This window comes from Cucumis melo, chromosome 8 (genome assembly GCF_025177605.1).
Source record: "Cucumis melo cultivar AY chromosome 8, USDA_Cmelo_AY_1.0, whole genome shotgun sequence".
Classification (NCBI taxonomy): domain Eukaryota; kingdom Viridiplantae; phylum Streptophyta; class Magnoliopsida; order Cucurbitales; family Cucurbitaceae; genus Cucumis; species Cucumis melo.
This window is the reverse complement of record NC_066864.1, coordinates 27,537,485-27,609,573: the sequence shown is the minus strand read 5'-3', so window position 1 is coordinate 27,609,573 and position 72,089 is coordinate 27,537,485. Positions and strand designations below refer to the sequence as shown.

General features: G+C 29.8%; 6 protein-coding genes and 1 non-coding gene across 13 annotated transcripts; 2 read left to right on the top strand and 5 right to left on the bottom strand.

Annotated features, from left to right (window-relative positions):
* The first annotated feature begins 14,644 nt into the window (after positions 1–14,644).
* Positions 14,645–14,756, top strand: MIR390D (microRNA MIR390d). The gene has a single exon (NR_120750.1). It is a non-coding gene; the product is annotated as a microRNA MIR390d (primary transcript).
* A 3,501-nt stretch (positions 14,757–18,257) lies between these two features.
* LOC103502163 (protein DETOXIFICATION 44, chloroplastic) lies at positions 18,258–23,516 on the top strand. Of its 4 annotated transcripts, none has more exons than XM_008466009.3 (13): positions 18,258–18,726; positions 18,848–18,972; positions 19,225–19,383; positions 19,478–19,620; positions 19,808–19,943; positions 20,128–20,224; positions 20,348–20,448; positions 20,924–21,087; positions 21,727–21,798; positions 21,936–22,052; positions 22,428–22,523; positions 22,631–22,752; positions 23,099–23,516. In XM_008466009.3, the coding sequence occupies exons 1-13, from the start codon at positions 18,458–18,460 to the stop codon at positions 23,160–23,162; spliced, it is 1,665 nt and encodes a 554-aa protein (XP_008464231.1). In that variant the 5' UTR covers positions 18,258–18,457; the 3' UTR covers positions 23,163–23,516. The 4 variants fall into 4 exon arrangements, 2 of the variants coding, with proteins under 2 accessions (XP_008464231.1, XP_008464232.1); XM_008466010.3 differs by having other exon boundaries at positions 22,624–22,752; XR_007822752.1 differs by lacking the exon at positions 23,099–23,516 and having other exon boundaries at positions 22,414–22,523; positions 22,624–22,752.
* Positions 23,477–28,703, bottom strand: LOC103502162 (ethylene-responsive transcription factor ERF036). Its single transcript, XM_008466008.3, has 2 exons — positions 24,867–28,703; positions 23,477–24,746 (listed from the first exon to the last, which is right to left on the bottom strand). Exons 1-2 carry the CDS (start codon positions 24,887–24,889, stop codon positions 23,648–23,650), a joined length of 1,122 nt encoding a protein of 373 aa, XP_008464230.1. The 5' UTR covers positions 24,890–28,703; the 3' UTR covers positions 23,477–23,647.
* Positions 28,704–35,257: 6,554 nt separating this feature from the next.
* LOC103502164 (uncharacterized) lies at positions 35,258–38,588 on the bottom strand. Of its 2 annotated transcripts, XR_540474.3 has the most exons (4): positions 37,649–38,581; positions 37,366–37,456; positions 35,736–36,141; positions 35,258–35,657 (listed from the first exon to the last, which is right to left on the bottom strand). XR_540474.3 is itself a non-coding variant. In XM_008466011.3 (3 exons), exons 1-2 carry the CDS (start codon positions 38,552–38,554, stop codon positions 37,400–37,402), a joined length of 963 nt encoding a protein of 320 aa, XP_008464233.2. In that variant the 5' UTR covers positions 38,555–38,588; the 3' UTR covers positions 35,586–36,141; positions 37,366–37,399. The 2 variants fall into 2 exon arrangements, 1 of the variants encoding a protein (XP_008464233.2); XM_008466011.3 differs by having other exon boundaries at positions 35,586–36,141; positions 37,649–38,588.
* Positions 38,589–39,323: 735 nt separating this feature from the next.
* Positions 39,324–40,669, bottom strand: LOC103502166 (PRA1 family protein B2). Its single transcript, XM_008466012.3, has one exon. It carries the CDS (start codon positions 40,315–40,317, stop codon positions 39,700–39,702), a length of 618 nt encoding a protein of 205 aa, XP_008464234.1. The 5' UTR covers positions 40,318–40,669; the 3' UTR covers positions 39,324–39,699.
* A 6,510-nt stretch (positions 40,670–47,179) lies between these two features.
* On the bottom strand, positions 47,180–49,909 carry LOC103502167 (uncharacterized). 3 transcript variants are annotated; one of them, XM_008466013.3, is made up of 4 exons: positions 49,669–49,855; positions 47,684–47,884; positions 47,545–47,605; positions 47,180–47,373 (listed from the first exon to the last, which is right to left on the bottom strand). In XM_008466013.3, the coding sequence occupies exons 1-3, from the start codon at positions 49,777–49,779 to the stop codon at positions 47,552–47,554; spliced, it is 366 nt and encodes a 121-aa protein (XP_008464235.1). In that variant the 5' UTR covers positions 49,780–49,855; the 3' UTR covers positions 47,180–47,373; positions 47,545–47,551. The 3 variants fall into 3 exon arrangements, with proteins under 3 accessions (XP_008464235.1, XP_008464236.1, XP_050944151.1); XM_008466014.3 differs by lacking the exon at positions 47,545–47,605 and having other exon boundaries at positions 49,669–49,909; XM_051088194.1 differs by lacking the exon at positions 47,545–47,605 and having other exon boundaries at positions 47,680–47,884; positions 49,669–49,897.
* Positions 49,910–63,832: 13,923 nt separating this feature from the next.
* Positions 63,833–65,379, bottom strand: LOC103502168 (uncharacterized). The gene is made up of 2 exons (XM_008466016.3): positions 65,194–65,379; positions 63,833–64,319 (listed from the first exon to the last, which is right to left on the bottom strand). Exons 1-2 carry the CDS (start codon positions 65,302–65,304, stop codon positions 64,092–64,094), a joined length of 339 nt encoding a protein of 112 aa, XP_008464238.1. The 5' UTR covers positions 65,305–65,379; the 3' UTR covers positions 63,833–64,091.
* Positions 65,380–72,089: the final 6,710 nt, after the last annotated feature.

The window sequence follows — 72,089 nt, the reverse complement described above, 5'->3', positions numbered from 1 at the left end:
AAATTTTTGAAATAATAACAAAGAAACAACACAAGGAGAAGAATAGAGAACAAAGAAAGTAGAAGAGACAATAAAACTCAATTATGGTGTGTATTACAAAAGCACCATATACCTCTTTTTTTATTATTTTCACAAATAATGTTTTTTTTTAAATAATGACAAAAATGGGGTAGTATCAAAAGAAATTTAAAAAAATTGGGTGTAACCCTAAACTATTGTCAAATATATGATAGTTTTGGTTTTAGGGAAGTTGTATACTCGTCACCCATATTTTGACCAGTTTGACACAAGTGTGTAGGTTTGGATTAAAGGAAGTCATGTACGTACACGACTTCCTAACATTTATTATTATTATTTAAAAAATGAAGGATAGATGCACTAATTTAATCATTATTAAAAAAAAGTCAAAACTTTGTTATTTGTTTTAAAAATGTATAACTTATTTCAAAAGTTACGATTTTAATCTTGAATTTTTATAAATAGTTTAAAATACATCCATCAAATAGTAAATTTATAATTTTTTTAAATGAAATTCAAGTTTTTGTGACCTAAACAATGCTAAATTTCTTTAAAATATATTGTCGCAAAAGAAAAAAAAATTAAGTTTATAAATTATAAATGAAATAAAAAATATTATAAGTTTGTAGCCATCCTTATCCTACAATTTAATTTGAAATTTAAAATTTAAATTAATTGAAAATATTTTCTTTTGAGAATGCAATTTTAAATTATCTAAGTGTATATTTAAAAATATATAAAAATAAATTAAAAAAATATTAAAATAATTGATCTTGCTTCTTCCTTGGCATGGTTAGTACCCAAAATTTAAGTTTGTCAAAAGAAAAAGTTACCAAAAATAATTTGTTACAAGTAAATTAGGAAAAACCCACATTTTACATTATTATTTGAGGCTTTTAAAAAATAGAACAAAATGCGAAAATATTTCCACTGTATAGAATAATTTTGAAAAAGAAAAAAACCCACAAGCCCACAAGCTCACAACGTGAAATAACAAAAATATCTCATGATTAATCGATCACACTCACGTAAAAAAATAATTTTGTACCAAGTCTAAACGATTCTATATTCTATTACCTAATCTAAACGATCTTGTAGTCTAAACAATCTATTAGTGATAGTGGTATATTTTTTGTATATCTGGGATAAATAATTGATTCTTTAGAAATTGTTCCACAATTGTTTAGATTTTGATCTTATACCAATATCGTTAAGATCTTGTACTAAGAAAAGACAAAGAAGACGAGAGATGAAGAAGAATGAAGGAATCCAAGAAGAAGAAATGAAGAAATTGCAAACAAGAAGTGGAAATATGAAAAAGAAGAGAATAATATGAAGAAGAGAATAATAAATTGCAAAGAAGAATAAAAAAAAACTAAAAAATCGTCCCCCAATAATCAAAATCCAATCAGGGGAAATATGAAATTTATGAAAAAGTAATTGGCTTCATGGATTTTTCTTAAATTTTTATACGAATCGTAAATATTTAGCACTTTTATTATATTTACGTAAATTTACCTTATTATTTATGGAACAAATATAATTATATATGGTAAATTATTTTAGGTAATGAGAAAGTAAATAAGATAATTATATATATAATTACCCAAAATTTAAGTTAGACAAAATAAAAAGTTACCAAAAATAATTTGTAACGAGTAAATTAGGAAAAATCCACATTTTACAATATTATTCATGGAACAAATATAATTATTATGGTAAAAAGATACATGGTAGGGTTGAGTCATTGACCGAAGTCGTGAAGTGGGTCCACGACTTCACTACCCCATTTCATACAATAATTTTCCTCCTACCCTATTTTTGACATTATTTTTTTAAAAATAACATCATTTTAAAAAAATCCCTCTATTTATAAAACATATGATAATATACGTTACAATATAGATTCAATAGGTTGGATGTTACAACTTAGAATTGAATGGTAGTTATATAATAATTGGTAACCTATGTAGGTTATAAATATCTACATTTATAATATATAATTATATTTTATAATACTCCTCCTAAAATATCCATTTTATATAAAATAAATATCTCATTAAAACTTTACTAGGAAAGAAACCGATGGAAAAAAATTCCTATTGAAGAAAAACGAGTACATTATTTTGTATAATTTAATAACTACCTCATTAGAAACATTTATAAGAAAACCCAATAGAAAAAAACAATAGGCAAGGAAAAAGAATGCAATATTTTTACTCCCCTTATGAATACATCACTTGAGTTTTCTAAGTCATCTAATTCCAATGTTGTGCTCCAGTTTTTCAAAGACAAACCACATGTTTCTCGATTATGATTAGTCATTGACCTCAACCATACACATTATATTCTCTACTAGCTTTGCAAGAATTTCTGCGTGATTCGATGAAGTGACCGTAATAGTTTGCTTTAAAGATTGCCAAGATATAGCAGTTCCTCTACATAAAAACAGATAACCTATTTGATATTTTGATTTGTGTGGGTCAGATAAATATCCAACATCTACATAATCAACTAGATCAAAATTTGATTTGTTTGAATAAAATAAACACATATCAATCGTCCCTCGAAGATAACGAAGGACCTGCTAACTCCATTCCAATCTTTTTTTGTTGGAGAAAAACTATATTTTGCTAATAAATTTACTGAAAATGTTATATCTGGTCTTGTGTTATTAATAAGATACATAAGTGCACCTATTGCACTAAGGTATGGTACTTCAAGACTAAGTAATTCTTCATTATCCTCTCGAGGTCAAAAGATATCCTTTTTCACATCTAGTGATCGAATCACCATTAGAATGTTCAATGGGTGTGCTTTGTCCACGTAGAGTCTTTTTAAAATCTTTTCTCTATATATGCTAATTGGTGAATAAAAATTTCATCGGTTAAATGCTCGATTTGCAAGCCAAGGCAAAATTTTATTTTGCCAAGATCTTTCATCTCAAATTCTTTTTTGAGATATTTTATTGCCTTTGAAAACTCTTTAGGAGTTCTAATTATATTTAAATCATCAACATATACAATTATAATAGCAAATCATGACAGTTATTTCTTAATAAAAACACATGGACAAATTTGATTGTTTTGATAACCTTCTTTCAATAAATATTCTCTTATGTAATTGTACCACATTCATTCTGATTGTTTCAATAGAGTTTGTTTCAATAATTTTTGGAATTTGATTGAATATAATTCTATAGAGTTTGAATTATGTGATTACTATATAGAATTATATGATTCAAGCTTCTTAAATCCTTCAGGGATAAATATAGATTTTATTTTCCAAATATCCATACAAGTATGCTGTAACTACATCCATAAGATGCATATCAAGCTTTTCACATACAATCTGACTAATTAAATATCTTAATGTAATAGCATCCACCATATGAGAATATGTTTCCTCATAATCAATGCTCGATCTTTGAGAAAATATAGTCCTTGTGCTACAATGTGTGCTTTATATCTAGTGACTTCATTATTTTCATTTCTTTTACGTACAAATACCCACTAAATGTATGAAATATAGGTCTAAAAACTTCACGTTTCGAAAGTTAGTTCAATTTTGCTTGAATGGTTTCTTTCCACTTGGACCAATTCTTTCTATTACGACATTCGTCAACAGATTTAGGTTTAGAATCCTCATTTTCATGAATGATATTATGTGCAACATTATACGAAAAAATGTTGTCCACAACTACATCAATTCTATTCCATCTTTTTATTGTCATTGTATAATTTATCGAGATCTCATTGTTATCTTTATATACTCTAGTCTTTTCAACATCTTTACCATTAGTCGTGTACAGGACTTCTTCTTGAATATTCCTATTGTCAATTAAGTTATTTTGACTATTGATCACTTTTCTTTTTCGAAGATTTTTATCCTTTGAACCTATTGGTCAATCACGCTTTTGGCGCAACACTGATTCATTAGTTGTAGCAACTTGCTGAGTTGGGATTTCAATTCTAAATGAAGCATTTGTAGTTGTAATATACGACTTGGTCACTTTCTTAGTATTTGTAAATCATCTGGTATTTGGTTTGCTACACTTTGTAAATGAATTATCTTTTGAACTTCTAGTTCACATTTATTTGTACGTGGATCTAAATGAGACAATAACGATACATTATATTCTAGGAAATTGTGTGTGTAGTTGCACTATCTGTCAAACATAAGTCTTCATTATTCATCTTTAAGTCAGCCAAAATATGAGAAATGTTCATAACTCTTCATTTACAAAAAACTATTAAAATAAGTCTCGGGTATAAAAAAACTAAACATTGAAATATAAATAATTTAAATAAACTTGTAAATACTGAATAGAGAAAAAAAGTAAAACATGATGCAAATATTAGTTTTTGACATTATCATAATGAAAGTATTTGCTACTTCTTCATAAACATCAGTTCTCTCTTCAAGAGAATCAAAGAAGTTAGCAACATCCAAATATGTCATGTCGGAAGGGTCAAATACATCATCTTGATAAGTAAAATTTACTTCACATTCTTCTCTTTTTCCTTCAATGAGACTTCATAGAGATCGACTATGTGCTTGGAGGTATGACAAGTATGAGTCAAATGGTCATTCATACCACAACGAAAACATTGATCTTCACCACTTTTGTGGAGTCTTCCCTCTATGATCATCATTTGTGATTTTCTTGAAATCTAAATGATTATTACTATCGAAAGCATAATTACTTCTTCCACTACCATGGTTACAACCTCGGCCACCACCATGATCTCGACCTTGACCATAATTGTTTGAAAATACAACATTTGTTTCAGGGAATAGTGTTGCTCCAGTAGGTCGAGATTTATGATTTTTCATTAATAACTCATTATTTTGTTCACCCACAAGACGACATGATATAAGTTCAGAATAATTTTTGAAACCTCTTGATATTGTTGTTGCTCGAGCATAGGAGCATATTTGAGACATGAAATGTGGAAAATATTTTTTCTAACATATCTTCATCAATAATTTTTTTCTCCACATAACAATAATTTTGAACAAGTCTTAAATGATACGTTATTATAATCACTTACTAATTTAAAATTTTGCAAACCTTGAGTGCATCCAATCATATCGAGTTTTAGGAAGAATCACATTTTTTTTATGATCATACCTTTCTTTTAAACTTTTTCATAGTTTATAGATATCTTTTATCGTAAGATATTCAATCTTTAGTTCCTCATGAAGATGATGTCAGAGGAAAATTATGACTTTTGTCTTTTCTTGACTTGAAGTCGTGTTTTCTTATCTAATCATTCTCCAAGATTCATAACATCCAAATGAACTTCTCAGCATCAAGCACCCATGATAAATAATTATCACAATTGATATCAAGTGCTAAAAATTATAATTTGGTAAGACTTGTCATGACAAAACTTTTGAAAATGATCAAATTGTAGAGAATCGTGCTGATAACATGAAATTATAACAAAAAAAACCAACACAAAGAGAATAATAGAGAGAAGAGAGGAAGTAAAGAAAACAATTGATCTCTATTGTGGTATTGTGGTGTGCGTATTATAAAGATACCATACACCTCTATTTATAGGACATGTGATAGTATATGTTACAATATAAGATTCAATATGTTGGATGTTACAACTTAGAATTGGATGATAGTTATATAACAATCGGTAACCTAGGTAGATTATGGATATACATTCATAATATATAATTATATTTTATAATAAATACATACGAATTGATCTATTAAACTAGGACTAACAAATCAACTTTAGCTTATATAATAAAAGATTTCTTTGCAATATGCTAATTAAAATGTTATTTTTAAAAGTTGTCGGAGAATAAACTATCTAAAACAACAATAAAATTTAATAATACAAAAAGAAATTAATATATGTATAGAATTGTATTATAAATAAAGAAATTATACATTTTAAAATTAATAATAAGTTAGGGTTATTTTATTTGGACCAATGAACCAATCAAATTTGTAAACTTTTAATTTATTTGAACCAAACACAACTCAAACTACACGGATTAGGATTAGGTTAAGTTGATTGAATTTTTCAAATCATGGAAGTTTATTTTTTGACACAACTATGAAACACAAATTATATCATTGAAATTACAAGTTCAATAACTACCTTTAGGTTTGTAGAACTAAAACAAAATGGTGTTGTTTTTCTCAAAAGAAATGGAATCTACTATTTTGAGTAGGGTTATAATGGGAAATACACTCTAACCCTATTATGAAATATTAGATCTATATTGGAGTTTAATTATTTGGTAAAATGAGACTATTTAATTAGAGAATAGAAGTAATAAATAAATGTAAGTTTTGAGCTTGTGTGAAAATAAATGCACACCTATCTTTTATTGGAAAAATCTTAAATATTTGGGCAGACCCATCTGCAGTGGAAGAACATCTAATGCAAATTACTTCAATGGCCTTTTTTATTAATTCAAAGCACTCACTCCATGGTACATTGTTCCCTTCTACACACTTAAATATATGGTTGGACCATACTAGCCAGTAAGTGTCATCCATTTATATATGTGCATCATCTTCAATTACGAACAAAAAAAAAAAAAAAAAAAGTGATTTGTAATTAAGCTCTTGAATCAACTTTCTTGTAAAATGTGTTACGGAGATTTTTTTTGTTCTAAAAATACCTCTGTTTTTTATGAGTTAATATTATTATTTGACCTCTTATGAACACTATCCTCAAAGTAGATTTTTACGATTCTTTTTATGAAAATTGAGATTTGAAATGATAGGACGATGAGATCTAAAAGAGAAATACGGACCACCACAATATTCTCAATTCTTGCCACATTGTTTTAATTTTTTTTATTTTTGTCCGAAATTTTAAATAATTTGATTTGTAGTTTTGAAACATCATTGACAATAATATTATTATTTATTTTAGAAAATAAGGATATATTTTTAAATCAAATAACAAAATCCTTGAATATTCGTTTATAATAAAAATTCGTCACACATATTCTTTAAGTTTTTCAAATGTATATCAATACCAATATCACAATAAATTTTTAAAATTTGAGCTTATAAAAATCATTTTATCTTTTAACTTTCTTATTCACTTTTTATCAATATTTTAAAATTTCAAGTCAAATTAAAAAATATATATATTAAAGATATGTAAAAATTTTAATTCTAAAAACTGAATGATTATGCATAAAAAAAAAAAAAGCTATGATTGTTATATAATTTTATTGTTGTTTGAGCTTAGTATCCCTTTTCTAATAGCTATTTTAAAATTTTGTTTATATATATATATATATATTCAATTAGTCAATGAATGACATCAAATTTAGGGTGAACATGAGATTTCATTCTGAAAACAATGTTTTGTGTTGAGCATTTAATCTACACCCCATTTAAGGAAGAATCATTAATTGTGAGCTTCAAGAAGCATAATTATTTCTGAGCATTTTCATAATTACTTTTAAATACAATGACAGCTTTTTAAACTCTTTTCGAATAGCCTAAAAAGTTATTAACATCATCCCTGGACTTATATGCTAAATTTATATTTACTATGATCTATTGCGGACATCTATTTTTTCATTACAAATAATGTTTTTATTCACTTTTTTGCTTCTAATACGTTAGATAAATATACATCCTATATTCTTGTTTCTTCTTTTCTATGTGGTTCGGGTTTTTTTTATTATTATTTTTCTGATTTTATTATTTAATTGTTTCATTCTTGTTCTTGTCCTGAAAAAAACAACAAAAGAAATGAATGGTATAAAATATGTGAAATATTGTTTGGAAAATTTGATGAAATTACAAGAATAACAAGAAGTTCATGAAACAATAATCGATTATAAGTTATGTAATTAGAGGGATGATATTGTGAGATTTAGATCAGTTTGTTTCTAAATTTATTGGATTTTGGAGAGATTAATATAGAGGTTTGTTTATTTTGTTCATAGAGATTCAAGGGATAGTTCAACTTCAGATACTAACTCACCCTAAACATTAGAGTTATTTATGGTATGTTTTAGTCATGTCACACGAGAGTTCAACAAGGAAAATGTAGCTCATGAAAATTTAAGTTGATTTATTGATTTGTATTGCTTTTACAGTCTCCGATGGATAATCTTGGATTGTGTTCTTTGAATATATAGACTTTGATATGAGAACTTGCAAGTTTGTTAATTCTTAAATTAAGGTAGATAGATCTAGTTTTTATGGATTCTCTAGCTTTTGGTTTTTGTAGTATCTAATGGTTATGGCTTCTATTCCTATGATTGAAATTAAAGGACACTGCTTCAATGGAAAGTTTAAATGTTTAATGCTTCAAATGAAAAGTGACCCCTTTATTTATAGAGTTTTGGGAGGTAATGCATGAGCCCTACCACCCTTGGTTGACTTTTAATTTGGATCCACTTTTGGACTTTGACTTAATTTAATCATTTTAAATAAGCTTTATCTAAATAATCCTATAATTTTTTTGTGAAATATCTTATATGACTATAAAGTTCAAACACCACGTGCATGATGAAAAGAATTTTATTTTTTAAAAGTTAAGTCATCACAATGAAGTACTTGTTAAATAGGTATCAACTACCATGCCAGTCAAAACAACTTAAAATAATGATTTAGCTTCCCTTTAAACTTGAAAACTCCCTCTTCTCATATTTGTTCCTTCTTATTCAAAACACACTTCAATATAAGTTAGTTTATGTTTCCACTAAAATCAAGAATCCATCTCAATATTAGAACTTAGATTCCTCTAAGTATAGCACTGAGATTAAAGGTTACTCTCTAAAAGAATGGAAATTTCTGTTAGTACTAAAGCAAGAATATCGCAACCACAAGCTTACAGTGAAAAACACATATACAAGTACCTCAACTTCAAAACCCATAGCTACAAAATATGTAGAACCCATATTCCTAAGACCAACACCACGAGATCAAGTAATCAACTAAAATATCATCTTAATAATTAAACACTACTATAAAGACAACGTATCATCCAGAGACTTAAACTAGCTAAAGGGTTTTTATTTTATTTTTGTTCCTTTAGGTTCAAATCTCGAAATTGGAATACTTCCTATTAATTACTTGCTAACCGTGTGCACTTCCACTAATTAAAGACTGTTTTTTTGTTCAACACAATGAACAGTTTTCCATCTTTCAATGCTTATTCTCGATCTCACATCATTGCTTTTTTAAGACAGAAAATAAAAATAAAAAAACCAACCAATATCACGAAATCTAAGGCTCTCACCTCATCAATACGAAAGAGAGGAAAGAATACTAACTCTCCATATCAAAATACACCCACGAGAGAGAACCCAAAAAAACCGTGGTCTGAATAAATAAAAATATGTAAATATCGATAATATATATATATATATAGAAAGAGAGAGAGAGAGATAGAATTTAATAGGATGGGTGATTAGTAAGTAAGAAAGCATATAATATAACAAAATTTGGATAGAAATAAAAAGAAAGAAAAAGGGTGGGACCCATGGAGTTGGCAGAAGGTAATTAAGCAAATAATGGGGGAGGTTGTGAGAGTGGGGTCCATAAGACAGAGTGGCAGTAGCTAGCTGCACCATAGTCGTACCCGCGCATAATCATTTCCCAGAATTAACACCCCCAAGGCCCAGGCCCATTACTCATATACCGACAAAACCCCTCCCCCTCCTGGGCCCCACTCCCATATAATCAATGGTCATGATTATACTCATACGCTTAACGTGATACGTACAAAAACCACCAGATCCTCATCCCCCCTCCCTTCCTCTAATTTGTTTGACCATTAAATAAAAAAAAACAAAACAAACAAGAAAAGTAAAGTCCACCCGGTTTGTCCGGTTCGATTTGGATGGAATATAAACCCTTTTTTGGGTAAATGCAGACCGGGTGCCCTTTTTATGGGAATTTCATATTTTTATTGCATTTTTTTGTGTAAAATTCAAAATAGATTTTGATTTTGTTTTTATTAAAAAAGATTTATATTTTTTCGTTAAAAAAAAAAAAAGGATATTGGATCGGGTACGGTTAATTCCAGGAGTACCTGTCCTGAGGTGGACCCCAATTCTGACATTGTCATCAATCCTACCCCACGGATTCTTTTTTTCTTTTCCTTTTTAATAAATATTTGTATACTGTTAGCTTAATCTTTTTTTCAAATATGATATTCCTTTTACATGTAACAATATTAATAACCATTTTTTTGGTTTTGACCTAATAATTTCAACCACTAAACATGAATTGTAAATCGATATTTATATTCTACCATATAAAATGAAAAATAACTCTTTTTATAGGAATTTAAAAATTAAAAAGCTTTGTGCTATATTTATATTTATAAATAGGTGGATAGTTTTTCTATAAATAAGAATAACTCTAAAAAAATCCATAACTCTTCGAACATTGTACCATTGGCGTGAATAAAATATAAATAATTAAAGTTTTAATTAGTTAAATAAGTACAAATATTTATTTATTAATTGAAATAATTTTTTTAGGTTTTCGTTACTTTTACCTATTGAAAGAGGCATATTTATCAAGAGACTAGATACATATATGAATTTATATATTAAATAATGTTTTATTTTAATTAAATTTGGATTCTAACGTAGTGGTCTGTGTAATTACCAAATTAAAAATTCAATTTTTACCTATTATAACTTTTTTTATTCCTAAATTTCAACGATTTTCCAAAGGGAAGATAATTTTAAAAAATGAAAAAAAATATTTAACATAAAATCCTAACTTATTCCCTTATCCTCATTTGCTATTTAGAAAAAATACAACGAATTCGGTAATCCAAATTTCTACTCTTATTACTCTTATGCAATTTTTAAATTCACATGTTTACATTACTCTTATATATATATCTGTTTTATTTTATTTCAGAACTAAATGCTACAAGATAATTTTGCAACATTTCAATAATTTTATTTCTCCAAATACTTCAAATGTCAATTTTATTGAAAATTTTCGATAATGTCATAAAATTAAATTTTTAAAAAGAGGAACAAAACTTAAGTAAGATAAAACCCTAACTTATTTTCTAGCCGTCATTTGTTATCGAACAAATATTTAGAGAAAAATGCAACAAAGTCGGTGATGTAAATTTCCACTCCCACAATATTTTATAGAAAATGTATTATTATTTTTTTATCCAATTTTTAAATTCACATTTACATTACAAAAAATCACGTAGAAATTGCTAGTCTTTTCTTGATTGCTACAAATATAGTGAATGTTATTGGAGCACCAGCGAAACGTCGATATTTTTTTCAACATTTTTTAGTGTGTTTATTATATAGTGTCTGGTGTCATCCTATACAAAATTCTTGGATGTGCCACTATCTATGAACATTAAAGTTTTCTTGATATTTTTATCAAAGTTTTTGTAAAATTGAGACATCGATACTATTCTGTTGACATTAATATTTTAAACTTTAGTTTTAATTAAATTAACTAAAGCTGTGCATAGTAAGTTCATCAACTAAGTTTGGCAACATGTTAACAAAAAATACGAACATAACTTAATGATAATTGACATGTATTTCTTCGTTAAGATTGGAAGTTCAAACTTTTTTACTCAAATCTGATTTAATTTAAGAAAGGAAAGAAAGAAGGTTAATCAAAGTATATTTCGATTATGTATTGTCAACTTAGAAATCTGATTCGTGATAAGAAATGATAAAAGCGTCGAGTGAGAGAGAGAGAGAGAGAGAGAGAGAGAGAGAGAAAAGAATTGTTTTTAATTGATATATCGGAAAATCTTCTCAATAGCATAACGACTCTACCAATTATCATCTAAAAGATTTATAAAATCTTATTGCATGAAATAAGAACCTTACTATTGTAGGCTTTTAACTTAATTATGGCAATCGGTTGCTTTCATAATTTCTTAGAGAACTTTTGGTGAAAAGAGTGGATGTTGACTGACGCAATACTATATATTTAAAATTGGACGCATATTGTTAAAAAAAATCCAATTTAAATATATATTGGATTCATTTACTTCGTCTTTTTTTAACTTCGTTTTACTTCAAACTGCCATTACTCAACAATCTTTATAAGTTATAACCCAATAAATAAATATCTTAAACCACTAGTTCCTTTAAATACTTTTCTAAAAAATCTCAAAAAAGAAAAAATTCGAATCAAAATTCTTAGAGTTGGTATCTTTCTAATCGTCTAAAATAATTATGTAATCTTTAGAGTTGGTATCTTTCTAATCGTCTAAAATAATTATGTAATCTATATAGCTTATTTTAATGTTAGAAATATATTAACCAAATATTTATATCTACTTATATATTTTTAAATCAAAAAATTTCTTACCGTTTATTTAAAATGGTAATTAAGTTATTTTTATTTATTTTTAGATTTTGTTAGTATATATCTTCGTATCGAAACTTATACAAAACCTTATTGCTACTAGACCCTCAATTTATTAATTATTTAGCAAAGTATGTTTTAATAATTGATCCTAATGAGCATTGGTGAATAAAATATTCTTTTAGTATAATGACTGGGGATTAAGATTCAAGTCTCCCACTTTTAGAAGTGAAGATAATGTTAGTTGCTGGTGAGTTTAAATAAATGTATCCCATTGTTAGATTTATTTTTATCTCTTTAGGACACTCATCTTACAAACTATTTGAATATTTTTTTTAATTTTTTTCAAAACCTTTCAAAATAACACCTTCTAATCATCTAAAACCATTTTAATAATATTGAGTTTTATACTTAAAAACAAAATTTTAATAAAATCAAAATAATCTATTTGCTTCATTCACTAAGAAGTAAATCAAGTTCCACAAACCACACCATCTTGGAGAAATGGCAAAAAATGGTGTGTTAGAGTGAATCTCCGTAGTAATAATGACCTTTTCCTCCGTCTTTAGGTATCTAATTGTAATGATTTACCTGATTTCAATTCAAATATAATTTGTAACTTTGGATTTGAAAACATATTTTAAATGATTAATGTAAAAAGAATGACATTAGAAAAGAGACAAAAAAAAATATATATATATATAAAAAGAAAAAAAGGGAAAAAAAGAGTGATATCATTTAAAGAAATATTGAATGGTGGTGAGAGAAGGCGACGTTTCAAAAATTATTCTTGAGAAATTCTGAAGAGTGAATGGAATGAGCAGAGGAAATGAGAAATGCGCGTCCCAACCAGCCGTGCATGTACCTCATTCCTATTTTCTACCTTTTTTGTTTTTAATTTCATCATCATCATCATCATAATAATAATAATAATAATAATAATAATAATAATAAATTCAAATATATATATATTATATATCCTTATTTTTAATTATTAAATCTTGAAAAGACAATTTTACCCCTTGGGTTTGTTAGAAATTACGAAATGAGGGGTATTTTGGGAAACATGGGAAAGCGGGCCTTCGATCCTTCGTCTACGGCGAAGACCACTTTGAGAGTCGGGAAGACGAAAATGAAAGTCAGGAACTTTTGCAATTTCCAACGCCACCCCTCCGATTTCAGTGTAACCCTTGCTCCCTTTTTTCCATAATCTTCCAACTTAAATCAAATATCTTTACTCCCATTTAAATATTCATTCTTTCTATATATTTCTATTTCTTACCTTTTCCTTTTTTATATAACCAATTTCGTCATTTACTTTTAAATTACTCTACCTTTTCAAAACTATTAATATTATATTATCCCTTCCAACCATTCTTTTATTATACCAAATTTTCACTCCAAAAATTTACTGTTAGTTAGATTCAAAGATGACAACTAATGTTAATTACCTTGTTACTTAAATTAATACACTAATGTCAATTTAATATTATATTACTTTTAATCTTTAATTAATATTTTAACTAAAATAAAGTGACCCCTTCATATTTAGAATACAAATATAAATTGTCGTACTAGTACAAACAAGCTAAGTAATTTATGATAGACGGTAAACTTTAAAATATCTATTTTAATATTAAGAATATAGAGTTTTATTTGTTGTCATTTTTAACATGTATTTTAAAAGACTAAAATAAAAATTTTATAAGTGAAACAAAATCAAAATAAAATGATCTGATAAAAGAAAGTTGGTTCACTAAAATAAAATTTGTCCCATTTTTCTAATTATATATATTCGATATTCATAAATCGTAGTAGATTTAATATAGGTCTAGGGTTGATCTCTTAATTTTATACTCTTTATATTCTAGAAGTCAGTAATATAAGACCAACCTCATTAGAGTTACCCATTGAAGTTTTTATCTTTTTATCTTATGACCCCTGCGAGTTTAAGGTATACATAAGTCTGAGAGTTTTCGATATTTGGTCACATTTGTAATTGTGTTTGATATTAAAATATAACTAAAATGCAAAAGTATAAGAAAATATTCTTTATTTACATATATTATATTGAAAGAATAAATGAAAAAGAAAGAGGAGAAATAGAAATACAATGGCACGTTGAGGCTATAAATACGATGCCAATTAGCTACGTTCTTCCCCCACACATAGCATTTACTTTTGTTTGGTGGCCTTTCTTCCTACTACACCTTCAATTCTCTCCATATATCAAAACAAAATAAAAACCACACAAAAACCAATCCGAAAACCTCTATTTCTTCTATTCAAAGCACGGAAGAGTCCGTTAAGCTCAGGAGGGATAGCGCCGCGTCCTCCGTTCGAATCAGCTCCCCCGACATCATGATCTTATTATTTCTTGGCGCTATCCATCCTGAGTTTCCCGGCTTCTTCTTGCTCTCTTTTTTCAGTCATTACTGGCCATGGAGATGAAGAATGTACACATTTCCATAGATATAACGTCTCCACGATACCATATTTGCTCTCTCATATCTTTATTTCTTTTCTTATTCCTTTTTTTTTTTTTTTTAAGATTTTTGTGACTTGTTGTTTTGAATTCTTTCATTCATTTTTTAGCTCTCCGACTCTTTTAATTTGCGTTGTTTTCGAAGGTAAGGTTTTTCCATCTTTTCGTAATGTTTGGTTTTTGCAATGGGATGTCGCATAAAGCATTGGATTGAAATTTCTATCTATTCTTTTTTAGTATAATAGGGGGGAAGGATTCGAAAAAATTGATGGTAGATTATAATCTTGAGGCTTTTATGCCTTTTAAATGTGTAGTCTACTGTTTATGCTTTTATTTTCATTATTTCTATCAAATTTTTGGTGTTTAATTTGTTTCGTTACCTATCAATTTAAGCTTTTGAATAATTAATTTGATTAGGGCATATTGTAATATTTTAGCGTTGAAAATTCCATTTTACGTTTCCAATGATATGAACTTGAACTTGATTTAGACTTGAGTTTTTGTTGTTTTTTGTTTTCTAATAATTTGTTTTACCGCATAGATAAGGTTGGAGATTTGAATAACATTTACCCATTAAACTTTGTTTGTAATAGTTTTGATATACACTAATTTTTTATTTATTTATTTAAATAAATTAACAATAAAGGTTTGGAAACACCTATATATGCTTTTTTGGGTGAAAGTAGCAAAATATAGTATATCTAAAGTACTTTTGTAGGGCAAATAGTAGTAGAGAGTCAATTCTAAATATACTCTCATATATATATATATATATATATATATATAAACTTTTTGCCCTTTTTTATTTTATGGTTGTGAATATGTAGAAATTGTCAATCTTTTCCTACACCCTTTTTAATTGCAGTTGATTTTTATATCAAAATTGAACTAGCAGGGTAAAGATCACATGAGAGAGTAGAAATGCAACTTATGATATCATTGGGATGATAAATTTCATATTCAACTTTTTTGTTAGAGAACATGTACCCCCATATTCATTTTTGTTGTTAAAAGTGTCCTTTGTTGTTTTATTACAAAATAAAGTCTCAATAACTTTTTTCTTACCTTATCTTAGCAAATCGACAATGTATTTCTTTACATCAATGTGCCTGGTTTATTATTTGAAGGCAATATAGCTTTAAATGGAGAAGAAACACCAATTATCTTATCAAAAATTGAAGATTAATTAATATCTGATTATATTATATTTGTTGAATTAAAAAAAAAAAGTAAAAATATCTCATATAGTAAATTAAATTATATTTAAGGTTGACACTATTAGAACTTCGTTGTCTATGTTGTTTGGTTAAAGATATTTGTCTCATAATCAATTGAATTCTCCTAACATCTTAAGCTTAAGCTTCTAATATATGATCGCTTAGGATTTGACTTTTCACGCTAGACAAACCCTCACGTCCTAAATTTGAGCAATTAAAGAATTACTCAAGCCATTTTGCCAACAATTTTTAGTCTTTGTTTTTCCTTTGTTTCTTCATTTTTCAATTGTAATAAAAGGGAAAAATAATATATTATATTTAGTTAAAACTTTAACAATAGAAATCACTTTAAATCGTATTATTTTGCTGGAATCATCTATAGTTATAATGTTATACTGTAAAATAATGACAAAGATCATGATTGTAATTTGTCAACTTGAGTATATAGTTGAGCAATCAAGAAGAGACATGAGTATTTAGGTTTCATATATTTTTTGTTGAACTCTAAATAATAATAAGGATAATAAAAAGGGTAAAAATGTTTTGTTATTTAGTTATATATCTTGGTCCATTTTACATGCTATAAATAAATTAAAACGACAATGGGCTTCTTTATCAACAATTACAATGATTATTGACCTACTAGGTTAGTCCAGATTTATCTAATAGCATGTCATGCATGTTACTATTTTGTTGACAATGTTAATACTCAATAGCAGCATTGATATATAGGCATTTCCCCTAACATGAATAGTTCACGAGTTGGCTTTTTACGTACTAAAATCCTCATATATTTTAAATTTGGATACATTTATCATGGACAATATTAAGCGAAAAATATTTTAGTTATATCTCATTAAATTGTCTAATCATAACTTGTCATGTGACAGATTTTGCTTTTTCGTTTTTTTAGAATATTTCAATACTTTTTTACGTGGAAAGTAAAAATAGAGGTACCAAGATGTGTGATGTCTATGATACATCTAAATAATGCCCCACATTTAATACGAACATTTTCAAGTATTATATTTTGTAAAATACATTTGGAAGATTTTCATTTTAATTTCTCGCTGTAAATTATCCAACACATGTCAAAATATATTGATAATGTTATTTTGGAATGTGTGTATATATGGTGTCAATGTTTATATTGTAGTAGCTCAAGTTGACTAATATAATAATATAAAATTTATTTGTTAGGATACAAATCTCAACTGCATTTATACAAATCTCAACTGCAATTAAAGTAATTGTTTAAGGTCTAAGATTTGAAGAATTGTTAGTGTTTAGGTAGATTGATAACCTTGAGTTTTTTTTTTTATATTATTCAATGTGTCTTGAGTTTTGTTAATATGTTCTAATTTACATTATTGAAGAGAAATTGGATAATGATAAAAATTAAATAAAATTGAGACCACAAATAGAAAACTTTAAAAAAAATTAATCTTTAAACAATTAATTTTAAACCGTAAAGTTAGATAATAATATTAAATTTACTTTTCCTAATTAGTTTAAATTTTTGTATCAATTCGACGATATAATATGACATTAGTATAGTACAAGTGGTTCGAGAAATCTTGTGTCTCTTGATCTCTAATCAATATTGATGTACGGTGTATAAATTTGAGAGTTCAGATTTGTCATTATTATATAATTTAGAAGTCCCATTTAAATAATTGTATTGTAAATTGAAGATGTAATTGCAATTATCAGGTTATGTTTCATAAATATTTTTTCTATTACAATGTGCTTCACAATTTATGAACTTATGAGACAAATCAATATTTCTTATTTTTATAACATTTTCCATTTATCTTGAAGCCCAACCACTTATGAATATCACAATACTTGCATTTTCACTTATTTTGTTTGACATCTAATATCATATCGTCCACTTCAACATAAACCTTCACAATTTTAGTTTTGGTTCTTCATTTGAAAGAGATCATACAATTAGTGAAAGTTGTTCTTCCTTACATATTTATGATATCTTATTATCTAGTGAACGTGAAACTTTGATCGTATTTACGACACAACATAAATGGACGATCAACCCGTAATTGTTAAATTTTATTATTATTGTTTTTCTTTTGTAAGATACAATTAAAGCAGGAATGAGTGATTTGAAGCACGAATGTTAGGGCGTCGTCGGTTAGCTGGGCTCCTTTTAACAAAATTTTGAAACTTTGGGGAGATTTCATTTGTGCCCCCAAAATAGGCCATCTATGTGGAAATCCCGTTATTTTAGTCAAAAGAAAAGACCCACCAAGATATTTCTATGGCGAGCTGCAATTCTGTCCGTCGAAAGCTCGTCCTTACAAATTGCGACTAATATATATTGTTTCATCTTCCCCTTTCGCAACCTCCACTGCCCGCCCTTTCCACTGTTCCATTTCTCTGTGACCGGAGATGGCCACCGGTCTCTCTATCTATGCTCCATCCTTCAATACCCACACTAATTTATCATTCAAGTGCCAAATGCTGCGTAGAAACGCCAACTGCGGGCTCCTGTTTCCTTATCTTCCAAAACCTTCTTTCCACAAGAATCTTACTACTTCTTCCCTGAAGAGTCCGCTGGAAGAATCGAAGTCTACAGCCTCATCGGATCAGGTCCGTCGAAACAGACTCGACAAGAATTCGTCCAACTCCTTCCTGTCTGCGTCTGTAAATCGTTTTAGGTAAGTGATGGATAGAGCACCAGGCCGAAATTGGTTGAAGTTTGAATATAGCAACGGTCTTTATTAGTTAATATCTTCAATTCTAGAATCTGATTTTTTTTTGTTTTTTAAAATTTCCTAGAGATGCTGCTTTTAAGTTTGATGAACTTGCGCTGGACATATTGGCGATTGCATTGCCTGCTGCACTGGCTTTGGCTGCTGATCCAATTGCATCGCTGATTGACACAGCTTTTGTTGGTCATATAGGTATAATTTTGCTTCATGTTTTAAGTTACGGTAATCTTTATCTGAATTGTGCAAAAGAAACCATTTCTCATACTAGTTAATCATCTTGATTCTGGAGTATTGAATTGGAGGTTGAAGTTCGTAGTTGAACTTCAGATGAGTGTGGACTATGATGACAGGAAGAATTTGAAATTAATTTTAGAAGTTATGTTTCATCTTATTGGAGGTTATATTGATGACTGCAGCAGCATGTCATATACCTTCTCTTTGTAGGATCTACTGAATTGGCGGCGGTTGGGGTATCAGCTTCAGTATTCAATTTGGTGTCGAAGTTATTCAATGTTCCTTTACTCAATATCACTACTTCATTTGTTGCTGAAGAGCAGGCATTGATTAATACCGATGAGAAAAACATTGTTCAAACAGATATTGGTAATTACACTTTTGGATTCAGTGAATTTTTTAAAAAAAGAATTCCACATTGTCCTTTATGTAATCATGGATTTTTTTTGGTTTTACCATATAGATGACATTGAAGATACACAAGAAAAGAAGCTCCTTTCCTCTGTCTCCACTTCTTTAGCACTTGCTACGTGTCTTGGAATTGCTGAAGCTGTTATGCTGTCTCTTGGTTCAGGGACTCTAATGGATATCATGGGTATACCTGTTGTATGTCAACCTTAACCAATTCATTTTATAATATTTTGGCTTCCTATCCTCCCTTATATTTCATTCATATCTCGAAATATCTTTCTTTTATGTCTTCTGCATGAAATTTAGTCTCACATATACTTGTTTGATAATAGTTTTACATGTCATCTTTCTCAATGACCACAAATATATAACATATTTGTAGGATTCATCAATGCGTGCACCTGCAGAGCAATTTTTGTCTCTGAGAGCCTTTGGTGCTCCACCTATTGTCATTGCACTTGCTGCACAGGGTACTTTTCGTGGATTTAAGGATACAAAAACACCACTATATGCTACTGGTAAGGTTCTTGGAACATTTGAGTGCCACTTCTGCTAAATGTTTCTGCTTATTGATGTTATATCTTCTTATTCTTCTGTGATTTGTGTGAATGGGGCACCCTTCTTGATTTTCTTGTGATGTGAATATGAAAATTGTTCAAAATTTATTAATATCTTTTTAATCAATATTGATTTTTCTGTCAGCTGCTGGTAATTTTCTCAATGCAATACTGGATCCATTGTTGATATTCTTTTGTGGTTTTGGCATTGGAGGTGCTGCAATTGCTACTGTGATATCTGAGTACGTCAACAATGTGGTAAACTTATTTATTTAGCTTAAGCGCTTTGAGACGAGTTCCTAAGTAAAGATTAGGAAAAGGATGTTCTTGTTCTTTCCTGACGATCTGATGCCCTCTGTTAGCAGGTATCTGATTGCTTTTATTCTTTTATGGAGATTAAACGGAGAAATATCTTTTACTCTTTCAAGCATCGATGGGGGTAGAATTGCGCGCTATCTCCAATCTGGTATTTTCTTTTACCTACATGTAATCTCTTCTAGCCATTCTATCTGTCGCCTAGATGTTTTGGTCATATCAATATTGCCGGAAATGAACTGGCTTAACAACTGTACCCACGGTTTGTTTAATGGATCAGCCACGTCTTTACTATATGGACCATGGATCCTTTGTCAGTATACCAAAACAGATGTGGGCATTTTTTTATTGTATTAACATTCTGTAGGAGAACATCTTTTCTATAGATTGTGACTTTGCTATTTATTCGGACGGAAGATAGAAGGGAAAGAATCTTATCACAGGAAGTCAGTTTCCATCCACCAATTACTTGTTCATCGTGCCTCTTTCCTTACTTGTTCCGTAATTCTTTAGTCTTCAAAGATCGAGATCCAAATGGTTCACGTCCTCGAAATTCTTCAGTGTTGTTTTTTCTTTTTAAATGTTTGTTTACTTAAAATTTCTTCTAATTCTGGCTTTTGTCTCAGGTGGTCTCTTGATGGCCCGGACATTGGCTGTCCTTGTAACCCTGACTCTAGCCACATCCATGGCGGCTAGAGAGGGTCCTGTACCCATGGCCGGTTATCAAATTAGTGTACAAATATGGATGGCTATATCTTTGCTTACTGATGCTTTAGCACTGGCTGGTCAGGTACAGAGGTTTCCTCCTAAATTAACTTATATTCATTATTCAGCGAAGCCTTTAACTTTTTTGTTGGTTTTGTTGCTATTTATACTAAGCATTCAGTTACGTCAAGGTTTATCTCACTGATCACAAAACTCACCCGTGATCTTCTATAGAATTAGTTTCTTGGTTTTGAATTCTGCCAATGGTCTCTATGTGTTCGTGTTAGATTTATTTATGAGCAAGACAAGTAATTGTAATAATTAGCATTTTGAACTATCAGCGTTCGAGCTTATTGTAGGAGTGATCTGAGAAGACGAATAGTATTTGATGCTGTGAAACTTCGAAGTTATTTAAGTAATGTAGATAAATAGTCACCTGGATGATTCATTTTTGTCTTGGATGGTGAAGATTTTGTTGTCATTTGCCCTTGGTGGTGAAGTGGGCTTTAGAAGCAGAATATTTGTTGTTGAATGGTTCTTGTGTACATTCCTATGGAAAAAAAAAACGTTTTGTCTATTTATTCCATGTAAATTTTTTTTGTGCTGTTCTATTCTTAACTGGGTTACACTGCTAAATTTCATCTTCATGTTACAGACAGCTAAAAGAATATATGTTGTTTTATTGGTCCTGATGAATATATACATTCATGTTCTTGTTTTGCAGGCATTATTGGCAGGTAGCTTCACCTTACAAGACTATAAACATTCGCGTCAAGTGATTTATAGAACTTTACAGGTCAATAGTAATTCCAACGTCATCATACCATCTCTGGTGTTTTTTTAGCTCAAAAGATCTTTTGTTACCTCTGTCTCATGTATTGTTTCTGTTGAAAAAAACAACCACAACTGAATCTGGATACCTCTTTGTTACAGATTGGTTTGATCTCAGGAATTTCTTTGGCGATTATCTTATTCCTGGGATTTGGCGCATTTTCTGGTTTATTCAGTGCCGATGCAGAAGTCCTGGAAACTGCACGATCTGGGTCGTTGGTAAGAATATGTTATCTGGATAATTTACTTTTGGCTTTGTACCTTTCTGGTGACTGCTTGACAGTAGATGGATTATACTGTGCATGACTTTTAAATTTCTTATATTTTGGATCAAATTTCTTCATGTAACATATTTGTTCAGGCCACCTAGAATCCCTGCATGAGAATTCAATTTTTATGCAATATGTACTTGTTTGGTACGTGTACGAAACCCTATTGCTGTAGAGTTGGAGAAAATATGGTATCCATCCTGAGTTTGGGGGGGAAATGAATTTTGCTAGTTGCTTCCCTAAAGAGATCTATTTATGTCCCCTGCATGCCAGACAAGGTTATTTTGATCGTTAGACCTAATATAACCCAGTCATATTTTTGCAGTTTGTTGCTGGATCGCAACCAGTAAATGCACTGGCCTTCGTTGTAGATGGGCTCTACTATGGAGTTTCAGACTTCGGATATGCAGCTTACTCCATGGTATATTCCCTTATTCGTCTTGCAACGATTAATTTGAGCTTCCTTTTTCTTTCTTTTTTGGTTTGTTTTTTAAAGATATAATATTAATTTGGATTGGAAGAGAGCAGGTGCTTGTTGGATTGGTTTCTTCTATTTTCCTGCTCGTGGTCACTCCCACATTCGGTCTCCCTGGGGTTTGGAGTGGATTGTTTCTGTTCATGATGTTGCGTTTAGTAGCTGGAATCTGGAGGTATCATCTGATTTTGTTAAAATTTGTCGTCATTAAACATTTGCTAATCGGATTTGTTGCTTGTTGAGATTTTAGTGAGAACACACCTGATATAGAAAACGTCACTTTCATTCCAATAGCCAACTAGCCAACTGAATTAGGCATCACTAATTAGTAGGCCTACCTAACTAGTAATATTCAATATCTTCCGGCAATAATTCATCATTAAGCGAGTTCATCTCAAACACACTGCCCCAATAATCCACATATTCATCAAGAAAATTTCCTTGGTTTAGGTAGTACGGAACATTTTAAATTCCCTAGTGGTTAACTTCTCTCCTATATGTGTCTATTTCACTGATCCCAGATTAGGCACGAAGAGTGGGCCATGGGAGTTGGTTTTCAATGAGGTCGACGGAAAAAGTGACTGAACTAAAAGGCTTCTTGAACTTCGTAAAGCTCATCTCTTAAAGGGGTTGAATACCACGAGGATTTGGATATGTTCCCTAGCTTTTTAAAAGCTCCACCAACTCTGACTCGCAACTGATACGACAGCTTTTTATCTGTTAAACCAGAGCTGCCCTCATCAATGCAACAGTTCCCGATCATGTCAGACAGTTCGCCGCAATATTCACCGGATGAGGTTTTCTTCTTAGTCTCAATCATTAAAATTAACATGAAGGGGGTAATTGTTTTATTATTCGTTAATTATGTACTTGAAGGAACGAATTCAAAGTTGTAAATGTAATCAAGAAACAAATGAATATTGATACTTCATTCTAATATCTCATGTTATTCAAGGTGCACAAAAGAACAGGGGTCTACAAAAAGAAGAAGAAATGAAACTACTATGTACGCTCAAAATAGAATAGAATTGTAACGAAAGAAAAAACTACACTGCCTAAACTTTCAATCTTCATCCATGGAAGCATAAATCAAGCCACTTTCGTTCCTCCTCCAACCCAAAATCATAATCAGGTCTCAAAAACTCAAAGTTGTTACAATCATCAACTCTCTGGTCACCAACTCCCATGTGTTTTTGCCGATCCAGCAACAAACCCAGATCACGGTTGAAGGCCATACAATCTCCATAGCTCTCAATCTCCATTGGCTTTCCTTCCATCACCGTCGCAGACCCAAGATCGCCGATCTCCCACTCGGCTGGAATCCAGTAAGTTCTTCCATATGGATCACTCTGAAGCTTCTGTAGCACATATTGATTGCATTCATTCAAGTCATTGCAGCCATTTGTATCCATAGCTTCAAATTTAAAACAAAGCTCAGAAGGGCTATTCTGATCATGGCTTCTTAAAACATCAGCTAACCCTTCCATTATATTTCCTTCTGATCTGTTCCCAATGTTAGAATCATAAAATGAATTGGGTTTAATATCTGTGCAATGGACTCTACTTCTTGCTGTTTCTTCCACTTTCACCTTCAGTTCCTCCATTGATTCATACTCACAATTCTCTTGCTTGTCCATTGAATAACAGCCCTTCATTTTCTCTGCAGGTACTCCATTAAAGAACGAAGAAGAAGAGGAGGAAGAAGCAACAGGAGATATCGTATCAGAATGCTCTGATGTTAATGGTTTCATAACAGGAGGAGAAGAAGAATCAGGAAAATTAAGACGAGCAAAAGGGCCATACATGGCTTTGGCAGCTTCATCATAAGCATGAGCAGCCTGGTGAGCAGTGGAGAAAGTGCCTAGCCATAAACGAGTGCCTTTCTTCTTCAAACGGGTATTATTGTTACTCGCAATTGGCTCTCTAATTTCAGCTACCCATTTTCCCCATGTCCTCTGTCTAACACCTCTAAAATTGCAATCTGAATTCTGAGGTCCTCCTTTCCCTCTCATGCAACCTTTCTTGGAGCCCTTAGCTGGAACTCTACGAGTTTCCTCTACTCCTCCATCTTTAGCCAAATCCTCCAATTGATTATTCAACTTCTTCCACTTGTTTAGAGTGTCCACTACTGAAACATACCCATTTCGCCTCTTTCTTGATGTCTTTCCTCTAAAATCAAACAACATAAGAAAACTTAATAAGAACAAATCATTGAGAGAAAAACCAGATGGAGAAAATCAGAAATAGAAAATCAAAAGTTTGGACAGAGAAGAAAAGAAAAAAACTAACCCACTAGAATTCTCAGACGTCATGCGCTTTCTTCAAACTCCTCTCACTGGTTGAAACAAAGAAAAACAATGGTTTTGCCTTTGGTTTTGGGATTTTTGTTTTTTGGGTAAATAAGAGTTTTAGAAGAGAAGAGAAGCAAAAGGGGTAAGGAAACCAAAGAGAAGGGGTTTTATAGGCATCTATATCTATGATGAAGAAGGAAGTGAAAAAGGCAATATGAAGGTTTGGGAAAATATCCAAAAGATTGATGACGTGAAGGGTGTTGAGGGAGTGGTGGGGAATTCAGGCCATCTTGAGAGTCACATCCAAAGAGATCGTACGTGGTGTTTTGTGTTTCTTTCGTTTTCTTTCTTAGCCACGAAGTTTCTCTTTTAACTTAAATTACATATTTGGTCATTGCTTTCTAATCTTTATTTTTCTTCGGTCCCTAAATATAATAAGTTCCTACCAGATTAAAATAAACTGTTCTATTCGATATAAATTTAAAAAGACTTTTGATTTTTGTGTCAGGTAGATCTACGAGTTTTAAATGTCAAAGTTTTAAGGTTGAGGTTGGATTTTTGTAAACATTTGTTATTGCTTTTCTGATTTTTTTTTCTTTTGTTTTTTTTAAGATTAAGTCTACAATTACCACTTCTATCTCTAGTTTTTTTTTTCTTTATTATCTATATTTTATCAATGTTTTGCTTTTTTTTTTCTTTAAGTGAAGGAGTCCAATTCTTAACTAAATTTTCGATAAAATTTTGTTTTTTTTATTTGAAATTTGATTAGGAATTAAGAAAGAAGTAAAAGACGAAAACTAAAAAGATACAAGCAATTGTGAAAGATTGAGAGAAGCTAAATTCTTAATTTTGAAGTATCATAAACAAAAAATTAATTACCAACACATTTTGATGACGATTGACTCTTGGTTTTTTCGTTTCTGAAAATGATGCTTATTTTACCATGATTCTAAATTCTTTTGTTTTGCTATCTATTCGTTTCCAGTGTCTTGAAAATTTAGCACAAAAAAAGTTTTAATTTCAGAATTTGACTCATAAAATAAATAAATAAATAAATAAAATTCCTTTTAAAAAATAGAAAAAAAATTAACCATAATTTTTAAAAACAAAACAGTTACCTTAAATTTATATTTGTATAAGTATTGGAGTTAAGTAAAAATGAAAATTTAATGATTTGTGAGATGAGAGTATAAAATATGAAATTGGCATTTTGAGTTGAAGTAAAAGGGAAAAAAGAAAAGGAAAAAGGGGAGTGAGAGGATAATTATGAAGGTGGGAATTGGAATTTGGGCAATGCTTACCAGATGATGAAGGTAACCTACTTGTTCCCCAAGCTATTGATATATATATATATATCTTTTTCTATGCAAAATAACTAAAAACAAAAAGTAGTGTCCGTCTTACGCGTGGGGCCCATCCGCACGGATGGTGTGTTGGTCAATTTACGTATATGCCCCATCTCCTTCTCACCCAGTCTTTCTCAGCAACAGCACCAAAGTGTTTGTTTCTTTTCTTTTTTTCTTTCTCTTTTTCCTTCCTCCACGCTTTCACTTTTAATACAACCTTTAAAATAAATTATAATATTTCCGATAATATATCAAAATTTTAGATTATTTCGATATTAGATATCCATAAACTTCATGTTACTATTTATCACCTATTAATATTTAGAATTGATAAAATTTAGCTAGTGCAATTTTTATACAATTTTTTGAACATGCAGCATTTCATCGTCACATAATATTTAATATTTTAGTAACTGCATCAAGTTTTCAATTGCTTTAGTATCCAATTTCTGAATCTTCTACTAAACTTATATTTGAAACATGAAATATAATTTTGTTTTCATTAAAATGTTTATTTCAAGGATGGTTAGAGCATTTCGTTTATTATATTTTCATGTAATAATACGGTAATGTAACTTAACACTACAATATTTATGGCTTGTATAACAAAATAAAAAGTCCATGAAATCGATTATTTCTTTAAATATTTTAAGTTTGCGCTTGTCGCTTTTGAATTTCACACGGCTCCGATTTCTTCTTTTTTCCTTTCCATATTTTTCACCGCGGCGGTCTCTACTTCTCTTCTTCTACTACAATTTTTATTTTATATTTTTTTGAATTCATAATCATTGTTCTACAATTATTATTGTTCTTTTTCTTTATACTTCTGCTATTATTATCTTTGTTTTCGATCAATCATTAATCTTATATTTTTTTTCAATGTGTCGTGGATAAATTAGATGAACTACATGATCGTTTACCATGACTTTTCAAAACTATTGTTTATCATGAACTTACAATCATGTATCATTTCCTACACGATCGTGTATCATTTTTTACACGATCGCGTACCATGATCTTTCGTTTAGAAGAATAATTACACACGAGTGCGTGGCCAGTGTTGATACTTATCATATCTCACATAATCGCGTATCATAATTGTTTAGAAGAAGAATTACACATGTGTGTGTGGTCTATTAGTCGCGTGTTGACTGAGACATTTTTAGTATTTTTCATTGTGGGTTTTTTCCGTTTTCAAAAGTTTTATACAATGTAAATATTTTGCTGGTTTGTTAAAATTTTGAAGAAACTCCTAATAATAATATGTATTTACGGTGCAAACTAATTTTAATATAGGTTGAAAATATTTTACGCTCTAATGAAGATGCAGATGAAGAGTAAGAAATAGTAAACATTATAAAAAATAATAAATACTATAATAAAGAGAAATTTGAAACACTAATACTAAACTTGATTTTAGATTATAATAGCTTGAAAAATTAACTATTACAATTGAAGACCCCAAATACGGGATCGACTATAATAACTCACTCTAACTTGAAATATCAAAAAATAAAAATAATATACTCAAAGTAAGGGAAAATCTCAATTTCTAGTTTAAATTTGTATCTTATAATACATTATCTTAAGTAAACACCTAAATTAAAGTGAACCTAAATTAAAGTGAGCTTAGTAGTATAAGATGATTTTTTAAAAAAAAATAATAAATTATTCCATCTTCACTGTCACCATTGTTGCACTAAAATAATAATAATAATAAAAAAGTTTTCCATTTTTCATATCCTCATATTGACTAATCTTGCATTCAATAACATAACAGAGTATACAGCATTGTCCTTTACTATTGCTTTGATGTAGATCATCTTGTAGGATCCACTTGAATGAGACCCTCATTCTTCATATTTCTTTATCATTGTTATTTCCACACAGTCAGTTGAATCGCTAGTAAAGTTTGACTTAATACTGATCGTGTCTATTTCAAATTCACCTGTCACTAATTATATACTAAAATTAATTCGACTTACAAGTGTTCAAATCATTTTATATACGACAATTAATTTTTAAGAAAAATTTGGGTCCCACTTTGCTTTGGGTGAGGTGGACTAATATAATACACCATGTTTAGATTTTTCATTCTAATAGTCGATGTTCTCTGTTATTATAATTCAAACTAAAATATTATTCATTTCAAATACATAAGCTATCTATAATAACAACAAACAACAAAAATCAACTCGGCATCCAAAGCAACTTCTTAGGAGGTGTTTGGGGCTAAGAATTGGTTATTATAATTGGACTGTAATAGTTTGTATTCAAATACAAACTATTACAGATATTACAGATAATAGCTGTGGTTCCAAACTCCAAGGTGTTCCAACGTTTGTGCAAAATAATTTTTGTATTGAAGCTATTATTGTATCCTTTAAAGGAAAGAAGCACATTTTTTTCCGAGAGCAACTTGTTTGACAAATGAGACAGAAAGGGACCATCTTTCTTCCAAATAATCAAATATCCTTAAAAATAAGTTTCATTACTTACCATTTTCATCTACATATTGGTTCTTGTCTGATCATGTTTTGGGAGGAATATTCAAGTATTATTTTTTCTTTTAAGAAAACAAAAGCCCTAAGAATACTAGAGATCACTACACAAGAACTTGTGAACAAAATAAGAATTCCTTCTCAATCACAACTCTAAAAGAATAAAAAAAATGCAAAGAAAAAAAAAAAAAAAAACCCAACAGCACACCTTAGAGCTGGAAAGTATTATAAGCTTTTTCCTAAAAGGAATCTGAGAAGTCATAAAACAAATCAGAATGAGGTAGCAACATTTATAAGGAGTCCAATCAATAACAGAACATTTTGTTTGGAATATGAATCATATCAAACAGAGTAGGTTCTTCAAGGGACAAAAGATAGGGAATGAGCTTAAAGAAGGTGAACTTCATACACAAAGCAAAGGTTGTGAGGCAACTCATTCTAATTGATGATATCCACCAAACAAACAAACTGTCAAAACTTACATTCCTAGGACTTCTCAGGCTCGCTTTGGTAGCTCCATACAGCCCAGAAAGTCACCATTGTAATATCAACGCATCATGCAGCATTCAAGTCTTGATGCCAAAAATTTGCAGTTTTGTTCCTGCAATTCTCTGTTTACCAAATTTAGATGAAAATGAATAAATGGAAATTAGATAAAGAAATAGATGTCGCAGAATCTTTGTTTTCTCTACCTAAATGCACAGTTTTGCTTGGTTTCTAATGACACTCCCTTTCATTGTGGATAGAATCACTGGGTCGTTTAGTGACTTTATATTTATCTGTGTGCTTAATAAAACATCAGAGAGTTCACATAGGAAGCCAGTGTTGTTGCAAATCACCTAGAAGGAGTGATTTATTGAGAAGCCTTAACGCTTAGATAAAACATTTAGACTGAATGCGTGCTTCTCTTGCCTTGTATCTTGTGTAATGTACTGGTATCTCACCTGGTCAAGTCGCCTAGCTAGAGATCACCTTGCCTGCTGATATGCCCTACTAATGATCACCTCGTCAAATGACCAAAACGTCTAGTGGTCATGAAGCCTGATTAAATCGCTAGGTCAAAACACAAAACGCAAGAACAAAAACTGGTTAGAAGAGTTAAGTCGGGAATCTCACTCTCTTTAAGACGTTTTACCGTTATGCTTTTTTGTGCAAATAAATTTGTTGACGGCGAATACTTTTTATAGTTTTTTATTAGATTCGAGAGAGTCAATTTCATCATTGATAGCTTCTTGCCATAAATTGGCACGAGGATAAGACCTCTGTTAGATCTTTTGGATCTTCTTTGTTATACATTTCAAAGTCTTGTCCAAAGTCTTTTATGGTACTAGCTCTCTTGCTTCTTTTAGGTTCATGATCTACTTCCTTATCTTGAGTTTGGATTCTAATTGAAGGTAGACTACTTGAACTTGAGCCCCCACTAGTTTGACTATTTAAACCCCCACTATTTCTAGATTTAAAAGGAAATCTATTCTCTAAAAAATCTACGTCATTTGATTCTATGATTACCTTGTTCTCTAAGTCATAGAACATATAGGTTTTACTATTTTCAGCGTATCCTATGAAGACATAGTCATAAGCTCTACTGACTAGTTTTCTTCTTTTTGGATCAGATATTCTAACATAAGCTAGACATCCCTATATTCTAAGATAAGACAAGTTTGGTGTTTTATTCTTAAGGACTTCGTATGGTTAAGTTTTACTATTTGATTTGGTAATCTTATTTAGGACAAAGTTAACTGTTTTAATTATTTCACCCACCAAGATAGTGTTGCTCCTGTTTCAAATAAGATAGCAACTACTATAACTTAGCTAGAGTTCTATTATTCCTTTCAGCTTTTCCTTTCATTTCAGAAGAATAAGGTGTAGTTGTTTCGTGTATTATTCCTTTTGAGTTATAAAACTCATTGACAGCAATTGAGTTATATTCAGTTTCTCTGTCACTACGAAGTCTCATAATTCTTTTGTTAAACTGATTCTATATTTCAGTTACAAATACATTGAAATGTCAAAGGCATTACTTTTATTATTAAGCAGGTAAATAAAAGTGTAGTCGAAACAGTCATCTATAAAGGTTATAGCATACCTTTTACTGTTCCTAGTTAACGTGCCATCGAATTCACATAAATTGGAATGAATTAATTTTAAAGGCTATGTTACCTTAGTTACAGATTTATGCGAAGTCTTTGTTATCTTAGCAGCTTGACTACAACATGCACATTTCTCAAATTCTTGCAAAGATAACTTAGGTAAAAGATTCAATCTACTCATGTTGCTAATTAGTCTTTTATTAACATGATAGAGTGTAGCATGCCAAACATTAAAAGTAGATAACATGTAAGCAAAAGATAATTTCTTATTCATTTCTAAATTCAATTTAAACATGCTATCATAACGTAACCCTTTCCGACATAGTGTTTAGTTAAAGGAAACAAGTATGATCTTATGGTTTGTGTGAAGCAAACCTTATTGAGGGAATATCCAAAGACCAAATTCTTTCAAATTTAGAACTTCCTTCAATACAAGCATCTTGTCATATGTGAATTTTAGTTCTACTTCTCCAACATCGGCCACCTTAGTTGTGTGACGATCTCCTTGAAGGATTTTCTTATCCTTAATCTCATTATATTTTCTAAATAAGCTAAGGTCTTGAAAGACGTGGTGAGATGCATCAATGTCTAGTCACCAACCTTCAGACTCCAATCACATTTACTTTTGTGATCATAGCCATAAATCTACTTCTACCAGGTTCGTCTGCGCATTAGGACGATTTCTGTTTCTACAATTTCTAGCTATATGGCCAGTTTTATTACAATTATAACAAACTACATGTACCGTACTTCTGGATTGAGGTTTTTACAAGTAGTTTTATTTATTGGATCCGCGTTTCATCTTGTTTCCTTTTGGCTTTAGATCCGGTTTCAGAACTGTGGTAGACTTCTTTCTAGGAATTGTGTTTATTTCCTCCTTTTGATCATGTTTTCTCGCCTCCTCCTCCATCCTTAGACGCGTGATGAGACTTTCCAGCGAGAACTTCTTTGTTTTGGGCCTTAGAGTATTCTTGAAATCTTTCCATAGAGGAGGCAATTTTTCAATAATAACTGCAACTTGAAATTGATCGTCAAGCGTCATACCTTCACTAATATTTCATGTGCGATATTATGAATTTCATGTTATTGAGCCTCCACGGATCTATCATCAGTCATTTGATATCACAGGTATCGGCTTATCGCATACTTCTTCGATCCCGCTTCCTTAGTGTTATACTTTTTCTGTAACGCATCTTATACTTCTTTTGCGATAAATATGGTACTGTAATAATCATACTACTCATCAGTAAGACTATTAAGAAATAAATTTTTACATATGAAGTACGTCTTTGTCCATGTGATAAGATTGTTGATTTTCTCCTCTGTTGGATTGGTTTCTGGAACCTCTGGTTTTTCAGTGGTTATACATGCGGCAGTGACTTTCTTCAAAGTAAGGAAGAACAACATATTCTTCTTCCATCTCTTGAAGTGTGCTCCTTCAAAGCAAAAATGATGGTTGAGGTCAAAGGATGTCAAATTGCCTTGGAATTGCCTGGCCATTGCAGCAGAATGAATCGTCTTAAAATTGTTGTTGCAAATTGACTAGAAGGAGTGATCCGTTGAAAAGCCTTAACGCCTAGACAAAACGCCTAAACTGAATGCGTGTGTCCTTGCCTTGTATCTTGCGTAATGTACTGGTATCTCGCTTGGTCAAGTCGCTTAGCTAGAGATCACCTCGCCAAATGACCAAAATGTCTAGTGGGCAAAACGCCTGGTCAAAACACAAAAGGCAAGAACAAAAACTGATTAGAAGGGTTGAGTCGCAGATCTCGCTCTCTTTATAACGTTTGCACGCACATGTGGAGATGTTGACAAACCTATATTTGCTTATCTCCTCACTCCTTCCAAAACTTGGGTGTCCATAGGTCCCAAACCCATACCCATGAATGAATGTATGGATTTATATGGGAGGCTTCACATTGCTAGCAACGTGGGAATACAAGTTTTGAATAAAATAATAATAAATAGTTTCTTACTCAAAATTTTCATTTAATAATCTCCACTTGAAATTTTTTTACTATTAGCGAGAAATAAAATTAAAAATGCAAACCCAATGGTTTGAATACAATACCATAGTGATACCTAATCTAACTTGCAAATTAACACATAGCAATGAAGAGTCCATAACAATTGTGAAAAAAAAATAAAAGATTGTATTTTGTTGAGCTATGTGGAAGCTTTGTGGGTAATGGTGCCTAGGCTTACAAATAAACTAGTAATTGTGAACATGAACACCTATTGGATGAAAAATTTGTAAAAAGGAAAATATAATATTCTCAATTGCATTCTCACCTAGTTTTGAGTGTGGAAGTCCCTTTTTATACTCAATGTGTTTGGACCCTTAGGACAAGTTTTGGAAGGAGGAAGGAGATAGACAAGTTTTTCTCTCACCATAAATTTGCAGACCAAAGTTGTTGTACTAAGAGGATTAGAATTTCACACATTTTAAAGAAATTATAAAACGTTGTTGGCTTCATATTTCGTACATTATCGTCAACAACAGATCATCATAGAGTAATAATTTCCATATTACGGGTAAAATCGATTTCATCCTACTGATCTGGATGGAACAGCAAATCAATCGCCAGGGTGGCGGTGGAGAGGTTGAAATCGGAAGAGGAATAGGGAGATTGCATTGCAGCGTATGTTCCGATGAATTGAACTGTGAAAAGATGGAGGTGATAAAGGATCCATGCGGGCATGTGTGTGTATAATGAATCAATGCATCATCTTCCATTCGAATGGCTTAGAAACCATAATAATTCTTTTCCTTTGTGTACAAACCCATTGCCACTTGAGGAGGACCCAAATTCAAATTCTCACTTTTAATTACTCATTCTTTTAGGGGTTTATTTGCAACTATTTTTCACTGTAATTGTACCGATGGAAAATATTTGGTTTGATATGGTATAAACAATTCAACCCTAATGTAGTTATTGATTTGCTTTTTCTCTACTTAGTCTAAGCATTCGATTTTAAGACCCAAATATGTTATTAAAAGGAAAAGTTAGCCAACATGTGACACTCTAGTTGTTTTCATGAACATTAAAAACTTAAAAGTGTGTACTTCAGTGAGAAATTTAAAGTTGAAAGGGTAAATTATAAGAGTTAGGAACTAAATTAAAAACTAACATCAATGTTAAGAACTAACAATGTAATATTAAGAACTAATAATGTAATGTTTAGAAATATATGGACCTATTCGTACGGATGGTTTATTTGTCATTTTATATGAATATCTCATCTTACTCACAGCGTTATCATCATTTGTCAAAGTTTTTGTCAACGTTATCATTTGTCATTTGTCAAATGTCATTTTATTTGTCATTTGTCATTTTATTTGTCAACGTTATCAAAGTTTTTGTTTATTCTTCTTTTCTTATCATTTTTTTCCTCCCTTTAACTCATTTGCTTTTAATAGAAGTTTGAAAATGATTTGGAGGAAAAAAAAAATAATTTATACCTTTAAATTTTGAAAGATATATATCGAATTAAAATGTTGATGTTCACAAAAAAAAATTGATTATTTATATTACATTAGTGATATTTTTTTGCTTATTTTATATTTCGTGAAAGTTATTTTACGATATAATGGGAATGTCAATTCATTTCTCATAAATTTATGAGAATATAATTTATTCTAAAAGAACATGAAAATGTAAAAATATCGACAAAAATGCTACTATGTAGCTATGATTCTATTTGTTTAAGTCTCTGAATTAGTTATTATACTAATTTCAATTTAGGTGCCAAAATAAAAACTTAGTTTAGTAATAATTAACATGGTCTTCTTTCTTCGAAGTTAAAGACCCAATTCCTCAATCACACAATTAAAAAAATGGTTTGAGTCCTCCATTAGAATTTATTAATTCAAGTGATTTCTTTCTCTTCGTCCATTACTGTTTTTTTTTTCAAAAAAAAATTGTTAATCTTTGTATTTGAATGAGTCATTAAGGAGATCTCAATCTCTCAAACTAAGTTGAATAAGTTCTTTCAAATTCAATTAGGATTTTTCACAAATATAATAAAATAGACTACAAATTCAATTAGGATTTTTCTCGCAAAGTCCAAAGACAGTTTACAAAAGTAGCAACATTTTTCTCCCCGCTCATGCAAAAAGTTCAAAGATCCACACTACATATTCAGTAGGTATATTGTTGTCCACCACGATGGACAGTGATAATTTATTAGTTGAAGACTTCTATCTGACTTTCATAGAAAGAATATGTTAAGAATTCTGGTTTGATTAGAATTAACAAAAGATTATCAATACTGAAATCTATTACTGAAGATTTGTATTTCTTTTCTGTAGGGCTACAGTTTGTGGAGAGGCTTAATCAGAATTAACAAGAAAATATATCAAGATTATTTTTCCACATTTAGACTAGCTTTTAAAGTATATAAATAATTAAACTAATTATAATAATAATTTATTTCAAAAGGTAAAAATAGTTATAACAAAATTTTCAAATCAATCATCGATAGAGATAGATACGATGAGGAAATCATCGCTCTTTATAGTTTTGTCGCTAGTCATATTCATCTAGTAACACCAAGTGTTCATCTAAATCTACCAACACGAGCAACTATATTTTAGTTGTTACAATACCATGGCAAAATAATTTTACCAATGAAGCGATATCCTTTTTGGGTAGGAAGCTCTTTTCCCAATAGCTTGTTAGAAAAATGAGGAAAAAGGGAGCTTGTTTCTTCCAAGCAATCAAATACCCTCAAAATAAATCTCAGTACTTACCCTTTCATCCACATATTGGTTCTTATCTGAGAGGGATCTTCAAGTATTCTTTATTCTTTTCAAAATCCCAATGAATACTAGAGATCAATACACAATAACCTGTGAACAAAATAAGAATTCCTTCTCAATCACAACTCTAAAAGAACAAAGCACCAAAAATACACCTCAACAGCACACCTTAGAGCTGGAAAGTATCTACAAGCTTTTCCCCGAATGGAATCTGAGAAATCACTAAAAAAAAAAAACTTAGAAGTAGCAACATTGATACGGAGTCCAATCAATAACAGAACACTTTTGTACAGAATATATGAAATCATATCAAACAGGGTAGGTTCTTCAAGTCACAAAAGGTAGGGAATGGCGCTCTAGGATGTGAGGGAACTCATTCTATCTTTTGATGATATCATGACATCCACCAAACAAACAACTGCCTAAACTTAAGGTCATTCCTAGGACTTCTCAGGATTGCTTGGTAGCTCCATACAGCTCAAAAAGTCACCACTGTAATGTCAACAGCATGCAGCATTCAGGTCTTGATGGCAAAAGTTTGCAGTTTCGTTCCAAGGTCGACTTCTTCCAATCCCTGCTTCCCAAATTTAGATGAAAATGAAGAAATAAAACTTAGATATAGATGTTGCAGATCTTGTTTCTCTACCTAAATGGACAGTTTCACATGATTTCTAATGACACTCCCGACATCATGGATAAAAATAGTGGGGTTGTTTGATGACTTTACATTTATCTAGGTGCTTAATAAAATAGTCAAAGAATTTGCATTTGAACCAGGGAAATAAAGTTAGAAGTGCAAAGCCAACAGGTCAAATATAATAAATTAGTGATACCAAATCGAACTTGAATGTTCAAAAGATAGCATCAATCAGTCCCATAATGATTGCGAAACATGGTATCGAACGATATTTAAATTTGTGTTTGCCCTAAACTTTTTAGTCAGTGAATGAAGACATGACAGTAAAGGAGAGTGATGAGAGTCGGTAGGAAGTAAGAAAACATGGGATGAACTCCCTCCACTTCTTTCTTTTTCCATCAGTTTCAGGGTGGAAAATGGAGGGGAGGGGCGTTTACTTTCTTGTGCTATATATGGAAGGGTGGGCTATGCCTATATAGTGTCTAGGCTTAAAAAAGAACTAGTCATTGCGAACACCTATAAGGGGAAAAATCAATACTACATTCAGTCAAACTTCAAGAAAGCAAACAATTGAGAATTGGCTTTTCACTCTTCATTAAGGGAAGAGAAAAAACCAATAGATTCTTTGAATATTGGTTACTCATGAAACAATAATCTGGGCGTCAACGCTTGCCTTGGATTATACCCTTATTCTTTTATCCAAATCAACTACAGACATTTCAATCAAGAAATGATAATGGATACAGAAAGATTTAAGAATCTGTACCTCAAAAAAATCAAAAGAAGAATGTTAGCACAGTTCATTTCAAGGAGAAGCAAAACTTAAGAAACATAATGAATCAGGATCACATACTATTAGACATCTCCAACACTCATCTTAAAAATTCTCTTCGTAAGAATAAGACCTTCTTTTGGGGAAGACCACTTATCTCGAAACTTGACTAAACTAAACAACTTTAACTCAAAGTCCTTTTTGCATTACCCAACCTAATGATAAAATAAAATGTTAACCATTAACTACATATAAAATGATTGATCCCATTTTGCCTCATTACAAGTACATTATTGAATGCAAATTACATACGCCACACAGGTCTCATAGCGAAATCATTAGAGATGCAAATGAAAGTATGATAATAGGAGAGGAAGAAATTAGCTTACATGAACAAAAACGTCCGTCGTACGAACAAATTTCTTACTCAAATCCAGGGTACCTTGCAACTTTATATCTTAACTTCCTGTTGTGGTTTTCCTGCAAAACATTGGGAATGATTAGCATAAAACCTTGAAGAAATTGAACAATCAAAAGAACCATTAAGCAATGAAAAACATATAGAACAATTCACTAGTCACTAAAACATAAAAATCCACCTAACGAGCATGCCTAATTGGCATGTTTGCTGTTAGTCCTAAATGTTTCATTCATACAGAAGTGATAAATTACCTGCTCAAGAACCTGTGCAGAGCTCTCCTCAACAAGCCGCGCCAAGCACTCGGTCTTGGCAAGCATTTTTTCGTATAAATCCTCCAACCCAGCAGTATAATTTGCTGCCTCAGAACCCAGTAAACGGGTCAAGTTCCCAACATCAAATCCTTCAGCGCACACATTCATTTGCTTCTGGTCTTTCGAGTTTTGCTTCATCATGTTCAAATTATCATCATTCTTATCCTCATTCATCGGAGAAGCTCGCATCTCGCAGGGCAAATGGGGAAAAGGAGAATTAGGGATAAACGATCCATAGTGACCACGAAATGCCGGCCCAATATTCACAATGTCAATCGATTTCGGCTCAAAGAACTCATTGGAAGACCGAAATTGGAAAGCGCGGTACTCGTGTGTGTGGATAATTTGATCGGATAGCGGCGAAGTAAGAAGCAGAAACACACTAGGGATAAAATTGGTGGGATTCACAGCATCCTTAACAGGAAACGACAATTGCTTCATCGAAGATAAAGAGGAACTCACTAAGTATTCACGCATGGAAGGTCGAAGCTGAGTCCTCCGGCGGCCGGAAAACCAACCTAGAAAAGAATCGTGGGGTTGAGCTTGACCGTCGGACTGGTGTCGGTCGAGAAGACGGTTAAGCGATTGTGAATCTACACGTCCGAGAGAGTCGTAAAAGCTATTGGTGGTACCGGAGCAGAGAAACCCGGTGACGGTGGCGACGCGTAGTGATGGTTGGGTGTCGGTTGAAGAAGATGAATCATCAGAGAGCGATAAAAGGGTAACGTCGGAGACATGACCGAAAAGAAGGCCGTCGACGGCGCCGGAGGAGGAGGAGAAGCGTTGGATCAAAGAAGCTAAGATTGGGCCTGAAATCGCAACCTTCTGCAAGGAATCGTCTTCCATGGCCGATTCGCATTTACCTCCAAAGGGATCCAGCTTTTAATATGCTTTCTCTATTACGACATGTCGTTTTCACCAATTCGAGTTGTCGTCCAAAATTCAAATTACTAAAATGAAGAATGCGTGTAATATATTTTAGGTTAAAGTATCGTTTTGGATTTGTTCAGTTTTAGGCAATAAATTTTGCTTATATATTTTTAGATATTAAATTTTGTTCTCTTTTATATACTAATTTTAAGATTCTAAAATTTACGATTTGAAAATTTGAAAAAAATAAAAAATTGAATAATAAAAATTTGTGTCTAAAAATATAAAATTGATTTTGAGAGAGTAAAAATGTAGTTTTACCTAGCTTTTAATGTGGTAAAAATTATTAAAGTATTTCAAAATCAAGCACATATATGTAATTATTATCATCTGACCTTTTTTTTTTATTTTTTTTTTTATAAAAGAATATTGTGTTTGTTTTTACTTTTTTGCGATTCTTGGGATCAAATTAAGTGGTGTATAGTTCTTCTCTCTGTTTTAGATATTGCACATTTAAAAGAGTTTGAGTCCTAAGAACTAAAGACCATCATGTTAAAATAAGATTTAAACTATCTATATATTTGGATGGTAATAAAAAAAGAAAAAAAAGGTAAGAATTTGACTTTTATCTACGAATGTATTAATTGACAATAAAAAAAATAATAGATCAATTATGTAATTTTCTTGAATTTTATAAGATGAAATGTCCATTTTAGCCAAAACAATGAATTGAAATAACTCAAGATTAAAGGTTAAAAAGAGAGCACTACTCTTCTTATAACATATGTTTGAGTACAACAAATTTACAATAAAGCAAAAAAAAAATATATATATATATATATTTAAATAAAAGAAAAAGAAAAGGATGAAACCTAATTTATTTTAGGTTAAAGAATCAAACCTAAATTGATACAAACTATTAACATAAACATAAATCTCCGGCCTTTAAAATTTAAATCAAAATCCCCAACCAAATTTCAATTGTAACATTTTAACAACAAAAGAATAAAAATCCCCCACTATTTCAATCGAACAAGAAGAATATTCAAACACAAAATAATAGAATGAACAAATCAAATCGACACACATATGTATTGAATTTTCGGAATAATCACACTATTTTATCTGCTGGAAGGAGCGGCCGCAGAGGAGGAGGAGGGAGGGCCGGCGAAGATACCGAGAAAGCCAGTCGAATTAACTTCCTGCTCGTCCAGGAACAGATCATCGGGAGATCGGAGAGCACCGTGAGCGCAGACGACGGCGACACCGGCGGTCAGAGCGGAAACGAGAACAGATCCAACGCTGGTGAAAAAAACAACACAGGCGGTGAAAACAAGGAGGCCAATCAAGATCTCGCTATCTCTGAAGAGCCGACCGAACAGAACAAGGGGCTGATCGGAAGGGCGAAAGAGATAGAGGAAGATCCAAGAGCAAAGAAGGGCGATCAAGAGGAAGAGAGAGGAAGGATTGGAGAAAAGTGAAATGGCAAGAATTAGGGCTATGATCGTGAAATAATTGACGCGGAAATAAGAGTAGTTCTTGCGAATGCGAAGAGTGGCTTCGGTGAGGGATTCAGGCTTGGAAAAGGCGGAGCGATCTAGGAGCTCCGGCCAAGGGCGGCGACGGGAGAAGGCGTGGCGGAGGGAGAGGAGGAGATGGCTAGAGAAGGAAGAAAGGGGGATATGAGGTTGGGATTGGGGATTGGAAATGGGGAGGATGGCCGGAGAAGGGGACTGCATTGTGTGGTGGAAAGGGAAATGGGAAAGGAAAGAAGGAATTAGATCGGTTTATAAATGGCCGGAAAGTATGGAGTTGCAGGGAAGGGTGGCCGAAAATCGAGGGAAAGGAAGCGCCAAAGGGAAGTTACTGAAAAATCGGTTTCCGCTTTTTCATTCTTGTTTATGTTCTGCTTCTGCCTATATATACATACATCAGTAAAAGACACGTACTACTAAAAGACGGACTTTCTAATTCACTCAGATAACGTCTCGTTCTAATTCACATCCCAAACTAACTCATTGAAAAGACGGACTTTCTCGACCCGCACGCCAGGGGTTGAGTCCGCTGTCTCGGTAAACGAATAGGTTAGATTCTCATAGGCTTTCCAGAGTGGGAGAGGGGACTCGGGGGGATATATATATATATATATATATATATATATATATGTTTAGGTTGTGTTAAATTTTAAATTTTAAAAAACGAAATTCAAAATCTAATAGAATTGATGGTCATGGAATAAGTTATAATAATTAAATTAAAATATAATTATTTAAATGTAAGACTTTATATATTAAAAATGATTTTTTTATCAATAATGTTTTTTAAAGTAACTTATTGTCACCAATAGGCTTAATCCAAACTTTTGTTATCTTCATTGAAATTCCTCTATATGGTGCAACATATGAAGTTGTCTATGAGAAAATACCTTTTTCAGGAAGATATACTCCAACATTAGGAATTATTTGTCTTTATGCTTTGTTAATTGTCATTGTAAAGCATAAATGAACGAAAATTTGTTTTTTCTTGAACTTGAATGAATATTCATTGTCATTTGGTGGACTTAACAGTATTTGTGGAAGAAAAACTTGTTTTCCTACATGATCAATCATTGCCAGTAGCGGATCTATGAACGTGAGTGAAAAGGGGCTAACAGAGTAACCACTGAACTAATAATAAATATTAATAATTAAATAATTTTCTTTATATATATTATATAAAGACAATAAGGTTGAGGGGCCTATGCTAAATTCGTCGGGTCATTGCCATTTAAGCATGTATAATATTTTTGCTAAAAGATCGACATATCAATCTTGTCCCATTACACAATCCATTGAATGGATCCAAATTTCTCAATAACAATGTTGGTAGAAAAAAACAAGGAAACCTTTGGTATAGTAGAAAAAATGTTACAAAAACTTTTCAACTTTCAAGTCTTTAAATTTGTATTGTTAATTAGAATTAATAAGATATTTAATTTGTAACTAATTTCTAAAATGTAAATGAAAAACCATTTGCATTCCAACTCTTCACATCCTACATATTTTAATTCCACTAACTCTTAAGTAATTAATTCAAAAAGTAGTGGGAGGGTGTGTGTTTTATAATTATATATATTACAAAAAAATAAAATTAAAAAATATAGTGAGTATTTTTATTTTAATGATTTTGTCGTATATTTATGTATTTAGTGTATTCATTATTGATTTTCTCATCACCATCATTCATATTTCTTTAATTTAAATATAAAGTTGAAATAAGATGAATTTAAACATTTGATAACTAAGTATGCAATATATGTTAATTATGAAATTGTTTGCTAAGGTACATTTGTTATTAGTCTTACAATTTGATTTGATTGAATCGAAAAACTGAAAACTAAACAATACATTTATGCATATTATACTTAAAAATAAACAATACATCTTCATGATTTGATAGTCTTGATATACTTTACTATCTTTGTAAATCTATCAAAGAGAAGTTTAGTAAATTGGAAAGGTATATGTTGTAATCGATATCATATCTAGGGAGATTGACTATAAGAATAATATATGATATGCATATATATATATATATTATATACAATCTTCTGTGGGTAGATATATAGAAAATTTGTCTACTTTTACTTCTCAATTATATTACACACATTCATGTAATTGATATATATGCAACAATGAACCTGAAGTTCATTGATCCAATTATAATTTTATTTGACATGACAGTCATTTTTTGTCAATAATGAAATTAATGTATGATTAGAAATATACATTGACATTCATTGAAGGACTAGAAGATTCCTTCAAGTAATAAATTGTCAAGGAGTCTCTTGTTCTCAAGAGGTTAATTATCAAACTCTTAGTAGCGAATATTGAAATTAAAACTCTCATGCTTTTGGGAAGAGATTCATGATTTATTAATTCTTGTTGGTGCATTCTCTTGATGACCATAGATATACTTATTATTTTGATTTAAAAATGTTAGTGAGTTTGCATCCAAAACATTTGATAATTGATTGAGATAAGTGAACGAACATATTATAGCATATGTTTGAATAGAAAAGCTACTATATGAGATCATGTTTAAGATGATGAAAAATTTAAACTCTGGATGGATGATATATTTACTATGCAATTTGTTAGTTCTCATTAATGAGACAATTATTTTCCAACATTAGGGGGAGAAATTAAGAAAATGTTAGAAAAATAAATTAAAGGAAATGCATAAGTATTGTCTCATTTTGATTGTCATACAAATTACTTTGAACTAGAAGTTCAAAAGATATCTCATTTGGAATAAAATGATATCAAATCAAATGTAGATGAATTTATAGAACATTTATAATTGTAAGAAAGTGACCGTGTTATAGTGGTTACAAAGCTACCATCTAAGAATGTTATCCTAGTGCAACAAGTTGTCAATACTACATGCTTGAAGCGTGATAGGCAAATGTGAGTTTCAAAGAAAAAGATCCTTCAAGAAGAAATAATCAATTAATGATCAGTTAAGAATATGGATGTTCTAGAAGAAATCCTGAATATGAGCACTCATAAGAATCTTAAAGTAAATAATGATAGTAAAGAGATCTCGATAAAATTATATGTCATGACAAGAAATGGAACCATACTTAAATAACTTGACAACATTTTTGCATACAATGTTGCTCACGATATTATTTATGAAAATAAGTAATATATACTGAGACATATTGAACAATGTCGCGATGACACAGAAAGGATTTACTTATGTGAAAAGAAACAATATAATCAAAATAAACTTATGTTTCAAATCGTGAGAACTAGTTAGACATTTAGAGAATGTCGAACATGCATAATACAAGTAAAGTATTTGTAAGAAAAACAAATAGAAAGTGGGACAAGTTCCATAATAATTATTGCAAAGAACTGATATTGGTTATATAAGATATACATATTCTCCTATGGTGAATACAATACCATGAGATATCTAACATATCTTAGTGTGTATGCAAAGCTTAACATATACCTTATGGATGTAGCCATTATACATTTATATGAATTTATTAATAATTCTATCCTAAAAGATGAAAGGTTATGAAATCATATGATTCATTAATAAGAGAGTTATAAAATATTCTAGACGAATATTTTCATCTCTTATTACATTTTTGTTGATACGAGGGTATAAAAATAACCTCTATTTGTCTAATTTGATGATTTGAGTAGAAACTCTTGAAGATATTTCAAAAACAATAGAATTTCTCTAAAAAGAATTTGAGATTATATGTTTTATCTTAACTTGCAAATAAAGCATAATACAAATGAAATTTGATTAGTTATATCATTGAACTTTCCTAGGGTGGTTCATTCACTTGGCCATGAGAAAAAAAAATATATATCATATGGTATCAGAAAGATAATGAAGAATTTGAGGTCTTGAAGAACCATAATTTTGAGAAATAAGTGCATTTATATCTTTACTAGTTTATCCACTGCCTGTTGTAATATCTTTAGTATTTGTTACATAAAAAATAATATTTCTAAAAAAGTATTAAAGTAGAATTAAACCATGTTAGGTTTAATTTAAGAATTATTAGCTCACAATAATTTATTCTAATAGATCTAATTGTGATCTAGTTGATTATGAAGATGCAGGTTATTTATCTAACCCATGCGAGTTAGATCTTACACGAGTTACTTAGTACATATAGAAGATTTTTTATATTATGACAGCTTATGAAGCAAATCAGAACAACTACTTTAAATCATGCAACGATATTGATGATGTACAAAACTAGCCAATAGTGTTTTTACGTGAAGACAAAACATCAAATGATGACATCAATTCTTCAAAAGACAACCTGCCTAGTCTTATTTACAATGGCAATTGCCAACTCTGACATTTGAAAAGCTTAAGCACAACATTGAAATGTAACAACTCGAGAATTCAATTGATGTACTCATAAGAGGAAGTAAAAATACTGCATTCTTTTCTTGACTATGTTTTTTCCCATTGAGTATTCCTAGCAATGTTTTTAATGAGGCAATTATTAAAGTATATAAAATGATGTATTCTTTTTCCTTCACCACGATTTTTTCATTCATTAACCTCTCTATCAATTTCCATAACTTTTTTGTCCCCTATTTATGTTTGGTTTTGTAATCATTATTCTCACAACCCTATCAATAGAGGTTGTAGAGATCATTTGTATATACACCAGTTCAATTGTCTTTTTCTTCTTTCTCTATTCTTTTTTCTTCTCTTGAGTTGTTTTATTATTCTTTATCTTATAACAATATATATATTCTATATATTCCTGAGAGAGAGCATTTGTTACTATTGAAATTGAAAAAAATAAATCAAGAAATTTATAATAAACAATAAATAAAATACTTATGCATGCCAATTGGGATTAACTATCATTTCAAAGCCAACATACATTTTCAATATTCTTTTTTTCTTTTGAAAATATTTGGGTTATTTGCAAATCATTTGTAGAAATAGGGGTGTTTTCTTCTTTTATTCCGTTCAGTTTGGAAAGATGGAATCTTTTTGTTCTAAAAGATAGATAATTTAAAGAAGAAAAAAAACTAAATTATGAACTTTGTTAAACTCAAGAAAAGCAGAAAATAAATATTTAAAACAATGAGAAACAACCTTTATTTTAACGAAAATTTTGCTAAATTAAAATTCTTACAGTGGTTGAAACTTCATCTATCAATGATTAACGTTAAGAACCAACTCCAACTAACACTATTTTTCACCTCTAATTTTGGAGACAACCATGTTTCATCACTAACTTCCTCAAATTAAACTAGATAAGAGTTTTTTTTTTTTTTTTTTTTTTACATCCCAATAAATTTTTCCAGCAATATCTACATTTTAATTCAATGAAGAAAAAAAATTGGTTGATTTCATGACTAAGAGTTACTTTATAATATCCATATTTTTCTCGCCAGTTTTGAAACTTATATGTATCTCTAACTTGGTTAAATTATTAAAAGAGAAAAAAAAGCAAAAGATGTGTAAAAGATGAAAAAATCTAAAACGAAAATGTTATCAAATATGAAAAAAGAAAATTAAAATAACAAAGATGGCGAGATTTAAAAAAAAAAAAAAAAAAAAAAAAAAAAAAAAAAAAAAAAAGATTTTCGGTGGCTTCAATAGACTGAATTGAATAAGACAATAAAATACCTTAGCTGTATGGTTGCAAACAGTTTGCAAATCACATTATTTTTCTAAATAATTTCTAAAACTACCCTAAAATAACACTGCCTATTGCCTCTTCTTTCTTTTCAATCCTTCCATTTTTCCTTCTACAAAACATAGACCTTTCTAATTTTGACTCTATTTACCCCATATTTAACATTAATCAAAATGATCATACTTCACATACTGACATTTTATGCTACTCTAATTTTATATATAAAAGATTATTATGGATAATATGAAAATGAAACTATTTATAAAATATAATAAAAAAATTAAATAGATTTAGATAAATTTTGTTTTATTTTATAAATAATTTCAATACTTTTCCATTTTTAAAAATGAAAAAAAAAAAGAAACACTAAATCGATTTCCTTTTTAATATTTTCACACGACAAAAACTCAATATATTTGAAATGCCGTAAAAAGAATCCTTTCTATATGTTTATGTTTTTCTTTTTTTTTTGGGTGGCGAAACTTGTATTTAGTTTCGTGGTTAATTTCTATGTACATGGTTCCTTTGCCCTCCTCAATTGTTATTTATGTTTGTAATTGTTTTGTGTCAAGATTAGTTTATTTTTTATTTCTTATCAAACAAACAATTCCCTAAATCCCTAACATTACAAGCATTTCTTTAACGTTTAAAACAGTCAATGATATGTATTTATGTTGAAGTGTAATGCTGTCATTAGTCACACTTTTTTGTTGGCAATAAGACATAATTGTCCAAGGAATGATGTGTTATGTACAAAAGTTGTCATGATTAATGCATTCTAGTTAAATCATAAAGTATTTTAAATAGTTTTAATTAATTTTTATTGAGTTTCATCACTATTAAAATTAAAATTAAGATTTCACTTCAAAACTATTTTAAATTAATTAATAGACATTAATGCCAACAACTAAATGCAAACATTTAATAGAAAGAAAAATAAGTTAAAAGTGTAAATTAATCTTTAATAATAATAATAATAAATAAATAACAACCATTTGTTGCCCTTTAAATAACCATAATTTTAGAAATAAAGAAAATTAATCTCCTCGTTATCTCCTATTTATTTCCTAAGGAAAAAATGTGTAGAAATACTTATATTTTTAAAAGTAAACACCAATAAAACACGCACGTATATATACAACACGACTCTGACATATAGATTTTTTTTTATAATTTTTTATTAAGAAAAAAAAAACAATTCTTAATTATTATCTATCACTTAGTTGCTCATCATTCGAAGAATAGAATTTGAAATCAGATTTCCTGTTTGTCATCACATGATAGGCGATTACAAGGACAAAAATAAGAAAACAAAAAACAATTAAAGGTATATTCTGCAACTTCTTTAGGTATTTAGGCATGCCTTTTAAAATGATTAAAATTTTTAAGAGTGATAAACCAATAAAAATACCCATTAGAAGTTGGTAGATAATAACTAGATCTATGATTCATGACCAAAAGTCACAGGTCATCTAGATAAAACTCAATATAATATGGCGAGTTAACAATACCAAATCCTTATAAGTACGTCCCAGCATATAAAAGTTGGGAATTTCAAGAGCTAATAGATGAAGGTAACTTAGAAAGTGGAGCCATTCCATCCAAAGTTGGATCCCTGCAGCAGCAGACAAAGCAATTATCTCAGTACCATTCCCAGGTTTAGCACAAGCCATTTAAGAGAATTCAATGTGAAATTAGTGTCTAAAAGTGATTCAAAGGTTTGCAAAAGACAGCCAGGAGTTGTGCATATTTGTTTCAGAAAAGGAAAAAAAAAAGATTTAGTTACATGATCTCTAGTTCTGGTGTAAAGCATGTAAACACTGTGCATACTCTTGACTCTGATGGGCCTAAACAAAAATAAGAAATGCAATGAGAAGTGCATGCATTTCAGTAACCCATCTTTAGAAAAAGATAGAATAACTTGCCTTGGTGTCGTAGAATTTGAGAAAGAATCTCGACTTGGGAACAGATAGCTTGGTCTCCAGAATTGTAGCAATTGCACCACTCAGTTTCTTGTTGACATCAGGGTTCAGACCACCGATGGACACCAACTCGCCATATGCTGCTGGCTGCTCATTGCCCCCAAATGACATGGGTACTGATCCCTTCAGCACAATCATTACGTACTGCTTGCAGCAAGATGTTCAAGTTCATCAGAAAGAATTTGACAAAAACCAATGTATTGTCACATCGGCACACAATTTCTAAAAAGATCCTCAACAAATCTCGTAACTGGAGTCACACACATGAATTAATAACAGGCTAATTGCTAAGAATAAAATGTCTGGATGAATAAATATTATATTTATTCACTTATGGTGTATGAGTTGTGACTGTAGGGTCTATGAACCTCATCTTCTTTGAATGAGCGTGGAAAGAAGGTACTCTAACTAATAGCTTAAAATCTAGTCACAGAAGAAGCTGAAACTCTACCAGGATCAAAGGGGAATAGCAAATGCACCACTTCATTCCTTGATTCAGAGAGAATCCCTTCATCAACACCAATATGGACATGAGGGCACATCAACATTTCAAGTTGCTTCTCTCTTCACATATATTATTTGTAAAAATTGTCACGTTCAAATTGTTAAAGAAGAAATGGAATTTTTTGTAAAAAGGAAAAAGAAAAGGCATTTCTTGAGATGAGGAAGTTCAACTCCAATGGAGCTAAGAGTAGGTTGCTTGAATATGGCTTCTCTTCTCTTGCAGTTCCTTTTTCAGCCTTTTCTGCAGCTCTTGGTTCCCTTCCTCCTTGGTCCTCTCCTTGTTAGGTAAGACAAATATTTTAAAAGGTCAAATTCTTTGAATGTAGGTTTTTCATAGTGTTAACAACTTAACAGTATGGATCATATTTAGAGATATTCTTCCTTTGCATTGAAACTTCGATCGTATATTCTCCACAAGGAGGAGTTAGAGAATTTGGGTCAGGTAACTGCCAGCTTTCTTCACCATCATATGATGGCCTCGCCTAATAAGGATCATGGATATAATAAAAAAATTGAAGAGAAGGATTTCAATACATGATGGTCACCAACCTACAATTTAATATCCTAGAAATTTTCTACGTACTCAAATATTATAGGACAAGCAAGTTATCTATCTCATAAGATTAGACGAGATTCATGCAAACTGGGCCAAACACTCATTGACGTGGAAAAAACAAAAACAAAAACAGCGACAGTTTTCTTGCCCAATTATGAGGTGAACCTCAATCATAATGGAAATTGATGCCATTCGATTGAACAATTGATGCCATTCGATTGAACAATTGATGCTACACCCTGAGGGAGGAGGGGAGCAGTCCTTGGAGAGCCAATTATTTTGTTACTAAATGAGGGACTTAGCTAGAGAACAATAATAGGATTTTAAAAGGATTAAGAAGTTTGGTAAGAGATCTGGTCCTAAGCTAGGTTAGATTTCTAATTAGGTTACATTGGAGTCACTTCTTGGTTCTGTTCGGCTCTTTTAAGACTGCGTTTTTCAATATCATGGATTGGTCTGGGTAAAAAGGTAGACATAGTCACAATGACCAACTAAAAATAACCAAGAAGTCATGCACTCAATCCAGTCGCCTATGAGAAGAAGATACCCAAGTACTTTAAACAGTTGCTAAGCTAGGTTGATTAACTAAGATCAACACTAAACTACAAAACTATAATCACAACTATAAGTAACAGCAACATTCTAACTTCCATCCTAACAAAGATCTAGAAACCCTAAAATACCATCCCAATAGCTGATTTTAGCCGTGAACAATCTAAAATGACAATCAAGTCAAAGGTTCTCAAATGGATCAAAAACTTCATCAATCGTTCTAAAATCAAACAGAAAAGTGAAGATTAAGCCTTGACGAGTACAATAACAGTTGTAAGGTGAATGGTAAATTAAATAGTGAAAATTAGAAACGTACGTTTTCTGGCTTGCCGATGATCTTGGCAACGGTCGATGAAGCCTCGGAGAGAACAGAGGAGGTGTCGATACCTTCAAGGCTGACATTTGTAGAAATGTTAAGGCAAGGCATCTTCTTCTTCTTCTTCTTCTTCTCCTTCTGTGTTCAGTGAATTCTTATCTGAGGAATCGTCTGCCCTTGTTTTCATCTTCAATCTCAGCTACTCCAAGAAGCTTCTGGGTTCTTCATCCATTGTTGGGCCGAAACGTGTGAAATGTTGGGCCATTGTTTTGTACAAGCAAATGGGCCGTCATACGTAGCCCGAATATTTTGGAGGGATGGTAGTTGGAAATGTAGAAATTATATTCAAAATAATAGCAACATTTTAAAAAAATTGTAAATGTAGTAAAATTTGTTAAAATCTATCAATGATAGGAGTCTATCATTGATAGACTATGTAACAAATATTAGTCTATCACGGATAAACTATAGGAGTCTATGAACGATAGAAATCTATCGCTGATAGACTTTGCTATATTTGCAATTTTTTTAAAAATATTGTTACATAGTTAATAATTATTCTAAAAATTACTATCCATTTTAATTACCTATAATAATAATTAAGTATATATAGAAACTATTTTAAAAATTTATAAATATAACCAAAATCTCATCGATAAAATCTGATAGTCTATCAATAATATACAAATATTTGCAATATGGTCCATCATCAATAGACATTGAAGATTTTGTTATATTAACAAATTTTCTAAAATATTACTATTTAATAATTTGAATCTAACTATTATATTTACGACTATGTAAAGCTTCAATTATTTTTATCATAAACATCCTATCATTTTCAATAATGTTGAATTTTTTTTAAGGGTGTAGGTCGGTTAATGGATGTTGGCTTTAGGAGAAAGTGGGCACCAAAACCAACTGGGAATTTTGGTTTGCTAATGAAGTGTGAGTGTTAGGCAGTGGTTAGGGTAACATGATTTTGAACTTCTTTGTTTCCCATTCATACAAATATCTCTATTTAAAATCAATGGTGGTAGTAGGTTTTGGAGCTTGCGTTACAATTTTCTAAAAAGATATTAAGGTTGGAGGCACTAAGACAGTGGCTTGGCCTTCATCCGGTGGTAGTGAGTTGAAATATTTTATCTTCGAGTATATATAAATAAGTGTTTGCAATTACTAGCAGACATCAATAGATTTGATGTATTCTTAAAATATTATTGCTAGTGAAATAAGTATTAAAAAATTTTATCCAAAATTCACAATGAGAATATTTTTAAAAAATACTTAAGGATAATATCGAAACTTATAAAAATTCAAAAGTATTTTTTAAAAAACAAAATACAAAGCCAACATTCAAATTATGGTACAAAACATGGGAGTATATCAATTGTAAATACTAACCAATATCTCTATCATATCAATCGTAAATATTACTAACCAAATATCATTTTGACTCTAATACCAATTGTATCTTGTTCCCTCTAAAAGATTAGCATTCATTCTTTGTTGTACAATCATTTGAGTAATTATATAGGTGTTGGTGCTGTTACACGATGATTAGTTATCGGGTTTGTACATGCAATTATAGTAATATTAGCCTCAAAATATTAGTAGACATAAAATATACATATAAAAAATTATAGATATATAAAAATTTAGATATAATTCTTGAAATCTAACAATAGTAATAAGATAAGAGTCTATTAATGGTAAAATCTACTACTAAGAAAAGTTCATTAATTATAGAATTTATCATCTATAAGTTTTGTCATGTACGTTTGTAATGTTTTTAAAAGAGAAATGGATATTATTATACACTTTATTACTAATACTAAAATGGCTATCCGTTGTTATATATTACTACTATTTTATATTAACTAAGCGGAATATCGTTACAATTATATCTATTATTATAAAAGGAAAATAGCAAACATGTAGAAATTAGTTCTGGAAAGCAAAAGTCGAAGAATATATATAAAAAAAAAATGTCGATAGAGATAGAAGTTTGTTTCAGTATCAAGCGTTTGATATAATCTAAAATTTTGTTATATTTTATAAATGTTTTTGGTTGATTTTGCTATATTTGAAAATGACTCATCGACAAACTATGAAACTCCATAAATTGAACTATCATATTTAATTTTATTCAATAATAATAAATGAAGAAGGACTGTATCAAATATAATTATTGATTAATTGCCTCTAAAGGTGTATTATTATATATACTCTTAATTAATATGATAGCTAGATCGATTATGATTAATTAAACATAGGCGTTGGGGATAACCATTTATACCAATAACTTCTTATCTAGGCAATTCGAGTTATAATTGGTCAATTGTTTTATTAGTTCTACGACATGGGGTTTTTTTTTATAATCAAAACTAATTTTAATAAATAAAATCAGAGAAAATACTTTGTTTGAATATATAGTAAAGAAGTGGTATGGAATCTTTCTTAAGATAATATCAGTAGTAGTTATCAATTGAATAAAAAAGATGACGATGAAATATAAATATAAATATAAATATAAAGAAAAGTGCTGTGATATGGTTGTAAGAGACATAAGACTTCAAAATAAAAATGACTAACATTACCTAACACAATATTATAATTCAAACAATTTGAAAAATGTTTTTAAAATTGTTAAAAAGTTGCTGACCTAACACACCTTCCTTTCAACACAACAACAAATCAATCCCTAAAAACCTAACAAATTAAAACATCTTTCATAAATGTGTAAAATATAATTTATAACGTCTCCAATTTAATCCAAATTCCTCAATATAATAATAATAAATAAATAACAAAACATCGCGTGAGAAATATGAATTTCCCTCCATAGTATTTGATATAAGCATATTTTTTAGAGATTCAACGATCCTTCATCTCCTACTACTTGTTGTATTGTAAAAAAATCGTAAATTTACTAAATGATAAATATGAAAATTACATTCAAATTAGCTTAGTTCGGTAGTTTGATTTTCCATTTTTACATGTTTTCTAGATAAAGATGAAATTCATCGGTCTCATTTTTAAAAAAATGAGTTATATTAAACTTCTAATAAATGTTTAATGATTTGATAATATTAACTTAACCCTTTTCGAGAGAGTTTACAATGTATTTACGATGCATTTTAAAAAAAAAAAAAATCAAAGGATTTGACAACAATTCAAAATAGTTATACAGTGTATTAAAAAGATTTATCTAAAGGTTTAAATAAAATTGAGTTTTTTAAGAACTATTTGAAGTCAATTCAAACAAGCCTTTAGTTTATTATTTGAACATCATGTTATATATTTATGTTTTGACTCCTAAATTATGTACCTATTTAGGAAATTGCCACAAAAGAAAGAGACACTCGCTAAGAAGAAAGAAATTTTTATTACAAAACCCAGGGAGGATGAACACTTTTGGACAACCCTCTTTTGTTCTCTTTGCTTGCTTTGGTTGGTTCATAAGTAAGGATCATACCTTCTATGTATAGACATAAAAGTCTTAGAGCCCAATCCAAAACATTTTTATAGAAATCTAACTATTCAAGATATTTTTAGTCTCATCCTTATCTAAAGAAACTCTCTAGAATCCCTTAACCTAAATAAAATCTAAAACATTTCTAGATTTTTTTTTTTATAGATATTTATTTACATCTTTCAACATAAATATAGAGAAATCTAATTTACACACTAATAAAATATTATAGATACTTCAAGACTCTTCTAAACTAGTTAGTGTTGATATATATTTTAACATGCATCTTGTTCTAGTTTTGTCCTAAATTCTTTTTAAAATAGTACATGTTTTAGTCTACGAACTTTTTAGAAAAACTTACTCTGGTCACTGTTATTAAAATTATGTTTATTGTTTAACAGAATGATGATGATGTAGTTCGTAACGACCCAAAAATTTTAAGTATGCATGCATGTAACTACTAAAATGCTATTTTTCAATAATCTTATATAGGAAAAACGTAAAGCCTCATTATTAACAAATTTTGAAAGAATAATTTAATGAAATAATAAATCAATTAATAAATGGTTTTCAGGTGGCCCCTACTACTAGGGTCAGTTAAGCATCGATATCCTATGGATGCACAATACTGGTAAATTCTGCATTGTTATCCCACTAGACAAAGTGTGCCCCTGAAAACTGGTGAGTTCCAAAGGAAACAAAAACTAATGAGTCTTGAAGGAAACACAAACTGCTAAGGGACACATTGTTTCAAGTAAGGGATAACTACTAGTAAGCCATAACATCTCACATATCAATCATATAATCATAACCATTGCCTCAACTTATAAACCCTAACTCAGTTACATGCTAAATCCACATATAAACTTAAGCAGTCACATGCTAAATTCAGTCCTACAAAATAAAGCAACCACAACTTCAGCTAGCAAGAATCCACAACTAGCAGTTATACAAAAAGAAATTCCAAGTTTTAAATTGAAGACGTTGGTTGCAATCCAAATTTTAATTAACCCAACTTAATTCCAAATAGCAGCTATAATAGCCACTTCACAGTTTCCACCACAGTTAATGGATTACCCAAGTAACCCAAGAACACCCATTACTCCAACTTTAATTCACATCTTTTGAAGGATTAGACTTTTAAACCAAAATTTCCAGAGACTAAGGTCACACAAGCTCTTACCCAAATGTATCTAAGTGCTCTCCAATTTGCCATATAGCACAGAAACGCCCAACCCTCCAATCTACACCAAATATATGACATTAATTAACAACAAATTTGGAACCAATGTGGATGGGTTGTAGGCCCATTGCAAAAAACCGACCTCAACCCACTACGGTTGAGGACAGTTGAACTGGAGAAGAGATTGAAAGATGAAGAAGCGGGGCGTGAGAGGAGAAGAAGAAGGTTTAACTTTTCTTTTTGAATTTTCAAGCAACCGCCCAAGACCCATTTTTTTTTATAATTATAATAATAAAAATAATAAAATATTATTATTCTTCAATAATAATATTAAAATCATTATTATTATTTATTATAAAATAAAGAACAAAGAAGCAAAATAAAAACAATGGAACAACCAAAGAAAATAATAGAGAATATAAGAGAACAATTGAACTCAATCGTGGTGTATCTTACAAAGTCACCACGCACCTCTATTTATAGAACATATCATGGTATAGGTTACATTATGAAATTAAATGGGATGAATGTTATAACATGGAATAAAAAGAGAGCTATATGAAAATTGGTAACCTATTTATAGGTTATGGATATCTATAATTATATTTACAATACTCCCCCTTAGATATCCATATTATATAAAAATAAATGTCTCGTTAAAATCTTACTAGGGAAAAACCCGATGGAAAAAAAAAATCCTAGTGAAAGGATAAAAGTACATCATTTTTATACATTAATAACTGTCTCATTAAAAACCTTGCTAGGAAAACCCAATTTGAAAAATCATAGTCAAGGAAATACGAGTGTAATATTTCTATTCCTTAAGGGCAATATTTCTACTTGAATACATCACTTGAGTTCCTAGTCCTTGCATTCTAATGTTGTGCACTAGTTTTTCAAATGTTGATGTGGGTAATGCTTTTGTGAATAAGTCTGCCAAGTTGTCTTTTGAAGAAATTTGTTGAACACTTATGTCACTATTTTCTTCAAGGTCATGTGTATATAAGAGTTTTGGTGAGATAAGCTTTGTTCTATCTCCTTTTATATACCCTCATTTCATTTGTGCTATATATGCGATATTATCTTCAAATAATATTGTTGGTAGATTTTTACTAAAAGACAAACCACATGTTTTTCGAATATGATGAGTCATTGACCTCGTCCATACACATTCTTTACTAGTTTTATGAATTGCAAGACTTTCTACATGATTCTAAGAAATGGTCGTAATGGTTTGCTTTACAGATCACCAAGATATAGCAGTTCCTCCACATTGAAACAGATAACCTGTTTGAGATATTGTTGTGTGTGGATTAGATAAATATTCAGCATCTGCATAACCAACTAGATCAAAATTTGATTTGTTTGAATAAAACAAACTCATATCAATCGTCTCTCGACGATAATGAAGCACCTGCTTAACTCCATTCCAATATCTTTTTGTTGGAGAAGAATTATATCTTGCTAATAAATTTACTGAAAATGTTATATCTGGTCTTGTGTTATTAGCAAGATACATCAGTCCACCTATTGCATTAAGGTATGATACTTCAGGACTAAGTAATTCTTTATTATCTTCTCGAGGTTGAAAGATATGTTTTTTCAAATCTAGTGATCGAATTACCATTTGAATGTTCAATGAGTGTGCTTTGTACATGTACAATCTTTTAAAAATCTTTTATGTATATGTCAATTGATGAACAAAAATTCCATCGGCTAAATGCTCGATTTGCAAACCAAGGCAAAATTTTGTTTTTCAAGATCTTTCATCTCAAATTCTTTTTTTGAGATATTCTATTATCTTTGAAAGCTTTTCAAAAGTTTCAATTATATTTAAATTATCAATATATACAGCTATAATCGCAAATGATTTTATAATAAAAACACATGAACAAATTGGATTATTTTGATAACCTTCTTTCAATAAATATTCACTTAAGTGATTGTACCACATTCGTTCTGATTGTTTCAATCCATATAATGATCTTTGTAATTTGATTGAACATATATCTCTAGAGTTTGAATTATATAATTCAGGTAACTTAAATTTTTTAGGGATTTTCATATAGATTTCATTTTTCAAAGGCCATACAGGTATGCTGTAACTACATCCATAAGATGCATTTTAAGATTTTCACATACAGTCAGACTAATTAAAAATCTTCATGTAATAGCATCCACTACGGGAGAATATGTTTCCTCATAATCAATATCTGATCTTTGAGAAAATCCTTATGCAACAAGTCATGCTTTATATCTAATGACCTCATTTTTTTCATTTCTTTTACGCACAAATACACGTTTAAATCTCACAGGTTTTACACTTTTAGGTGTATGAACTACAGGTCCAAAAACTTCACGTTTCATAAGTGAGTTCAATTATGCTTGAATGACTTCTTTCCACTTGGGCCAATTCTTTCTATTGCGACATTCGTCAACATATTTAGGTTCATAATTCTTAGTTTCATGAATGATATTATGTACAACATTATACGCAAAAATGTTATCTACAACTACGTCAGTTCTATTTCATCTTTTTTATGTCATGGTATAATTTATCGAGATCTCATTGTTATCTTCATATACTTAAGTCTTTTCAATATTTTCACCATTAGTCGTATCTTAAATGTTTCTATTGTCAATTAAATCATTTTGACTGTTGATCACTTTTCTTTTTCAAGGATTTTTATCCTTTGAACTTATTAGCCTACCACGCTTTTGGCGCAATGCTGATTCATTAATTGTATCAACTTGCTGAGTTGGGATCTCAATTTTAGATGGAGCATTTGCAGCTGGAATATATGACTTGGTCACTTTCTTAGTATCTGTAAATGTCTGGCATTTATTTTGCTACACATTGTAAATGAATTATCTTTTGAACTTTTAGTTTACATTGCTTTGTATGAAGATCTAAATGAGATAATAACGATACATTCCAGGCAATTTCATTTTCCAACTTCTTAATTCCTCCCCCTAATGTTGGAAAAGTTGTCTCATTAAAATAACAATCAGCAAATCGTGTAGCAAAGACATCCCCCACAAGAAGTTCAAGATATCTAATAATTGATGGGTATTTAAATCCGACATATATTTCTAAACTTCTTTAAGGTCTCATTTTAATACGTTGTAGTAGGGAAATTGGAACATATACTGCACAACCAAAAATTCTCAAATGAGAAATATTTGGCTCTTGGCCGTAAGCTAGATCGTCTTATGCGTATAAGTGATGTTGCATGCATAGCATGACCTTATATAGATAACAGAAGTTTTGCTCTCATAAGTAATGACTTGACAATCAATTGAAAATGTTTGATAAATGATTCTGCCAAACCATTTTGTGTATGAACATGAGCTAAATGATGTTCAATATTTATCCTACTTGACATGCAATAATTATTAAATGATTGGGATGTAAACTCACCAGTATTATCAAGTCGAATATTTTTTATTGTATAGTCAATAAATTGTGCTCTTAATTTGATTATTTGAGCAAGTAATCTTGCAAATGCAAGGTTTCGACTTGATAATAAACACACATGTGACCATCTACTTGATGCGTCAATTAAAACCATAAGTATCTAAATGGTCCACTTGGTGGATTAATGGGTCCACATATGTCCCATGAATTCGTTCAAAAAATGTAGGTGACTCAACTCCCACTTTGGTTGTGATGGTCTAATAATCAATTTTCTTTGTGAGCAAGCAACACATGATAATTCATTGTATTGAAGAATTTTTTTGTTCTTTATTGGATGCCCATAAGAATTTTTAATAATTCTTTTCATCATTATTGACCCAGGATAACCCAATCGATCATGCCAAACAATAAACATATTTAAATTCATCAATTTCGGGTTCATGGTTGCATATGTTTCAATTACTCGTATATGAGTATAATATAATCTAGAAGAAAAAACAGACAATGTTTCCGATATACGCTTCTCATGTGAAATAATAAATGTAATATAAAGATATTCTATATTATTTTTATTGTTAGTTTCAACGTGATAACCATTTTGACATATATCTTTGAAACTCAATAAGTTTCTTTTTGACTTACTGGAGAACAAAACATTACTAATTGTGAATTTTGTTCCTCTAGGCAAAATAAGGTTGCTTTACCCAAGACCTTCAATTAAGTTTGTAGAACCTGATATTGTATTGGCATTTGCTTCAAGCATTGTCAATGTAAAAAATATTTTTTACTTTTAATTATTGGGTGCGTAGTTGCACTATCTGCCAAACATAAGTCTTCATTATTCATCTTTGAGTTAACCAAAATATGATAAATGTCTATAACTTTTCACTAATAAAAAAAATGATTACAATAAGCCTCTTGGTTAAAAAGAAACAAAACTAACCTTAAAATGTAAATAATGTAAATGAATTGGTAAATATTGAATAGAGAATAACACTAAAACATAATGTAAATATTTAGTTTCGGATATTATCATAATTAAATGAAGTATTTGCTACTCTTTCATTAACATCAGTTTTCTCTTCAGGAGACTCAATGAAGTCAGCAACATCCAAATGTGTCATGTTGGAAGGGTCAAATACATCATCTTGATAGGCAAAATTTATTTCCACATTCTTCCATTTTTCCTTTAATGAGGTTTGATAGAGGTCGACTAAGTGCTTGGATGTACGACAAGTACGAGTCTAATGACCATTCATACCACAACAAAAGCATTGATTTTCACCACTTTTAAATTTCTTATTTTGTGGAGTCTTTCCTCTATGATCATCATTTGTGGTTTTCATAAAATCTGAATGATTATTACCACGAAAAGTAATAATTACCTCTTCCTTTACCACGGTCATGACCTCGGCCACGACCACGACCTCGATCATTATTATTTAAAAATACAGCATTCGCTTCAGGAAATTGTGCTACTCCAGTTGGTCAAGATTCATGGTTTTTCATTAATAACTCATTATTTTGTTTAGCTACAAGAAGACATTATATGAGTTCATAATACTTTTTAAAACCTCTTTCTCGATATTGCTGCTGCAGGAGCATATTCGAGACATGAAATGTTAAAAAGGTTTTCTCTAACATATCTTCATTGGTAACTTTTTCTCTGTATAATAATAATTTTGAACAAATTTTAAATAATGTGAAATTGTAATCACTCACTTACTGATTGAAAATCTTGCTACATGAAGCGCATCCAATCATATCGAGTTTTAGGAAAAATCACACTTTTTTTATGGCCATACATTTCTTTTAAACTTTGACATAGTTTGTAGGGATCTTTTATTGTAAAATATTCAATTTTTAGTCCCTCATGAAGATGATGTTGAAGGAAAATCATGGCTTTCGCCCTTTTTTTTATTACTTAAAGTTGTGTTTCCTTCTTTAATCCTTTCTCAAAGATTCATGACATTCAAATGAATTTCAGCATCAAGCACACATAATAAATAATTATCACCATTGATATCAAGAACTAGAAATTCTAATTTTGTAAGACTTGACATGCTAGAGCTATAACAAAGAAATTTACTTATATTAGAAATTTAATAAATATGTTAAATATGCATTATAAGACAACTTAGATAAATATCATATTATGTACATGATACAAAAATCAATGGCACCAAGATATAATAATTCAAAACATGCATGTTAATGCACAATAATTAAAGTTATAAAAATTACATATATACATATTATGGAAAATTAATAACAATACACACAAAAAATGTTAATTTTACAACATCCTTATACATATAACATGTTAAAACAACATGCTTAGGTTAATTGATAAAAGGATTTAGATCATAAAAACAATTACAAAACTTAAAATTTATACTAATAGAAAGTAGACAATTAAATTATAGACACAAATCATAAATATCTCATAAACTATACATAGATCTTAAAATAATTGAAATAAGAACTAAACATAAACAATCACATAAATCATAAAGAAATTAAGATGATTACACTCTAGATTCATCAGTTGATCATGTATAACCAAAAGCATCTTGCTATTTCATTCTATAAATATTTGATGTGTCAACACGTAAGCATAATCAACACATTGAATCAAAGAAGTCCAACTTTTAATTAAAAATCAAAACCCTAAATTTTTTAAATCTTTTAAGTGATTATCTTATTTAACGTTGTTGTCAACATATAAAAGTTTAAGAACTAAAAAAAACATTTTTAAAAAGTTTAGGGACCCAAATATAACTATATACAAAATTTAGGTACAAACTATTTTAAAAAACAAGAAAAAAAAAAGTAATAGTTATAAAACCTAGAGCTTAATAATTATTGGTTGTTGAAGACATAGTACTGTGAAATGAATTTTGTAGTTTTTAATTACTGACTTATATGGTTTCTTTAAACTATTTTAAATTTTATTTTTATTACTTAATTCCCTAAACTTTATTCACTATATTATTCTATGGATGCTTTTTTTTTTTTGTCTGGAACTTTATATAAGTTACACCAAACGACTTAAATGACTAAAGACTTTGACGTATATAATAAGTTAATTCTTAAAAAATAATTAAAAGAATATGGGTGATTTCGAGTAATTTAAGAACTTATTTCATTGATTGTTAACCCACCAACTTATTTTAAAATTAGAGGTTGGTTGAATCAAACAAAAGAACATTCATCCATTTCAAAGAGAAAGTTTCAAGTAAGTTATTGAGTAATAATTATAGACCTTACAAATAGTACTGAAAACCTCTCTTTTATCTTTTTTTTATCCAATTGTCCCAATATATATACCTTTTACTTCAGTTAATTAAATGCATATTTTAAATATGTGACTTTACCTACTACACTAGACATATTCAATTTTAAAATGTAAACAACACTATAACATCCCTAATTATGACATTGACTAACTCTAGTCGCAATTAAAATACTTATCATCATCGAACATGACCAAAAAAGAATACAAAATTAAAACAGTCACGAAGAAGAATGGGAGAAAAATAAATAAAGAGAATTTTGAGAAGCATGTGTGGAAGGAGGGAGGTAGTGGAAGAAGAATAAGTAGAAGAAGGAAAAAAGAATCATTATTGAACTACTTCTTTATTATCTATATATCATTTTTACACGGCACCCTATCCCTATAATCTTTAGGCTTTTTCACATGTTTTATAATATTATTATTATTATTATTCTTAGAAAAACAAAAACAAAAACAAAACAAAAGATGATCTTATTATATACAACCATCTAAACTTTTACAATAAATTTATTCGAATATACCACTTTTGTTGTGATCATATTATAGAAAATCAACTAATTTATGATTTGAAAAATATGTTTGAGAAAAAAACACAACTCCTTTTAGGTGTAATAGATCGTAATCCTATTAATTTCTTTCCCTTATTTATTTTCTAAAGTTCCATGTTTATCCTTTTAATTATTGCTAAACTTTATTCTTCAGTCAACTATTTTACAATGGCAAAGTTAGCATTAAGAGAAATAAAGTTGGTGAAAAAAATTTCAATATAAATGCTTTTTTTTTTTTTTTAATTTATGAGATCTCAATGTAAATTAAAGGAGCACTTAAAGAAAAAAGGATAATTTCTTTTTTTTTAAAAAAAAAAAAGACTAGAGGGAGAGAAATAAAATAGATTAAATTGGTTAAGATGTAATATTTTCAAGTAATAGATATATATTGAGTAGATGGAGTCAACTTAATGTTCTAGACTAAAGATTAAAAACATTATTATATTTTCTACCAAAAGATAAAGAAATGTTATTGATATAAAAGAAACACATGGACTTAATAATAAGTCTTACTGTAATTCTTACTCAACTTTATGAAGATGTATTTTAATACTAAACAGCAAAATTTATCAATCAAAATTTGACATTTGAGAGCAACCTATAAGAATAATTTAGTATTAAAAATGTTTGATTTGTCAAGAAATTATATTTAGTCAAAGTAGATCGTTTTCCAACCTTAATTTTCTCCATAAATATCAGAATTTAGAAAGGAAGAGATTTGACATTTTAGCATTCATTCACTACAATGGTGTAGACTACAGGGATAAGTCCGAATTCAATTTTATGATTTTTTTTTAAAGGATGTTATTATTAAAGTATGAAGTAAAAAAATTGAATCCTCAAATTTGTTGAGTTTAACGGTACAAATATTAATATTTGTATTGCACTCATGTTTGATTTTATAATTTTTTTCTTTTTATTATTAGCTAAGTGACTTTTACATCGATTTATTAATAGGTAGATGTCTAAATTTGTTATTCTATTTTGACTTTTGTACAATTATACTTATAAAACATATGTATTTAACTTTTTAAGGCGGTGTTCGGCAACTTGAGTAATTTGAGAGAGTTAGGTTGAGTGGGTGTAAACAAAAATCAACTCTCTTTGATTTACCAATAATTTAAGTAGTTTACTATTTCGTTATTTACATCAACTCATTTCTCACATCGTTATTTGTGTCAGCTTCCCCATAATTATTACCAACTCAATGCAATTTTTTTTTTTATCGTTAAAAAAGAGAGACTTGTTCTTGCTCTCCCAATGAAGGAAGACGGAAATCGCCGGCGTAGAAGGACCATAAATCAGAGAGACGGAGGACGTAGAAGGCTCAGAACCTACTATTCTCCCACTCCGCGGTTTGAATTTCAAGGAATAAAAGGATATCAGTTTCAGTGGAATTCAGAGAGACAACAAAAGGCAGGAATCTTCTTTGAATAAGGAGTCACAGAAAAATATGGATAGGAAAGAGGCGGAAAGAATTTGCAAACAAGGCTAAAAAAATGATCGAAATGCCCCTAAGGAATGTTTGGTTAAAGTTATTTATAGAGAGTTAAGTTGAATTGGTAATTATTATAAAAGAGAGTAATTAAGAAAGTTGACACGAATAATGAGGCAAGAAATTTAAATTAACACAAATAAAGACGAGAGAAATGTAAGTAAAACGGATAATAAGATATTAAACCTTTTAAATTACCAATACATCAAACAGTAGGTGAGTTTTTTTTGTCCATCAAACTCAAGTACAAGTCGTACAAGTCGGTTGTTATACTCTCTCAACTATCTAATTCCTACCCTTTGCTTGTAATTTTAATTTAATCTAAATAACTTCAAAAGTTTGATGTGTAATAGAAATTTAACTAAGAAGCATTGAATAAAAAGTTAAAATTTTTAAATTGCGAGGAATCAAAATCAATATCAAACAAAAACACAAACAATTGAAACTTAATACAGATCTAAATATTAAAGTTCTATGTGATAATCATAATTTTGTTTGTTTTTTTTTTTCAATTTTTGAAATTAATTAAGCTTATATAGTTACACCTCAACTATCATATCAATTTATTTTTATACATTATTCACAGTAGTTTGTTTTAAATTTTAGCTTTTTATTTATTTATTTTTGCAATGATATTTTTTGGAACAAATTTTGAAAGTTGAAGATTAAAATATGAAAACATATGTGTGTATATATATATATAAATAAATAGATACAGCTATGTAGATGGTTGAATAAAATTTCAACTTAAGCTCAAATGACAATAAAGTTTATATATTATCATTTTTTTAGGTTAAAAAGTTTGTCTCATTCACCTCACGTGTTGTAATTAAAAGAAACAAAACAACTGATTGACTTTTCGAATAAACTGTCAACAGACAGAAATAATAGAGAAAGTCAGACAAACAGAACAGGACCATAAAGAAATTATAATTATAAAGAGAAAAGCGTATATAATATATATATGAAAGTTGGAAGAGGTGAAAAAGGCAGCCACCGGGGAGAGTCATAATTTGGAAATGGGGCGACCAGCCGTCGTGTCGTGGACTTTAAGGAAGAATCTCGCCGGTGGAACTGAAAGCTTTTCATTCAAAATGCTTCCCAGGGTTGAGATCAACCTCCTCTTCACTTCTGAGTTTATTCCTCCCATGGACACCACCTCCGCGAACACTGCTGGATCCCCGTTCCCTCCGAACGATATTGGCACCGACCCGTTCAGCAACACCATCACATACTGTTGGAGAAAAAGAACTGTCAAATTGATGGTTGGAGAAAGAAAGGAGAAAGGTACTTGCAGGCCTAATTAATGAAGAGCGTTAAATCGCCAATCAAACTCAAAACGATGGATGACAGTAAATTGAGATATTTGTAAGACTCTTAAATCATCCATTGACTTCCTACCTATGTGTTAAAAATATGGAAAAAAATTTCAAGGATAAGTGAATCAATTTTAATTGAAAAGAAAGTAAAAGTACAGGATTTTGAACACCTTACTCTCTACCCTTTTGAATTACAAATTGATCCAAAAAATTGAACTCATGAATAATGAAAGTAAATTTGATATTATATTATTCTGAAAACAATCAAACACCTATAAGAGAAGATAAAGCGAAGGAAAAAGGATTTTGTACAGAAAGGCACAAAACTTTAAATGAATGGATTATAGTACATTTAATATTATATAAATAAAGATAGAGTTAATAAAAATGAAATTTTACTTCTTTTGAAAAGAATTGTTAGGAATGTTTGCATTAAACTTTTGCATTGCCGTAATTAGGCATTTGGCTCCAAAGCACAAACCGAAAAACAAATATTTAAAAAAAAAAAAAAAAAGAATATTTTTAAAAATAGTAAAATTCAACAATATCACTTGTAGCCCTTTTAAATTTTTTTTTTTTTTTTTTTTTTTTGATATATATCAAGTAAATAGTTTTATTTTTCTTGTCATCTATAATAATTCAGCTAAAAACAATAATTTATGGTAATTTCAATTAACCAATTAAATAATGTAGGAGGTAAAGTGCATTCTAGGATGTATTAATTAGGATGAGAGAAAAAGAAAGGATGGAAGGAAGTGTGTATTTGAAGAAGGTAGAAAAGGTTTATACATTTTCGGGTTTGCCGATAATGGAGGAGACAGCAGTGGTAGTGGCAGAGAAGATGGCAGCGGAGTCGACTCCGGCCAAGTTGACATTGGTGGAGATGTAAAGGCAAGGCATGGCGAGGAGAGGGAGGAGGTGAGGGAGTTAATGAATCGAGTTTTGGGAGAGAGATGGAAACTAAGATTTGAATGTGGAAATAAAATTAGAAAGTGAAGGGGATTTTATAGTTGAGGTTCCAAAGATTTATGTGCACTTTTTATTATTATTATTATTATTATTATTATTCATTATGGAAAAAACGTGGGTTTTGTCAAATTAAATAACACGTTTTCATTGTTGACTTAGAGCGTGTCAGCTTGTGGCTTTTGGTTTGATTTAAAAAGGAGGGACAATTTCTTTTCCATTATATATATATAATAACCAAACCAAAAACAAAAACTACCTAAATTATTATTATTAAGTTTATGACATATACAATTCAAACATATTTCTTTACATTTTTACTTTTTTTTTTTTCAAAAAGTGTTGAAAATTCTTTAAAATTATTAATTTTTAAAATTATTTTCATTTGATTTAATAATTAAATTTTAAGCAAAACTAAATTATTTGAAATATCTAGTGATTATTTATTTATTTATTAGAAATCTTTGTAGACTTTGAAAAGTTAATACTTATACTTTTAATTAAAAACAAAAGCAGAAGATACATCGATGGACCATTTCTAATTTTCGTCTTCTCAAGTTATATACATATATATATATATATATATATATATATATATATATATATATATATATATATATATATATATAAGTTATATGTTTGACACCAAAAAAAAAATCATATTTTAAAAATTAAAATATTTAGAATGTCCTCGAACTCCTTATATTCAAATTTAAATATGTAAAATCCAGAATCAAGTAACCACACATCTTTTTCATAAAATTTATATATAATTTTTGGAAATATTTGTTCAAAATTTGGGAAAAAGTATGAAAAACATATACTTTCTGGAAGTTTTGGGGGAAAAAAAGAGGGAAAAGAAAAACGAAAGATAGGAAGAAACTTCACAAAGTCCTCTTAGAACGAAATATAAAATAGAAGCAAGTTGGGATGGGATAATATTTAGGGAATAAAAAAGTTTCCATGTTATTGGAGGTCTATTTTGATGAAATTTTGAAACTTTTTTCTGGTCTTTTCCCCTTTTTTTTCTTGCATTTTTTCCCAAAATAAGTTGTCCATTCAAAAAACAATAATAAACAATACGATAAAGTATTTATTTGGTCCGTAAAACTTTTCAAAAGATACCTTCTCTTTTTTCTTTCTCCTTTATGATCGAATACACAAATTTTGTTGAAGGGAGGGCGAACCTAAGTTTAGAAGGAGCTAATGATAATATATAATATACTATGACAGTTTTATATATGCATAAAGAGCACATAAGTTTAGGGGATTTGGTTACTCATGTGCAATTCGTCCATAAGGCTACTAAATCCATCCATGCTTTTGCAATGAATGAATTAGAACCTTTGACAATATGATTATAGTTTTCATATATAGTTTTGGTTGACTATTTCTGGGTTATGCTCAGATTGATTTGTTATGTTCATCATTATTTCGATGTTGCAGATAATAATATTGAAAACCCTACATTATTGATTATTCTTTAACTTGAAGAAGATGAAAGCAGCAGCTGCCATAGGGTTTTGGTGGAGTTGAACATAGTATGTATAAGAATTGAGAAAATAGAAAAGAAAATGGAAGGATATATGGAGATGGGGAAGGGGGAAGGGGGAAGGTAAAAGAATGATATTCCTTTGGAGAAGAAGAAGATGAAGAGAGTGAGAGGAGAGAGATAGATCGGTAATAGAAACATTGTAAAAGCCAAGCAATCTAACATATAATGTATATTTAATAAAAAGTTGTCATTATCATTTAGATTTGACACCTTCTCCTGTTACGTCGTTTATTTTATCAATAAACAAAAAGTAAAATGAATCGAATCATCGTTCATAATCATATTTAAAACTAAAGTGTACATTTTAAAACTTTAATTCTTTAAGAATAGGATAGATACTTAATTCTAAATTTTGTCTCGAACGAAACAAAAATTTTAAGTGGTTGATTTTAATTAGGATGTTTCAAACTTAACCTTTCCATTTGAGTCTCAAGTTTCTCGACCATCTATTAGCTCTTTCCATCAAGAGAGTTTCCATCTTCCAAGTTTTTCATTTTGAACGGTCGTACTTGAAATATCCAATTTAAATTATAAGGTTCAAGTTGGATCAAATACTTTGTGAAAAAAATTTATGTGTTAAATTAGATAAAGAATTATTGTTGTTTTTTCTATTGCTATTAGTATTAATAAAAAGGAATATATGTGTGTGTAAAGCAATCTTAAACTAAAATATTTACGAAATAGATGAAAATTTGGTAAGATTCACTAATGGAATATATATTTTTGTTATTAGTAGTTGAAGACGAGACATATAGTATATGTGATGAGAATAAAAATATGTTAGTTTGGAGGTTTGAATGGAATAGATATTTTGAAATTTATGTGGACCAATTATAGTACGAAATGGAAGAGCATGCGCACCACAACTTTTGGTGAATTATTGTGAATAATAATAATAAAGGGGACTACTTTTTTTCTTTTTTTCTTTTTTTCTTTTTCTTTTTTTGGTTTAAATGACATTCTAATAAACACCATGCATTTAATGTTTTCCTTTTTCTTTTCAAAGAAAATAAAACATTTTGCTTCAACTTTGAATTTAGTTTCTTTCTAGTTTGGTCACTTCCAAGTTTTTGCACAACTCTCTACTTATTTTCTTTACTTTTAAATTTTTAACTTTCCTCACCACCTATTTTTTATTTTTATTATTTCTCAATTTCAACCACACACCAACAAAATATAACTATATACAAAATATATATATACAGACTACTTACACTTTACAATCAAATTCAATTTCGTTTGATAAATACGAATTGTAGCATATAGATAGAGTATATCTTAGTCTATTTGATAAATACGAATTGTAGCATATAGATAGAGTATATCTTAGTCTATTACTATTAGACTGTGGTATACATTTGTAAATATTTTTAGTACTTTTGTCATTTAAAATATTTTTTTTGTTAAATTTAATATTGAGATTTTCATTTTACAATACATAAAGTTAGATAATCAAACTTCCAAATTTGAAATTGATAGGACAAACTTGTATTAGGTAAGCTATGTTCATGATTGACATCAAATGATAATTTAACCTCTAAAAAAACACTAACCTTTTCTTTAGAATTTAAGACTATATCCAAATTTTAAAAGACAGAAAAAAAAAAAAGAAAAAAAAGACTGAATTTTTATGGTATTTGAAATGAGAAAAGCAAGTGTTTCCCTGGGTGCATCCCAAAGTATATACAATGTTGTCATGAGGTTTTAAAAAAGAAAAAAAGAAAAAACAAAATTCTCTAGTAGTTTTTTTTTTTTTTTTTTTTTTTTTGTGTGTGTGATAGAGAAGTTGGAAAATACAAGAGTTAGACTACAGGTAATTGTTGTTCATTTAAAAAGTCCATCCATTCTCAATAATCTGAGTATGAGATTTTACAAACAAATAATTTATTATGAGATTTTTTATCATTTTCAAAGCAATTGAGTAAGAGAATGTTGATGTAATATATATACATATAATTGTTAAAAAGTGTGAAAATAATGGACAACATACATAAATTTCTTGACTTTGCACATTATAGTGAAAGCTGGGCTTGATTGGTCCATAAACATAAAGTTTTCCATACACAATATATGTGAATACAATATTTATTGTTATATACATACATGTGTGTGTATATTAAAATGTAACAACAACCAATATTTGAGATTTATTCATTTTGATTTCGGGATGACGTACCAATCATTTTTGTTGGTACCGACCATAGAATTACATGCACCACAAATTCTTGTGAATTATTGCTTTTATGATAGTTTTAGAGGAAATTTGGTTGCCCATGTGATTTCCATTCATGTTTATAGATTCTATGTTTATCAAACTTATTTTAAATTTTGTCATCTAAACCTAATTTCTTAGTTAAGCGTACTTAGCTTGAATAATTCTATGTTTTGGAAATTTTCTTATCATGCATATGATTAAGAACAAAATATGTCGAAAGAATTCAAGTTGATTTTTTAGAAGTCAAAATAACGTAGATGAAGTACCCAAATGTTAGGAGAATGCCAAGGTCATCGAACGTTGAAAAAATAAATATCTATCATCAAGCACCTTGAATTTTCTTAATTAATCAGAAACAAATAAATTAATTTGAGATGTAAAAAAAATAAACAAAGTCTTCATCACTACAAATTTGATAAGGTACATTTTTTACTTTATTTATTTTTCTTATTAGTTGTTCGATTCAAATTTACAATATGACTCCCTCTTTTGTATTAAACTAAAACAACTATGTCAAAATGAGTTTAGCTCAATAATATTTGATATTATCGGTTTATGGTTTGATTTTATTTTCGTAATTATAGTATAAAAAAACAATGTATATTATTTCAAAAGCAAAATTTGGTGATTTTATAATTAAGAACAAAGTCATTGTGTACATCAAACATCTTTTTTGTCAGTTTGTTAAAATGGGACGTAGGTGAAAAACAACCAAAAGAACAATATATTAAAATATTAAATATAAGAGTTTAATTTATATCTATCAATTAAACAATTTCAAAAGTTGTTTACTCCCAACCCCACATTTATTGAACTAAAAGTAACCCTCAATTTTTCATCAAACATAATTATTTATTTCCTACTAAACAAATATATAATGTCAACTTAGTGCAAAAATAACGGTTATGTTATGTAAAATGTTCCTCCAAACTTTTTTAAATATAACAAACTATTCAAACATTTTCTTAAATATTTCAGGTTTGTCCTTCTATTTTTTTTTCCTTTCTACCATCTTTTTTATCATCTTTTTATATCTTTCTCGTCTGTACTTTTTTTTTAGAGCAATTTCTTTTATCTTTCTTTCTTTTTTTCTTTTTAGATTTGGATAATCAAATTTATTTCTTATCGTCTTTCTTATTTTTCTCTCCTTTTTAAGTGCGTACATGTCTTTCTTCCACTTTCTTCTTGACAGGGCATTTTTGGTATTTTACACGGTGGGTCTCTTGACTTTTTTCATTTTTGGAATTGTTCTATGTAGTGTAAATATTTTACCTTTTTTTATATTTTTGAAAAGATATTAATATTCATTTACACATTAATTAATTAATATAACAAATCGAGTATAATTTATCACAACTCTTATAAATTTATTGTTGAATTTGTTAATCTACCTTTGTAGATTTATATATTCCCCTCCATAATAATTTCTCTCTATTTTATCTATTGTATTTTTATAAACTTCAAATATTTCAACTTTTAAAACTTTAAAAATAATCATTTTTGTCATTGTTATATTATTTGTCTATATAATAACATAACTTAGTGGGAGCTAGTTCAAATACTCCAAATTACATGATTGATTTGTTTACTTTTAAGGAAATTACATCATTATTTATTCTAAGAATTATAATCAATGTAACGATGAAAATAGTTGTTAGGATTATTATTACTTTTTTAGTTTATAGATTAGGAATTTTGTGTGGGGGGATTTTAAATCAAATGATATAATTGATATTTAGCGTAAATAGAAACAATAGAATTAAGTTGTAAGTGGCAACAAATGACCAAAATGATGTTGGGATAAGACATTAAAAATTTACGTGAAAAACTTCAGAATTGGGATAAAAAAAACTAGGAATAAGAAAAATACAACTATTTGAAAAATGATTACACTTACACAAAATATTTTTCACTCCCCCGTCCCTAATTACAAAAGCAAGTCTCTTCAAAACTTTTAACTACGTCATTTTCACTCTCAAATTATAAAATATATAAGAGAATTTAGTTTAAGTCAATACACAAAAGCTTAAAGTATATTGAATTTGAAAATTTGTAAATAAATGAAGTGACCTTTTTTTGTAGGTTTGGATTTACACACCTTCCTACAAGATAAGATAACCAATTTAAGATTCTTACATATCCCACATCTTATGTCTTACGTACACCAAACCCAACAAATGAGTAAAAGAAAAAGAGAGTTGCTCAAGCTAGCATACTTGATCTCCACCGAGGCCGAGGCCGAGGCCAAGCCATACCTAATAAGCATGCCCTAAACCCAATAGATCATTTTAGGCCTCTAGATATGGTCTAAACAAAATGATAGACCTCAAGTGTAACATATCTCAAAATCCTAGGTAATCTTTATTTATTTATGTTGAAATGAATTGTGAATTTAAAGGTTAAACAAGGGTGTCCAAAAAAATAAAAAGTTTGGAAAATGGGAATATCAATTAAGGGAATGGTTGAATGATTAAATTTGGAAGTAGAAAGGAGGGAAAAGTATGTGAGGAAAAGGGTGGAAAAGGAGGAGATTGAAAGCAATAGGTTGAAAGAAAAAAAAAAAAAACATTTATCACGTGTTTAGATTTAATTAGGAAATAGGAGCACAACATAAATACACCTTTTTAACTCTACAAAACTACTTAAAAAGTGACAAAAACACCCAATTAATGGCTCCGACTCTTCTTTTCCTTTTTTACTTCAAAGTCTTTCTTTTCGCCTTCTCCAATCTCCCTTAAATAACTAACCAAAATGTTTACACTAACCATTCTCTTCCATTCTACTACTTTCTATTTAAAACAGGTTTTTTCAAAATACAACAAAACTATCCAATATTTATACCCTCTCTAAAACAATTAATTTAATTATATTTAGTACATATTTGGCTATTATTTGATACATCATCGTTCCAAATCTAAATGTTTTTTTTTTTTTAAATTCTTTGTACAC

Excerpts from the sequence above, each read along its gene's own strand:
- LOC103502163 (XM_008466009.3), top strand. The coding sequence starts at position 18,458 with ATGGCCACCGGTCTCTCTATCTATGCTCCATCCTTCAATACCCACACT. Across the intron at positions 18,973-19,224 it reads AGCTTTTGTTGGTCATATAG|GATCTACTGAATTGGCGGCG; the intron begins GTATAATTTTGC and ends TTCTCTTTGTAG. Across the intron at positions 21,799-21,935 it reads TGATTTATAGAACTTTACAG|ATTGGTTTGATCTCAGGAAT; the intron begins GTCAATAGTAAT and ends TCTTTGTTACAG.
- LOC103502162 (XM_008466008.3), bottom strand. The coding sequence starts at position 24,889 with ATGACGTCTGAGAATTCTAGTGG. Across the intron at positions 24,747-24,866 it reads ACGTCTGAGAATTCTAGTGG|AGGAAAGACATCAAGAAAGA; the intron begins GTTAGTTTTTTT and ends GTTTGATTTTAG.
- LOC103502164 (XM_008466011.3), bottom strand. The coding sequence starts at position 38,554 with ATGGAAGACGATTCCTTGCAGAAGGTTGCGATTTCAGGCCCAATCTTA. Across the intron at positions 37,457-37,648 it reads CTGCACAGGTTCTTGAGCAG|GAAAACCACAACAGGAAGTT; the intron begins GTAATTTATCAC and ends AATGTTTTGCAG.
- LOC103502166 (XM_008466012.3), bottom strand. The coding sequence starts at position 40,317 with ATGCAGTCCCCTTCTCCGGCCATCCTCCCCATTTCCAATCCCCAATCC.
- LOC103502167 (XM_051088194.1), bottom strand. The coding sequence starts at position 49,779 with ATGCCTTGCCTTAACATTTCTACAAATGTCAGCCTTGAAGGTATCGAC. Across the intron at positions 47,885-49,668 it reads TCATCGGCAAGCCAGAAAAC|TACGTAATGATTGTGCTGAA; the intron begins GTACGTTTCTAA and ends TGCTGCAAGCAG. Across the intron at positions 47,374-47,679 it reads ATTCTACGACACCAAGGCAA|GGATCCAACTTTGGATGGAA; the intron begins GTTATTCTATCT and ends CTGCTGCTGCAG.
- LOC103502168 (XM_008466016.3), bottom strand. The coding sequence starts at position 65,304 with ATGCCTTGCCTTTACATCTCCACCAATGTCAACTTGGCCGGAGTCGAC. Across the intron at positions 64,320-65,193 it reads TTATCGGCAAACCCGAAAAT|TATGTGATGGTGTTGCTGAA; the intron begins GTATAAACCTTT and ends TTTCTCCAACAG.